Source organism: Anolis sagrei, chromosome 1 (assembly GCF_037176765.1).
Source record: "Anolis sagrei isolate rAnoSag1 chromosome 1, rAnoSag1.mat, whole genome shotgun sequence".
Taxonomy (NCBI): domain Eukaryota; kingdom Metazoa; phylum Chordata; class Lepidosauria; order Squamata; family Dactyloidae; genus Anolis; species Anolis sagrei.
In genome coordinates, this window is record NC_090021.1 from 229,853,570 (window position 1) to 229,914,517 (window position 60,948).

General features: G+C 43.3%; 1 protein-coding gene across 2 annotated transcripts; it reads left to right on the plus strand.

Moving 5' to 3' along the window:
• The first annotated feature begins 3,140 nt into the window (after positions 1-3,140).
• On the plus strand, positions 3,141-56,550 carry WNT6 (Wnt family member 6). 2 transcript variants are annotated; one of them, XM_067460652.1, is made up of 4 exons: positions 3,141-3,437; positions 39,946-40,161; positions 51,674-51,975; positions 55,495-56,550. In XM_067460652.1, the coding sequence occupies exons 2-4, from the start codon at positions 39,963-39,965 to the stop codon at positions 55,954-55,956; spliced, it is 963 nt and encodes a 320-aa protein (XP_067316753.1). In that variant the 5' UTR covers positions 3,141-3,437; positions 39,946-39,962; the 3' UTR covers positions 55,957-56,550. The 2 variants fall into 2 exon arrangements, with proteins under 2 accessions (XP_067316753.1, XP_060629228.2); XM_060773245.2 differs by having other exon boundaries at positions 3,276-3,437; positions 39,941-40,161.
• The last annotated feature ends 4,398 nt before the right edge of the window (positions 56,551-60,948 follow it).

A 60,948-nucleotide genomic window follows, 5' to 3' on the forward strand; every position in this document is an offset into this window, starting at 1 on the left:
TCAAATCCCCACTTGGCCCTGCATTGAGCTCACTTTAGGGCACAGCCATAAATAGGACGACAAGCATCATTTTCAGAAACGTCAAAATATACTGTGCCCCTTCGAAATATGCTCTTTTTCACTTCAAGGCCATAAATGTTTCCAGTTTTGGGAGCTAAAAAGATAACAGAGAAGCTTTCCTGTGTGAAAGAATGTTGGGAAAGTTTTGATGCTAAGTGTGAAAGGGACACCACAACAATTCTACTGCCCAGGACTCAGTGTTCATCCCCAGGCAAGGAAGGGTTGGTACGCCTTTTCCCTGTGTGTGTGCGCCATATCTTACTTTTTGTGCCAACAGAGCCGGAAAGCTTCAAAGAAGACAAATGGGGATGGGTTGATTGACAAAAATATACACGCTGCAAAGGGGGATTAACTGTTGCACTTGAACCTGGGAGACCTGCCTTCCTCTGCCAACATAGCAGCAAATCTGGTCTGAGCAAATCTGTATCTTTCCAGTCAGTTTCCCCCTCTTGCCTGCAAAGTGGGAAGAAGGGTGGCCTACTAAGCAGGCAGTGATTGCAAGGTCTGAGGAAAAGTCTCCAGTCCCTTCAGGGTTTTCTACAAAGTCAGCCAGCCTGTGCATGTTTATTCAGGAGTGAGTGGCCCTGTGTTTAAACGTGAGACAACGCCAAGTCCCTAGGTCTATATCCTGACTGTAGGATCCCATGCATGTTTGCTCAGAAGTTATCCCAATATCTTTCAGTGGGGCTTCCACACTAGCAGTCTTCTCTTGCTTCCTGCCAAGGTAAATGTGCGTTAGGTGCCCAGAAGCAACAAAAGAATGCAGCACTTTTCTGATTCCTGCTCTAGCAATAATAACTGACAGATTTAGATTTCTCTTTCCAAAATGTATCTGTTCCTTTTAGAAAAAGGAAGAACCCCCTCACACTTAGTCTAGATCAGGGCCATGCCTATGGATCTTCACATTCTTCAGAGTGACAGATAATCTAGTTATGATTAGCATCCATACATTCCAAATAAAAGGCTGAAACTTGCCCTTGGCTACCAAGTGAGCAAGAGACTCACGGCCCTTCCGCACAGCCCTATATGCCAGAATATCAAGGCAGAAAATCCCACATTATCTGAGTGTGGACTCAACCCAGTTCAAAGCAGATGTTGTGGGATTTTCTGCCTTGATATATTTTCTGGGATATAGAGCTGTGTGGGAGGGCCCTCAGTGGCTATAAGGAATTGGCAGTTGGAGAGAGATGCTTGGGTTCATAGTTTTTGGAAATACAGGTCATTACTCTTGAGTAGCAGACCTAAATTGTCCTAGTTGCTTCTCAGACTGGGTCTACACTGCCTTATATCCCAGGCAGGAAATCCCACAATATCCACTTTGAATTGGGTTATCTGAGTCCACACTCAGATAACGTGGGATTTTTCTGCCTTGATATTCTGGGATGTAGGGCTGCATGGAAGGGCCCTCAGATAAACCAACTCACAGCAGATATTGTGGGATTTTTCTGCCTTGATATTCTGGGATATAGGGTTGTGTGGAAGGGCCCCTGGTTCGCCCATGGATTTCCTAGGGTTTTCTTAGGAAGGAATAGCAGAGGCGCTTTTGTCATTTCCTTCCTCAGAAGACAACCTGCAGTACCTGGTAATGATATTCGTTGGCAGTCCCCCACTTAAGTATTAGCTGGGGCTGACCCTGCTTAGTTCCCAAGATCAGAAAATTGGTGGTGCTTTATAGGCCTAGGACAATGGAGGATTAAGAGCGGAAAATAGAATGGTCTAAATGCCTAGATGTTTTGCTTCTTAACTTCTCCGCTCAGGTTTGGTGCTTCTGGTCTCCTGACAGACGCCAGACTATAAATGAAGCCGTCTGTGGGCCCTTCCACACAGCCATATAAACCAGAATATCATGGCAGAAATCCCACAATATTTGCTTTGAACTGGGTTATCTGAGTCCACACTGCCATATATTCCAATTCAAAGTAGAAAATGTGGGATTTCATTCAGCTGTGTGGAAGGGCCCTGTGTGTGTGTGTTTCGGATAGTGGTGATACAATTGCTGGTGGGATCCCCCAGTTAGACAAGGGCCCACTCTGCACATGCACAGAATACTCTTGGTATCCCCGTTTATAGTTCTCCAATATTCGCTTTCTATGGAAGAAGGAAAGGGCGCAAGGCCTGTGGGGCATCCCACTTGCAGAGCCTGGAAGGGAGAGGGCCGTCGTCGAGGCTTTGGGGACCAAACCGGCGGTCCTCTCGCCCCTTTTTGAGCTGCTGGAGCCCAAACCACCTCTACCCGGCGAAGCCTCCACGGTCAGAATCAGCCCCTTTGCTCCGGATTGAAAGCGGAGGAGGCGCTGTGTATCTGGAGAAACTTAGGGGGCGTCTAAGCTGTGGGTGAGAAGACAGGAAAGCTTAGAGAAGACAATGATGCTGGGGGAAATTGAAGGTAAAAGGAAGAGGGGCCGACCAAGGGCAAGATGTGTGGATGGTATCCTTGAAGTGACTGGCTTGATCTTGAAGGTGCTGGGGGTGGTGACGGCCGACAGGGAGCTCTGGCGTGGGATGGTCCATGAAGTCAGGAAGAGTCGAAGAGTCGGGAGCGACTGAACGAATAAACAACAAGCTGTGGGACTAATGCAATTTACACCACTTGAACCGCCATGTCTCAATACTACTGGAATCTGTAGTTTGGGGAGGCCCCATCCCTCTTTGGCAAAGCAGGCATTGGAAACCCACAGCTCCCGGGATTCCCTCGACCTGAGCCGTGGCAGCCTGCATTCCTTCTCTCGTGTGGATGCGCCCCTAGAGAGGGTTTTTGCCCTGGGCTTAGTGTATGTGGACGGGTGGGGGGCACTACATTCCGTGCCTTTCCTGGGACGTTTATATACACGACTGCCCCCCCCCCCTTGGGCCCCCAATATATCCCTTCTGCCATCTTCCCCCTCTTTCCCTCTCGGTCCCTCTGTCCGGAGGGAGATGGCAATCGCGGTGCGCCGGGAATGCGGCGCTTGGCACTGGCTCAGCCCCCTCTTCCCTCTCCCTCCCTCTGCCTCCCTGTGTCTTCTTTCGGGGGCGTCCCCTCCCCGCCTGTCAGCCTCGTCCCTCCCTCCCTCCCTCCGCTTCGCCTGCCTCCTCGCCTCCTCGACCTGGGACGGGGCTCGGCGCAGCAGCAGCGGCGGCGGCGTCGGCAGCCACCCTCGAGGCTCGCCCGGCCCCTCGGCGGTCGCCCACCTCGCCCGAAGAGCCCCCGACGGCGGTGGAGACGGGCCCTCGCGCCCCCTTCCTCCTCCCCTCTTCCTTCTCCTCTTCCCCCCTCCTCTTCCTCCTCCCCCTCCTTTCCCTCCGCGGGCCCGGGGCAGGATGTTGCCCCCCTCCCGCACCCAGCTGGGGCTTTTCTTCATCTTGCTCTGCCCGGCCAACATCATCGGGCTTTGGTGGTGAGTAGCCCACGCGGCGCGACGGAGGGAGGGAGGGAGGGAAGGGGGCGAGGGGAAAGCTTCGAGGGGCCCCTTGGGGGCAGCGCTTGGCGAGAAGGGAGGGCGGCGAGGGGCCAATGGGGCCGAGGACGACCACAGGTGCCTTTGGAAAGGAAGGCGAGCCTTGGGTGGCCACGAGGACAAGACCCTCGAAGGACCTCACCAGTCCTCTTACTCCCGCTCTCCATCATTGCCTCATGCAGCTCTGTGGGCTGAACTTGGGCCCTTCCTCACAGCCCTATATCCCAGAATATCAAGGCAGAAAATCCCACATTATCTGAGTGTGGACTCAGATAACCCAGTTCAAAGCAGATATTGTGGGATTTTCTGCCTTGATATTCTGGGATATAGGGCTGTGCGGAAGGGGCCCTAGTTTCCTACTGCTCCAGAGACTAGTACCCGGAGCCCCGGGTACAAATGGCACCTAAACATGAGGAAGAACTGGGTTTCATGGGTTTCACTGGGTTGCTGTGAGTTTTCCGGGCTGAATGGCCATGTTCCAGAAGCATTCTGTCCTGACATTTCGCCCACCTCTATGGCAGACATCCTCAGAGGTTATGCGGTCTGTTGGAAACTAGGCAAGTGGAGTTGATATATCTGTGGAATGTTCAGGGTGGGAGAAAGAACTCTTGTCTGTTTGAGGCAAGTGTGAATGTTGCAACTGGCCAGCTTGATTAGCATTGAATGGTCTTGCAGCTTCAAAGCCTGACTACTTCCTGCCTAGGGGAGTCATTTGTTGGGAGACGTTAGCTGGCCCTGATTAGTTTCCTGTCTGGAAGTCCCCTGCTTTCTGAGTGTTGTGTTTTATTTATTCCAGACAGGAATCAATCAGGGCCAGCTAACTTCCAACAAAAGATTCCCCCAGGCAGTAAGCAGTTAGGCTTTGAAGCTGCAGGGCTGTGCAATGCTAATCAAGGTGGCCAATTTCAGCATTTACTCATGCCTCAAGCAAACAAAAGTCTCCCATCCTGGATATTCCACAGATATATAAACCCTACTTGCCTGGTTTCCAACTGACTTCACAACCTCTGAGAATGCCTGCTATAGATGCAGGCGAAACGTCAGGAGAGAATGCTTCTGGAACATGGCCCAGAAAACTCACAACAACCCAGTGATTCCGGCTATGAAAGCCTTTGGTATCATATTGAAGAACTTCCTGACCGTACTGTCTCAGTACGGGGTGGAGTCTCTTTCTGGGGGGGGGGGGGGGGAGCCGATTAAGCACAAGGAGGATGACTCTCTACAGGGAGTGCTTTGCCTGTGTGAATGGCAGAATGGGCAGGGTGGCCCTTTGGTCTCTTCCAGCTGTGACTAATGGTCTGTGTCCGCCTCGACAGTGCGCCCGGAGTCGCCTTGAAGCCCCTGTGCCCAGAGTCCTCCCAAAATGCCCAACGCTCCTTTTCCGTGATCCTCCCAGACAAGGGATCTTTATAGGACGGACTGGGTTCCTCCTGCCTCCCCCTCCCCTTCCCTCCCCTTCCCAGCCCCCTTCTTGGCTCATCCTGAGCCTGGGCTCCCTCCTTCCCTTCCCTCCTTCCCTCCCCGCCCCGTCCCAAGCCCGCGGGGACCGCCAGGTAAAGGCGCTCCTCCTCAGGATGGGGAGCCGGCAAGCGCTGAGCTGTCCTGGGGCTACATTCCTCCCAGAAGGAGAGGGAAGGAAGGGAGGGAGGGAGGGGGAGGGAGGGAAAGAGACCCCTCCTCTGAGGAGGCAGGCGGGGCACCTCCACTCTCCCCCCATCCAGTAAGTCAACTTTAATTAAAAGAAGAAGAAGAAGGAAAAAAAAGGGGGGGAGAGATCTTGTGCGAGGCCAAGCCCTTCCCGAAGCGCCCCCTCCCCATCTGCGCCCCTTCCTCAAACAGCAAGGCCTCCAGAGAGGGACGGGCGGAGGGGCTTCATTACACGAACCAGCCCCGCGCTGGTGGGGGGGGGGGGGGGAGCCCAGGTATCTGTCGAAACATGACCTATTTAAATCTATTAAGAATTTCACCCAACCTGTCCTGATCCCTTTTTAAGTGCTTTCTTTCCCCCTTCCAGCCTCGCTTCCTTCCCTGCAATCCGGCACATAATTCATTAGCGAAGGTGATTCATCTCCGCCCTTGTCACACTCGCTGGCCTAGCCTCCCCGATCAAGCCCGGGCCAACCCTTGGCCTGCCTCTGCCTCCCACCCCCATGGGCAGGCCTGGCACCCAGGGCTCCAAGGGGCACGGGGGCAGCAGGTTGGGAAAGAGAGCGACACTCCACCGAGCCCTCCCTTCCCCGAGTGCTGTAGCCAAGTAGGTGGCTTGAAATGAGAACTCCAGCAGGAGATTGGGTTGAGGCGCTTAGGGTGGAAAGCATAGAGTCCCCCTAACTCAAGTCTCTTATCCTCTGTCTAGCCCAGTGGTTCTAAACCTTGGGTCCCCAGATGTTTTTGGTCTTCAACTCCCAGAAATCCTAACAGCTGGTTGGGATTTCTGGGAGTCTTAGGCCAAAAACACCTGGGGACCCCAGGTTGAGAACCTACTGGACTCTAGCCTTGTGAGGTGGGTGATAGACCTATATGAAGGAGGTGTAACTAACAATACCCTAATCTATGTGTTGTCGAAGGCTTTCATAGCCAGAATCACTGGGTTGCTGTGAATTTTCCAGGCTGTCTGGCCATGCTCCAGAAGCATTCTCTCTTGATGTTTTGCCCACATCTCTGGCAGGTATCCTCAGAGGTTGAGGGGTCTAGGCAAGTGGAGTTTATATATCTGTGGAATGTCCAGGGTGGGAGAAAGAACTCTTGTCTGAGTGAGGCAGATGTAAATGGTGCAATTGACCACCTTGGTGATCATTTAAAAGCATTGCAGCTTCAAAGCCTGGCTGCTTCCTGCCGGGGGAATCCTTTGTTTAGAGGTGTTAGCTGGCCCCGATTGTTTACTGTCTGGAATAAATAAAGAACAACACTAAGATATCAGAAGAATTCCAGACAGGAAACAATCAGGGCCAGCTAACATCTCTCAACAAAGGATTCCCCCATGCAGGAAGTAGCCAGGCCTTGAAGTTGCAAGGCTATTCAATGCTAATCAAGGAGTCCAATTGCAACATTCACACCTGCCTCAAACAGACAAGAGTTCTTTCTCCCACCCTGGACAGTCCACAGATATATACACCCCACTTTCCTAGTTTCCAACACATCCCTCAACCTCTGAGGATGCCTGCCATAGATGTGAGTGAAACATCAGGAGATAATGCTTCTGGAACATGGCCAGACAGCCCAGAAAACTCACAGCAACCCAATATCCTGATCACTCCTGCCTCTCATTCTTCCCCATCACTCATCACATCGGTTTCACTCCATCCAGAAAACACAGAGTAGATCTGTCACACACATCAGGTGGATTTCACACACGCATGTTCTTCAGGGCCCAGTGTTAGGAAGCTGTTAGGTATGAATATGAATAGGCTGACACTTTTGGGAAGTGCAGTGTTTCATTTGGTGCTGGGCCGTGCGAACACTCTCATGTGTCTGGTTTTTCCATAACTTTCTCAAAGTTATCCCTGGTAACCCATTCAGATGGTTCCCCTTGATGGTTGGTGGTCTGGTCCCATGGACAAGTTGTCCCTTGATGTCTCAGTCAGCAAGTGGTCAGCTTGCATACTGCAATGGCTCAGACAATAGATAATTATATTTACTGCACATGTACAAGAACAAGAGCATCAACGGTAGAGGAAAAGGCCATGGTGAGTCCCACTCATGTGGACAACCAATTCCAGCCTGCTAGAAAGCAATCATGGGTTTGCTTGAAAGGATCTTGCACAGCAGAGTATAAGCATAAAGCACAACTTTTGTGCATTAATGGAGATGGAGAGGGGAATATCAACCACACAATTATCTGGTTCATTAAAAGGTTTTGGTCTATCCTGAGATTTGCTATCATCCTAAATGTTTCAGCTGACTTGCTTAGTGCTGGGATGCTCACATTATGTGTTATAAAGATTTTTTTTTCCAGTGCGCAATGTTAAGAATATAATTGCCTTTGCTAGTGTTACTGTTTTCTGCATGAATTTTCCCTCAGTTTCAATAGACTACATTTCCTAAACCACTACGTCTTAAACCGTGGGTTCCTGCCTCAAATGGAGTCCCCTTAGCTCAGTGTTGAAGTTTTGAAAAAATATGGCAACAGTCAAAGTTTTCTGAGCGCCACCTAGTGCCTGTTTTAGACATTTGCATGATTTTGTTGTGCAGGGCTTACCATGGACTCTGCAGAAGATGCTTCAGCTGTACTTCATAAAATGGGGAAATCAGGCTGTTTTGCATGTCTTGCAAATGCTTATCTATCAGCAAATGTTTGTTTTATACCCGTTTTATTTACCTATATATCTGGAGACACGTAGAAATTTCTCAATCCAGAAGAGAACTCAAGTGGAAAACTTTCAGAAGCTCTGTTATAGAGTACCCCAACTTTATGCTCCCTCTGCAAACAGAGACATATGCATATGTGAACATATACATGTGTGTCTGCCAAAATAAGAAAACGTTATTTTAAAATAATGGCAACTGATGGCCAGCCAACTCATCAGTTATGCTAGGGCCAGGAGCTGGTATTGCTAAGTCACTGCTGGGAGCCAAATGCCAATGAAGGGTCAATTTCTGCACAGAGTCTTCTGATTTACCTAGGTCCTATTTCCTCTTCCTGCTTGTCCATCTGCCTTCTCCTAACCATAATCAGAATATGATTAAGGAGAATCTTTGTGATCCTCACTGTCCTTGTCCTGCTGTTCTGAAACAGAAGTGGGATAACTCTAGTTGGCCAGGACAAGGTTTCTGACCACGGAACTCTACAAATCTCCCCTTTCTTCAGTTTAAAATAGAAGAAACCAAATTTCACTTCAGATTTCTAAAAAAAATACTGTTTTTTTCTTTTTACAAGTCAAACAATGCAGGGAGATTTAAAGGGGGAATCAAAATTCTTGGTGGCTTTTAGGAGGATATCTAGCCTACAAAACTGAAGCTCTTAGTCAGATCTGTTTGTCTCCCAATCTTATTTCTCTTTAACAAATTCCAAGTTTGTAGGAGCCCCCAGTGGCGCAATAGGTTAAACCCTTGTGTTGGCAGGACTGAAGACCAATAGGTCGTAGGTTCGAATCCTGGGACAGCATGGATGAGCTCCCTCTGTCAGCTCTAGCTCCCCATGCGGGGACATGAGAGAAGCTTCCCACAAGGATGATAAAGCATCAAAACATCCAGGCATCCCCTGGGCTGCATCCTTGCAGATGGCCAATTCTCTCATACCAGAAGTGACTTGCAGTTTCTCAAGTTGCCCCAAACATTAAAAAAACTGCCAAATGGGCCAAAACTTGTTCATATGACCCTAAGACATAGTTTCACTCCCTCTGTCTGAATCAAGTAATTAATTTCTCTACAGAGCTACCCAGCCACTTCTCAATGTGATACCTCTTGAAAGAGACCAGCATAGGGAAGTCTGGGGGCATTAAACACAAAGGTAACTTCTCCAAGCTCTGTTTGCCACCAAACCTATTATCATGGCAAGAGGGAGATAAACATGAGAATACAGAGTGAACCTAACTGATAGATGAAAACACTCAAAAGTGCTGTGTGCAATTAGCATTAAGCAATGGCCCAGTGGGTTAAATCCTTGTGCTGGCAGGTCAGAGGTTCGATCCGGGGAGAGCGTGGATGAGCTCCCTCTCTTAGCTCCAGCTCTCCATGCGGGGACATGAGAGAAGCCTCCCACAAGGGTGGTAAAACATCCGGGTGTCCCCTGGGCATGTCCTTGCAGCCAGCTAGTTCTCTCACACAAGAAGTGACTTGCAGTTTCTCAAGTCACTCCTGACACACACACACAAAAGCTTCCATGGACTGGTGGCGTCTCATTCCAGAGAAGATGGGGTAAGGCTTTGGCCATTGTTTTCTTGACTTCAGGCAGGTTAATGACAGCAAGGATTGAGGACCTCCTGCTGTGAGAGATTTATGAATGAATTTCACATCAAGGGGCTCATACTGGGATTTCCTTTTTGGCATGTGAGGGTCTGTGTCAGCTAAGGGACTAGGAGGTTATATGTGTGATATTTGGTATATGTCAATATGAGGTGCAATAGTTAACTTTCTAGAGCATGCTCTCTGTAACTGACAAGTTTAGTGTGAACAGTGTTTAAACATTTGTTGCCATGCTTTGTAGCACCACTCTAAAAAATACTACATGATATAATGCCCCAAATCCCCCACCCAGCTCAATCGCAAGTATGGAATCTGGGGAGTTTTGATCCAAAAAGTAAACCTTCTGAGCTTGGCTTAGAACTTCTTTCACTTTCCTATCAAAATATTAATACTCTTCTAAGACATGCATGGACATTCCAGAAGACTAGCTTGAAATTGCAGCTGTTTCTAGGGTGTACTTGGGTCTGGTTTCTAGAATATCTGATTCCTGAGGACAGAGGAGGACTGAAGTGGACTTAGCTACACAACAACAAGGATGTGATAGGGACACACAAAACTGCAATTTAACTGGGATGTTTAGGATTAAAGCTTTAAGATCTTGGATGGCAAAAGAGGACTATAGCCTCATCTGGAAGAAAGGCTGGGATCGTCTTGTATGTATTGGCAGAGCTGGGCCTGGAAGCTCAAAAGGATAATGCAGAGAAGGGCAGAGGTTCAACTTGGGTTGGTTTCTTCCTGGCTTTTCTTTAAAATTGATTTTTAAAAATAACTCAGCTGCAAAATAGAGAAGAAAACAACCTCCTGCATACATATGACAATAGCCAGTCATTCCAGGCTCTGCCTGTTGAGCTCAGCAGTAGCATGGGAAAGCTCATTTCATCCAAACCCCCCTCCCCCCCCCCAACAAAAACAGGTACTTATCCAGCACATGACCATATTACATATTTTACTGCAGCTTACATAATATCCAACCAGGGTGGCTATGACTGGGGGTTTGTGGGAGTTGTAGCCCCCAAACAAGAACATGTATGTTATTTTATTGTAGTTTTATCTATTGTTATGTATGATGTTCAAATGGTTTTATTTGTTGGCATTGAATCCTTGCTATGAACCATCCTGAGTCCCTCTACAGAGGTTAGAGAAGAACACAGTATATAAAAGTTTTAAATCATTAAATAAATAAATATCTTCCAAGCTCTGGATTACACTTAGAAATGTTGTACTTTCTTTGTACATGTTGCTTGGATGTGCTCATGCTTCAGAATCTTAAAACATCCAAGAGTTTAGATGCCCAAACAATGCAAAAAGAAAAAAGAAAGAAAGAAGTAAACATTGATGCTTGGCATATAAAAGGTGGACAGTGCAAGTGTTGCATTCAGTGCCACAAGAACACCAATTATCATGTAACAACCCCAAGGCATCTACAGTAGAGTCTTGCTTATCCAACCTTCGCTCATCCAACATTCTGTATTACCCAACACAGTCTGCCCCTTGCCTGGATCCACAGCTGTTTCAATACATTGCAATGTTTTTGGTGCTAAATTAGTAAATACAGTAATTACTACATAACGTTACCATGTATTGAACTGCTTTTTCTGTCTATTTGTTGTAAAACATGATGTTTTTCTGCTTAATTTGTAAAATCATAACGCAATTTGACGTTTAATAGGCCTTTCCTTAATCTCTCCTTATTATCCAACTTTTATGCTTATTCAACATTCTGCCGGCCTGTTTATGTTGGATAAGTGAGACTGTACTGTAGCTACTCAGAGAGTGAAGCAAGGTTGGAAATGCTGTGAGTAACCCTCGGGGTAGGGGGAACTCCACAGAGACGGAAGGTGAATGATCAGTAATCAAAAGATGGGGATCTATTAGATCAGAGGTCCCCAAACTAAGGCCCACAAGCCAGATGTGGTCCTCCAAGGTCATTTCCCTGGGTCCCGGTCAGGGTTGGCTTGACACGCCTTCCTCTTGGCACCTTTCTCTTTTTCACCCTCCATTCGTGCCTCTTGAAATTCTACAGCACTGCTGGTCACAGCTGACCTCCAGCAAAAGCTCTCAAGGGCCAGGGCTTCTCAGTTCTCGGTGTCAATGCCACGGTTTCTAAGTTTGGCTTTGAGTCCATCTTTGAATCTCTTTTCCTGTCCACCAACATTGCATTTCCCATTCTTGAGTTTGGAGTAGAGCAACTGCTTTGGGACATGGTGGTTGGGCATTCGGACCAAGTGGCTGGTCCAGAGGAGTTATTTATTTATTTCATACATTTCTATCCTGCCCTTCTCCCCACAAGGGGATTCAGAGCGGAGTTGATTGTGGAGGACCATCACCTCAATGCTGGTGGTCTTTGCTTCTTCCAGCACACTGACATTTGTCTGCCTATCTTCCCAAAAGCTTTCCATATTGGTGCCATGAAGTACACTGTGGGTTCAAGCAACAGGTGAAGATCCCCAAAGGAAATTAAAAGAATTATACCACTTAATTGAAAAGATACAATTTGATAATGTTCATCACAAGAATTAAAGTAGGCATTTGAAAAAAAGGCACTCAACCTAGGTCCTAATGATTACTGACAAATCAAGTAGAGTCATAGAACACATAAAGCCCATTTATTCAACATGTCTACTCTTGCTGGGACTGACCAATGGGATCTAGGCCATAAAGAGATTGATATTTTTAGCCATTGAAATTAAATGGACATTATTTGTTCTCTGAACTCCAGCAATGAAAAGAATCTGACAGATTTATCCAAAGAAGGTATTCCATAAAAGAGGTGCTGCTAGCAAGGATGTGCCCCAGCTTTGGACAATATTCACATTCAAACCCGTGTGTTACCTTATTATCTTAGAATATTGAGCAGATGTTGTGCTATACTGAAACAGACTATTGGTAACTCCATCTCAGTATTCTATATGAAGCAGGATCCATTTCAGACAGGGGTCTCTCCCAGCCTAAGTGTTGATGCCACAGACGGGATCTGTGGCCTTTTAGAGCACAAGAGGAATCCTGCTGGGTCAGATCAAAGGCCAATCTAAACTTGCATTCTGTTCACATTGTGCTCAACCATTTAGTTGTCTTTGGAGAGTCCACAAATAGGACCTGAGTATAGTAACACCAGCTGTAAAATGCCATGTGTTCTAGTGCTGAACAACTGCCAAAGCCAGCCCTACGGGTTGGCAGAATGAACAGAATTGTGGAAGGGGGGGGGGGAGCAGGAGAGAGATGGCAGCAGCAGACACAACAGCAGCAGCATCTGCCTTCTGTTCATCTTCTTGAATAGTTCCTTCCCATTCTATAGTCTTACAGCAGGCATTTTTGAAAAGTGTCTATGAATAGCAAACAATTTAAGAAAGTTGAATATTTGTTTGTTTATTTATTTATTTACTCAATTTCTATCCCACTCTTCCTCACCCCGAGGGAGACTCAGAGTGACTTGAATATTAATAAAATTCAATGCCACATTATATATAAGACAAAAAAACCATAATTCAACTAAATTCAATAGACATATAAATAAAAATTAAGACCATTAAACATATTGAATGTTGTAAAAACACCATAAAACAAGTAAAGCATTGCACCAATGTTGTCAGGGAGGATGGGGGGGGGGCACCGCTAGTTCTGGATACAGTGATATAATGTTTACATAAGGTTTTAAGCAGTGTTGGACAGACTGAGAGAATCTATTCTGAGCTTTTGTTTTGAACATACACCTCAAGATCCTCCAACTGGAGACTAGCAGAAGAAACATAACATTAAAGAATTCTGAGCCAATGGATGGATGAATCAAGTTAATAACTGGTTGATTCAAACAAATCTGAGGGCTCTTCTACACATGCAGTAAAAACCCAGATGTAACCAGGAAAAAAAGAGGCAGGGGTGCCTAAACGAGGTTTGGGGAAAGCACGTGTGAAATAAGGTTAACAGCTGAAAACACGTGTTTAAAGGGTGTGCTTAAAACCCAATTCTGCCCCGAAAATGTGCACCTTCGCATGATTGTACATCCCTGCAGTCATGAAAAACATGTGACTTCCTTCCCAACCCTTTGTGTAGACTGCTCTAGCCCACTTGTTTTAAAATCCCGAAACAGCTGATCAGGCTATCAAAAAATGGAGTCATGGACACCCAGGTGGCTAAAGGGAAGCACAATTGTAAAGCAATTAGAACTCTCTGAAATCATTCCTTAATTAACCAAAACCTTTCAGTGTATGCCCCCCATCTGCCCTCCAACTTGATCTGCTTCAAAGGAAGGTGTGAAAATGGTGGGAGAGCATTTCCTAGGATTGATAGGTCTGTGTGTGGACTTGCTGTCAGGTCCCAGGATTTTTTGCAGACTGCATTTTGATGCCGCCTGGAAGTGCCTTGATATTACAATTCAGATCCAATATAAAATTTTAAATATATAATTTAGAAAACAACACATTTTTAAAATCACACCAACAAAAAAAAACACATTTTTAAAATCACACCAACAGAAAAACAGAACAGGTTAGATAACTGAAATCAGTCTTTACAAACAGGTGTGGTTTCAGCAGATGGTTAAAACAGAATACAGTATCTACAAATGGATCTACATTGCCATATAATCTAGTTCAAAGCATATAATATCAATTGTATATGGCAGTGTAGATGGGGCCTACCTGTCAGCTCACAATGGGAGAAATATTCCAGTGGTTGGGTGCCAAATTGAGAAGGGCTGGCCATGATATAACATAATACATTGGCTGTGAAACATCCAATAAGGCTTGTGCTAAGGATCTGAAGGGTCCATTTGGCTCAGATAGGGGCAGGGCATCTACTAGTTATCCTAGTTTTGACATGCTGAGGGTCTTGTAGGTCAATAACAAAACCCTGTCTAATGTTTTAGTAATGTATACATACCCAGTGCCTTATGAAATATACATAACTTGGAAATGCACTTTAGCTACTGTATTCTGCACATAGAAGGCATTATAGGAGTCTAATGTGAAATGAGTTTGTTTTACTTTGAACCTTGCTTTGGAGTACTATAATTAAACAATGCATACATACCTCCCACATACAAAGCCACTTCTACTGTAGTTGTCTTAACTTTCTTGATTTCAGCAATGAAATTTAGCCCTCTGATGGACAGTGGCAGTCATTTTTTTTGCTGAGATTGTTTAAAAAAACTTCTTGCTAAGCTGTCCCAAATCACCTAGAGATTTCTCAATAGATCTTGATCTGTCTTCTGTCCAATCCCATGTTAGCATCCACTTGAAAATTGTCAAGATGTAACTTCATCTGAATCAAATAATTTTGAATATGTAGTGTGTGCTCCAAGGCCAATTCTCTCACGCACTGCATGTCCTTTGTGTTCCAGGGAGTAAGACACAAAGTATGTTGGTGATTGATATATTACATTTCACTAGATCTAGTGGGCAAAAATGTAGGAGGCTTTTGCACAGCACTGGCCGGACTGTTTGCTGGTGTGATGATATGATAGGTCCTTGAGAGCTGGCCCTTCTGAGAGTAATCTAATCACTTAAAAAAATTGGCCAGTTACCATGGTCTTTGGGCAAAACATATGATTGATCTCATCCTAGTGGTTTTGACATTATCACCAACTTGCTCCTTGGGGGACCAGAAAGGCCTAGTGGCGTCATTGCAGATCTAAGGAGATGTACTTATTCCCACCACAAAAACAACTTGGCAAAGGAGGACTCCCTCCTTGATCAGAGTTTGAGAGGATTTCTATCAACACAGATAAATCCTTCGACAGTCAACGTTGGGACTTGTGGGAAACAGACTGAGACTTAATAGTGCCAGTTCCCCAGGAAATTGTGTTTTGGACCTCAAAGGGGGTCTAAGATCTGTTCTCTTTCTTTCATCACTGCAGGATAACATTTTAAAAGTGGATAAATAGCCAGCAGAGGGCAGCCAAAGAAACAACGAGTGGCAACATACAATTGCTTTGAGTTCTTGTAGTCCATAAATCCTGTGATATTTAAGTTACACCTTCTTTCTTGATGCCCCACCCACTAAGATTTACCTTGGATGCTGTGATCATTTGAAGAGCAGAGGTCCATGTCCACAGCTGGTTGTCCAAAGCAGTTCTACTTACAGTTAGAGCAGATTCCATCAATTTAGTACCCTTAAAAAGGTAAAGGTTTCCCCTTGACATTAAATCTAGTTGTGCCCAACTCTGGGGAGGTGGTGGTGCTCATCTCCATTTCTAAGACAAAGCATTGGTGTTGTCCATAGACACCTCCAAGGTCATGTTGCTGGCATGACTGCATGGAGCGCCGTTACCTTCCAACAGGAGTGGTACCTATTAATCTACTCACATTTGCATGTTTTTGAACTGCTAGGTTGGTAGGAGCTGGTGCTAACAGCAGGAGCTCACCCTGCTCCCTGGATTCAAACTGCCAACCTTTTGGTCAGCAAGTTCAGCAGCTCAGTGGTTTAACCCGCTGCACCAGTACCCTTCTATTGGGCTAAACATTCTATAATCCCTAACCCATATAGCACTGGCAAAGGATGATAGGAAGTGCCATCCATTCCAACTGCAGCATGCTGTCCTGGAAAGGTTAATTAGTTTATTTAAATATTTATAATCCACCTTATAGCATGCGATCTCAAGGCAACATACTAATGCAATAAATGCAACCATGTTAAAATCATGAACATAATTGAAATAGAATGAAAGCATTTTAATTAAACTGACAAGTGAAAACAGGTCAAGAAGGCTAAAACAGTTTAGAATCATGTGCACAGATATTTCAGAGTGTATCAGTTAGGCCCCCAAGGCTTCAATGAATAACTACATTTTTACTTGGAGCCGAAATAAATAGGTGTTTTGGAGCTAATATTATGACTCTCATAGAACCTGTGGAAATTTGTTTTGTTTACAAAACAAAAGGTCTCAGTGGCATTGCTGGATGAAGGATTTGGGAGGTTATTATAGACCCCAAAACTAACATTTCCAAGTTCTGTTCAGGGCTTAATGAATCTCTTTTTGTACAAGCTGCTGCCTCCAAATTGTGGGTTCCGGATCGTGGGAGTGAGGTTTTATCAGTACAACATTTGGGCTAGTTAATTACTCTGTTGCGAAGTCATGGATGAGTCAAGCACACAAGTGACGTCCAGGAAACTCTTTAACCCAAAGTACTGTGGGCCTGGCTCCTTGCCCTGAGGGTGCTGGAGTCTGGTGGTGTGATTATAATCATCCCCTTTGGACACACATTCCTTTGTCACTTTGCCTGTGCCACCTACAAGCACGGCAGAGGAGCCGTTGTCCACACTCTTCTAGTGAACCTGAAATGCTTTTGTGGCTCCTGCATTTATTTACTTGCCATCTTTCTGCTACAAAGCACGGGGAGGAGGGAAACCTGTGGCTAAGGCAAGGATGCTGGTGAAAGATCTGGGTTTGGTTCCCAGCTTAGCCAGTGACTCTCTGGGGGATCTTGAGTAACATACTTCCTGCCTGCTTGTGTTTGTTCATCCATCATTCCCATTATAAATAAATGTTTGCAATTTTCCTGCCTGTTTACACCCAGATCCTGAAAATACTGTTAGACTTGGGCAAAAACTCATGACAAGCGGGATTCTTGATTCCAGGAATTACAAAAATACTTGTGTATTCTGTGGTTATAATGATGACTAGTCATGTATATTTGAGTTTTTCAGGCATATATCTTAAATGATCATCTTTCAGGCAGGAAGTATTCCTCCATGGAGAGAGTCAAGCAACCGACATATTTAGAAGCAACCAGACCTGCCTTGAAATGACAGTAAAAATGCTTAGATCAAGAGTGGATGACTGGTGAAGGATGCTAGCAGTTATAGTCCACCAGTATTTTGACTTTTAAAAAAAAAATCCTAACCATTGGCTATGGTAGGTAGAACCTTTAGGATTTGCAGTATGTCTGACAGCATTAGGGTAGCCACAAGCTTCCTTTCCTTGGCCTAAATAGATCCCCAACTTTGCATAGAAAGGATGGGCAAACTAATCTCTGGTTTGTCATAATGCCTCTTCAGAGAGCACATGTTCTTATCCTGGGCAATGGAAGAGTCCTTTTGAGCTATGAGACTCCTACACCATGGTTCCTTGTATAGATCCATAAAATGCAGGGCATGGTGAGTAGAAGTGTAGAATATAAGTGACATCACATTACTTTGTTAGCCGCCCTGAGTCCCTCTGCGGAGGCTGAGATAGGACAGGATATAAATGTCTGAAATAAGTAAATAAATTTCACTTTCAGAAGTAAAAAAAAGATTCTTAGAATTTGGGGAGGGGAGGAAGAGGTAATCTGCCTTTTTGATGGTTGGTTTAAGGGTGTTTGGATGGTACTGAAGTGTGAGACGATCCATTTTAATTAATTGGAATGATCTGGGGGCTTCAGATAGATTCCTAGGGAACACTTAAAAATAGCAGTAGTTGTTATAATAGTAGGGTACAACTGCTGTATCTGTGAGGGATGCTTTCCCTGATTTCATATGTATATGCAAACTGTGGATAATAGTGAACCCTACTGAAAGGAAGGACTTGGTGTTAGAATATCATAAAGTCATGGCGTTGGACCTAGAAAATGCCTAGAGAGAATATATTTTTTCAGACATGGATAAATGAAATCATAGGTACTGGTCCCACAGATATAGAGGTTGTACTAGAATAATAAGTAGTTGTTGCTGTACTAGTTGTACTAGTTCATTTATATCCAGGCTTTTCTCCAAAACTGGAACACAAAGTAGCTTACTAAAATTAAAGTAAATACATACAAAGGGATCTGGGTGCTGCTTGTGACCTCACTTTCTCTATCCCTGGTGTTTAATCAGAGTCACAGAAATATTGGAAGACATTTCCAGCCTCTTATTAGCATGTTGTAGTTTATTTTTTCAAGTCCAGGCTAGCCAGTTTAAATGTAGATTGGCGGCTGAGTACACCACTGAGGAGAGCAAGTACTATGGCATTAATGAGCCAGTTTGCAACTAGGAATTAAAATAACTGAGTAAACAATCTGTGAAAATGTTGTAAGGTTTTTTTGGGCTATATGGCCAAAAAAACCTACAACAACCCAGTGATTCTGATCATGAAAGCCTTCGATAATAAATCTCTGGAAAGTTACACTGGACCCTTGGCATCTGCTGAAGTTTGGTTCCAGGACACCCTGTGGATACCCAAAACCCATGGGTGCTCAATGGCAAAATAATATAATTTCCCTTATGTAAAATGGCAAAAGCAAGCCTTGCTTTTTGGATATATTTTTTTTAATTTCAAGTTGCAGATGGTTGAATTTGTGCATACAGAACTTGTGGATTTGGAGGGATGCCTGTAATAATCTGCAAAAAAGTAGAACTAATGAAATGGGAACTAACAAGCGGTTGAAAAGTTTTCTCATATCTTTAGTAGCCTCTCTTTTGTCCAAAGCCATTACTTTTTCCTAGTCTGTGTCTTGTTTTCTGTCAGGGCTTCTGTGCCTATACCTCTGGTCAAATGACATTTACTATAATGCCAAATTTTTAATGTTGTTTGTGTTTTTAAATACATTATAACTATACCCTCAATTCGCTTCTGACACGATAAATAAATAAACCTCCCAATTAGCATTGACCACATATGCAAGGAAAACTTTACCTATCACTTTTAAATTCAAAAGATGAAATTTTAAAACCTATCACTGAATTTCCAAGCGAGCAAAGTGTTCTTATGTTAAATGACTGCCTGAATCATAACTTCTAAAGTCTACCAGAATGTAGAACATCGACGGTGACAACAGTATTCAGTTGTATTTTGGATTTAGAAAGTGCTCTACATTCATAATTATTCTACTGTAATACTGTGGAAGCATGTTTTGTTGCATAGGCTGCTTTTCAAGAATATTATACTGTTTCTAGAAAGGCCATTTCACACACATAAAGCAAAGTTTAATAATTCATTGACTACCCATCTATTCATATTGGCTTTTTTCATGTCAGGAGCAACTTGAGAAACTGCAAGTCACTTCTCGTGTGAGAGAATTGGCCATTTGCAAAGATGTTGCCCAGGGACACCTGGATGTTTTTTTTATTTTTTTACCATCCTTGTGGGACGCTTCTCTCATGTCCCCGCATGGGGAGCTGGAGCTGATAGAGGGAACTCATCCACACTCTTCCCAGATTCCAACCTCTGACCTGTTGGTCTTCAGTCCTGCCGACAAGGATTTAACCCATTGTGCAACTGTGGGTTCCTTTATTGGCTAAGGCCCAACATATCCTTCCTCTTCTTACTGTAATTCAACAGTGGAGAACCCAGTATCTTTCAAATGGTGGACCCAATGTCATCAGCTCCAGTCAGTATATCTGAGAGTCAAGGATGATGGGGATTATTCAGTCGAGAACTTTAGCTGAGTCTGCAAGTTTCAGCAAGTTTCCTCTATAAATAATTCAACACAATTCTAGAATTTAAGGTGCTACATAAATACAAACCACATTGTTGCCTTACATCTGTGCGTGAAACCCACAAAGTGACTCTTTCTTATTCTTAAGCACGCACGCACACATGCACACAAGCTTTGGCACCTTTTTGTGTTTGCTGTCACAGAGTATCCCTTCAGGAGAGCGAATCAAATGCCTTAAACCAAGTGTGACACTGTAATGGCTACTCTGAGTACCTCCAGTATCAGCCACATTGTAAATGTTACCACTAATGGCAAAGTATTCATCCCCAAGTTACATATTAATGACAGAGAACTATGTAATTATTCAAAGTCATTCAAAGTTCATTGAGATTGAGAAAATAAGATCAAGCCGCCTTGAGTTAAATTCATAGTTTTGACAGTTCCTGCATCTTCAGGACTAGACTGATTGGCAATAAAACTGGTATCAGAGGTCGGTCTGGGCAGGCATTGGCAACCTGACAAGATCAGGGCCTTTGGTTGAATCCAATCTGAAGTAAATCAGATCTTGGGAAGAAATAAATGGATTATATCCAAGAAAAGCAGGGCAGTTGTGGAAAACGACTATTTGTGAAAGGCATGGAGACTAATAAAGTTTCTTTTTGGATTACAACTCCCAGAAGCAGCCATGCTGGTTGCAGAGTTCTGGAAGCTCTAAAAAGGTAAGCATTCAAAGTAAATACAGAGGCGCCAAATAAGCTTCAGGACAACAGGTTCAAAAGTGAGATCCACTGCTATGATAATATTTACCCCAAGGGAGATTCTTGTGGCTCAATCTGTTGTTCATTTTAAGGCAATTAGTGAAAATCAGCTCTTCCACGAAGGCTTTCACAATCCTTGAGAATTCTACATTTATCTCTTTGTTTGTGCTTGTCATTCTGGATGTTGTAATTTTTTTTGGTAGTAGTTTGAATTGTTATCTTCTGACTGGTGGGCTCCATTATTGCTTTGTTGAATGTCTTATTTGTTTCTGCTTTAATAAACCTCAGTTTCTGGAAGAAAGTAGAAACAGACATGATGTAAAGTGAGAAATACATTAATACGACTACCTGGAAAGGCTGGCTGGGAAGTTTGCTAGAAAAGCATAAGGGGGCATTGCACTGTGAGATTACATCAAAATGGCTAGTCCCTCAAGTGCATTTCCCCCCAAGAAGCAGAAATTAAAAGATTAGTTTGCAGCATGGATAGGGACCATGACAATTGCATGCCGAATTTCGGCCTGCCATGAAACTGTTGAAAACTCGAAACATTTATTTTTTGGACCAACTCGGGGAATTGTCCAAAGATGCAACTTCTCCAAATTCTGCTCTTACACATTAATTTTAATCTTTTCCCAAGATGACAAAAAGGTTTATCATTATCAAGAGCAATAGAGTAGTATGGCACCTTAAAAGCCTATAGAGGTTCAGTTTTATTTGCATGACTTTTCATGGACTATAATTCACTTCATCAGATGGATGACTGAACAGTAATGAATGCTAGGAAAAAATGTAAGCAGATGTCATGCTCTTGTGTTATTCATTTGCAGCGTCTGCAGCTGGTGGGAAGAATACTTTCATCTAAATCAGGGGACTTTGTTGGACCCAGTAGTGCTCAATGGTGAGAAATACTACATGTCTAATACCATGTACATAATAAGCATCCCTAGTCAAAATTCAGTTGCTAATCCCAGCTAAAGTAGACCCATTAAACCAGAAGCGGCCCTAGGTAATTTTCAACGGTAAGCAAACAGTATTTTGGTGCCTCCCTGCAACCAATCATTGATATATATTTTCTGTTCGTCGTGGGAGTTCTGTGTGCCATATTTGGTTCAATTCCATCATTGGTGGAGTTCAGAATGCTCTTTGATTGTAGGTGAACTATACATCCCAGTAACTACACTTGCCGCACTTGCTCCCTTGCCTGGCCCGCTTTGGGTCCGGAGGCGTGCCTGAAGACTCCAGCGTGTGCACTAAAAGTCACCTCTTCTCCTGACTTTCTCCTCAGCTATTGGGACCAAGAGAGAGAGAGAGAGAGAGAGAGGTGGAAATGGCCACCTTTCCTGAAGGTAGGCACAAAAACAAAGGAGGGAGCGGAGGTGGGAGATACCTCCAGCCGGAGGGACTCTCTCTCTCTCTCTCTCTCTTGGTCCCAGTGGCTGAAGAGAAAGTCAGGAGAAGAGGCAACCTTTGGTGCGCACGCTGGGGTCTTCAGACACGCCTCCAGACCCAGTGGCCGGGTGAAGCAGGAACGAGAGGGGCTAGGCGAGGCTCAAGGACCCAGCCCCTTTGGGAAGAGGATTGCCCGGCAGCGAGGCAAGAAAGCAGAGGCTCCCCCCGACTGCTAGGGCTGTTGTGAGCTGAGAGGGCGCTCCTCAAGTGGCGGTCGAGGGGCATTTACAGAGGCGCCTCTGCACCTCTGGCAAAAAAAGTGTTCTGCTACCGCTTACTTCGCATAATGGATGAGCTGCCCCTGCATTAAACCCATAGCTATGTATTTAGTCAAAATTTTGATTAGCTTTGAATATCAGGTAGGCTGTGGTCCATGTAGGGGATTTTGGCCCTTCAAAAAAGTTAATATCCAATGTCAGACTTGATCTGGGCCTTTTGCCCGTGAAAATCACCTCTATCACAGAACTATTGAAGGAACCTGCTCCCTGTCCTTTTTTTTTGTATCTGGCCGTTCTAGTGCCATCTTACCTCTGCTGGGCCCAAATATGTTGTTTATAATAATTTACCTGTTTTCATGGTTTTCTGTTTCTGGGCTTGAAAAAACCATGGAAAACATTTGACAGACAGACAAGTCAGACAGATATTATTTTGCTACCAAACAAGTGTCCTGTGCTTCCATGCTGGCTGTGAAAGACAAGACTTCTCCTCTTTTTCACCAAGCATGAATACACATGATGCCGCTTAGCAGAGACTATCTATCTATTGTCTGTCTGTCTGTCTGTCTGTCTGTCATAAGCAAGTATCTTTTAAGGGCTTTTAAAGCCCTAATTTAAACAAACTGGCAATCTCCAAGGTGCTTTTAGACCATATCATATGACTTTTGACATAGGTATTGCTTTCTAGATAAATCATATGTTTGCAGTCCCGACCTCCGAGAATTCTTGTATTCCATAATTATTTAAATATTATTCTCAATAATCCTAAAGATTCTACTATTTTCTCTCAAGATAATGGGGTCTAAAACACACTGCTTTGAAAGGGGTATATTATAAAGCAACCCAATGCTTGTTACTTGGGAAATAAATATATCAAGTTCTATAGGACCTACTTAAGAGTTTATGCTTAGACTACCCTTGTTATGTTTTGAATGACAACTCCTAGGATCGTTGTCCATTTTCCATGCTGGCTGGGGCTTCTACAAGTGAAATCCTAAAAAATGTCTTGTGGAAGATGCCGAATGATGAGAAAAAAAAGCTTAAATGTACCTCTATCTGTTGTTTGTCTTTCATTCTATAATTGTCATTGAATGTTTGCCATATATGTGTTCTGTGATCTGCCCTGATTTCCCTTTGGGGTGAGAAGGGTGGAATATATAAATACTGTAAACAATTAATAATAATAATTATTATTATTATTATTATTATTATTATTATTATTTGGTGCTACATGTTGTGGTGATGATGCTAGCTTAGATGGCATGAAACTAGGTGGAAAAAGTGTGGTTTCCAGGGTTTGTTCTGGTTCAACAAGACATTTGGGATTGAATGTCTACTTTTAAGCTGTTTTATTGTATTTATATTTGAATTGTTTAATTGATTGTTTAATCGATATGTCATCAGCCCACTTCAGTTGGGATTGAATGTTTACTTTTAACCTTTTTTATTTTATTTATATTTGAATTGTTCAATTGATATGTCATGTTTATTACTGTATGTTTAAATTGATATGCCAAGTTTATTTTATATGTGTAATGAAGCATTGTCTGCCATGGTCTGTAAGCTGTCCTTAGTCAACCCCCCCCCCCCCCCCCCGCCAATTGGGGTGAGAAGGGTGGGATATAAATGTACTATTAATAATAATAAATTATTATTAATAAGCTTTATAAAATTAATGCCAGTTTGCTGCCAAAATGCTTAGTTTATTTTTGTTTGACATTCAAAAAGAAATCATGGCTATATCAGTCCTTACAATTGTTAAATTTTAATCACCGGATTTTATTACATCAACTGAGAACTGTAGTTAGGAGCTATTAATATTTTGGTCTTTCAGTCTTTTGTCTTCTGTTTATTGATCCTGTGGTCGTCATCAGTCATCCCACATATAATAATTCCACATTCTAGATACACACTGCGTGAAATAAATGTGTGTGAAAGATCAGAGAGATCATTTGTTGGCTTTAAACCTGTCACTCATCAGGAAACCCCACCCTAAGTTGTAGAACTACGTGGGAGGAGATGCCTGTTATTTGTTGATCTCTAAATTCAACCATACTATTATTTACTTCAATAACACCCTTTAGCTATTTCTCTTGCATGTCAAGGCAAAGCTGTAGTAGCTCAGCCTTTTCCAATCCGGTGGCCTCTAGGTGGATTGGATCTGAACTATGACTCTCATAAGAGCTGGTGCAAGACATTTGTTGCCAGAGGCAAAGGACAAAATAACTCCCTTTCCTCATTCCACATACAGAAGTCAACTGGATTATTACTTGAATGTTGCTTCAGCACCGGACTCTACCATCCCAAGGGAACCACGCTAGTTTTACACAGAGGACAGGTTGTGTGGGACACATGCAATCCTAACTTTCAAGACTGGCAAATGGAAAAATGATTGGCATTTGCTGATGTTGCCCTGAGTATCTGCCACCTGTAGCAGTGCTTCAGTCTACACCAGAGTTTCTCAAACTGTGCTCCTCTAGATGTTTTGGACCTCAGCTCTCACAATTCCTTACAGCTGGTAAACTGGCTGGGATTTGTGGGAGCTGAAGTACAAACATCTGGAGGAGCAGAGTTTGAGAAACACTGCTCTGACAAGGGTAGGGCCAGCTCTAACTTGAATAATCTATAACAGGTATGGTCAAAGTCCCCCCCCCCCCGGTGTTTGAACTTCAACTCCCACAATTCCTAACAGCAGATAGGCTGTTAGGAATTGTGGGAGATGGAGTCCAAAACACTTGGAGAAACAAACTTTGCACATGCCTGATCTACAAGCATTCATAACCCACCTATCTAGAATACACCAAGGGGGAGGTTAGTTGTTTTCAGCTGCTCAAAATCCTGAAGGCTGCACGCCTTTCTGTAATTTAGATGAAATCTGAAAAATTCTGTTTGTTTTCCTTCCACCCCACTCACATTACATTTGGATTTTCCCCCTCCTCTGTAATTGTATGCAGTGCACACACGCACATATCCGCATACTTTATTAAGGTAGCACTCGAGGGAGCAAATACTGAAGTCGAGTTTGCAACATGTAACTTTAGCACAGCTTTTTTGATGGTGTGCCCAGTTCATAATTGCATAATCCCATCCAATGAAAATATATCACACTCTCAGTCATGGTCAGAACATGCAAACATGAAGGCCTCCCGGTCATTTTCCTGTGCCCAGGAGCCCCTCATCTTCCTAGGGTGGGACTATTACTTCTTGTAGTGCTAAGCAGAAACTTTGGGGCACATTGTTTATAGAAATTACCACCCATTGTGCAAAAACAAAACTAAAAAGCGTGACTTTAAAAAAAATCTTATCACAAAGTATTCCCCCCCCCCCCACACACACACACACATTCTAGCTTTTTTCTCTCCCTGTATTCTAATTGTGCATACCAACCCATTTGCATGCAAAGTCTGGGCTTGAGACCCCTCTGCTCTTGAGAGGAATGTTGGATGAAATGAGGCACAAAGGCAAGCAGGAGGCAAAATGCTTCTCTCAGTTTCTGCACACAGCTGTCAGAGTGTTTTCTTAGGCAAGGAAAACTCAGAGGTGGTTTTGCTAGTTCCTTCCTCTGAAATATAGCCTACGGCACCTGGCATACATGGTGGTCATCCATCCAAGTGCTAACCAGGCCTGAAATTGCTTAGCTTCCAAGATAAAATGGGATCTGGTGCCTTTAAGATATTTAGGCTGTTTATGTGGTGTGTCTCTTCAAGTCTCCTGCTGGCTTATGAATTTCATAGGTTTTCTTAGGCAAGGAATCCTCAGAGTGATTTTGCCAATTCCTTAATCTTAAATACAAGCAGTCCCTAAGTTACAAACATTGGACTCATAGTTAAGAATGGGGTGAGACAACAAGAAGTGAGAGAAATTTAGATGTGGGAAAGAAAATTCACTCCTGAAAGAATTATAATGGGAAAAGGGTGTCTCGGCTAAAGTTTTATCACCAATTCTTGTTTCCACAACAAGCCACATTTTGCAAAATCCAATTATTACAGGGACAGAAGGGGAGGTGAAATCCTCTAAAGAGGGACACATACAGCAAAACACTTCCCTGTGCTATCCAAAGCAATTCTCTCTCTCTCTCTCTCTCTCTCTCTCTCTCTCTATCTATATATCTATATTTATATATATATATAGGGCTGCAGTGGTGCAGCAGGTTAAACCACTAAACTGCGGAACTTGCTGATCAGAAGGTCGGCAGTTCGAATCCACGGAGTTGGGTGGGCTCCCTTAGTTAGCCCCAGCTTTTGCCAACCTAGCAGCTCAAAAACATGCAAATGTGAATAGATCAATAGGTACCGCTTTGGTGGGAAAGTAATGGCGCTCCATGCAGCTATGTCGGCCACAAGACCTAGGAGGCGTCTAAGGACAACGCTGGCTCTTTGTCTTAGAAATGTAGATGAGACCACCCTCCGGAGTTGGACTCAACTGGATTTAATGTCAAGGGGAAACCTTTACCTTCTCTCTCTCTCTTGCTACACACACACACACACCTATATATGACTGAAGTTACACTTTAAAAATGTACTTATTCTGACTTATGCACACATTCAATTTAAGAACAACCCTACATAACCTATCTTGTTCATAACTTGTGGACTGTCTGTATAGCCTATAACACCTGGTATTCATTGGTGGTCTCCCATCCAAATTCTGACCAGGCTGACCCTACTTAGCTTAATGATCAGAGGGGATCTGGTGCCTTCAGGAAGGGACTGCCATAAGTCAGAAGGTGACTTTCAAGTCACACACCACACCCCAAGTCACACCACACCCTGCTGATTGCCAGGTAATTCAGGATTTAGCTTCCTGCTTTGGTGCAAGGAGCTGTTAATTCATACTGGATATGCTGGGAGCACAGCATGGAGATATTATTTGATGGACTATAACTCCCAGGATCCCTCAACTAGCATGACCATTGTCCATGTTGATTGAAGGGATTCTGGGATTTGTTGTGGGGGGGGGGGTGCCAGGATTTTGTTGACCTTGCAAAACAAGGGAGTGTTGGGGGGGGGGGGGGATTTAAATGCAAGGGGATGGAACCAGACAGAAATCAGGAAACAATTGCCAAAAACGTTTTCTCACTGAATTCAACAGGATTTATTTCAGTGCTAAAACAACTACATCACATTGGCTCTCTGAGAACTGAAATGTTGTTATTGTGGTGTTGTATGCCTTCATGTCATTTTTGACTTATGGCGACTCTGTGGTGACCCTATCATGGGATTTTCTTGGCAAGGGTTGTTCAGAATGCATTTGTCTTCCTTTGTCTTCTTTTGAAACTGAGAAAGTGTGACACACCTCAAGTCAACCAGCGGGTTTGCTTGGCCAAGTGGAGATTTGAACCCTAGTCTCTCAGTGTCTTAGTGCAACACTCAACCACTATACCACACTACATAGAAAATAGAGTATTCCAACTGAGAGCTACATCTTTAGAGCTGAAAAGTGCTGAAAAAATATGCATAGGTTTCAATTCCTAGGGGCAGGACAGCGTTTAAAATCCAGCTTTTTGCATGTTCATTCAAAGGACTGTAGATTTGAAATGCGCTACTCTCATTTCCAATTATTACAAAAAGTGTGATTTTTTTGGCTTGTATAATTAGTTTGTTCAAAATATTTATATATTGTCTCCTAGCCCACAAAGGATCCCAACATAAAAAGTGATTAAAACTATACACATTTTTTAAAAATATATTAAAATACAATTTCAAAATTTAAAAGAAGTTGTAAAATGAGCCAAAACTATAATTGTAAAACAATTTTAAAATAGCAGTTTCAAACACTACGGGCCACGTGGAACAAGAGTATTTTAGCTGCCTGCCAGAAGCTCAAAACAAATGATCTTGGCCTAACTTCCTTTGGCAGAGAGGTCTATCCTTTGAGGTGTTGTTACAGAGAAAGCCCTGCTTTGTGTGCATACCACCTAACCTCTCAAGGTGCTGGGACACGCAACAGGTCATCTTTTTGTTAGGGAACTTTGTCAGTATTAAATGCTGTCAAATCAACTTCATCCTATGACAATATAAATGGGTCTATCTGTCTGTAATGTGGTTTTATCTTTCTCAACTGCTTTCCTCTTTACTGAGCTTTATGATTATTTCTAATGTCATGACACTTTTTGAGATGTCCCAAATATGACAGCCTCATTTTATCATAAAAAGAAAGTACAGGCACGATTTCCTTCAGACTCATTTATTTGTCTTTTTGTCTGTCCATGGCTTCGATAGAAATCTCCTCCAGCATCACATTTCAAATGATTTCATTCTCTTCCTATCATCTTTCGCAACCTTATACAGAAATCAGGAACACATTAGCACCTTCAGTGTGAATTCCTTATAATATCCTCTCTGCTCCTGCACTGGAATATCAATTTCCTGTATTTTAGTGCACATTGTTTTTGAATATGTGAATATTTGTATACGTGCACACCGTTCAGCTATAATCAATGGCTATGTTGACAAGAAGATCCTAGAAGTTGTCCCTCAAAAAGTATCTTTCCCAAGCTCTGGGCTGAATTCAGTTGAAAACAAGATATTGCTGAACTGGGGGACACAGGAATCTTGGAACCATAGTACCATAGAATCATAGAGTTGGAAGAGACCTCATGGGCCATCCAGTCCAACCCCCTGCTAAGAAGCAGGGAAATTATGTTCAAAGCACTCCCAACAGATGGCCATCCAGCCTCTGTTTCAAAGCTTCCAAAGAAGGAGCCTCCACCACACTCCGGGGCAGAGAGTTCCACTGCTGAACAGCTCTCACAGTCAAGACGTTCTTCCTAATGTTCAGATGGAATCTCTTTTCTTGTAGTTTGAAGCCACTGTTCCATGTCCTAGTCTCCAGGACAGCAGAAAACAAGTTTGCTCCCTCCTCCATATGACTTCCCCTCACATATTTATACATGGCTATCATATCCCCTCACATATTTATACATGGCTATCATATCTCTTTATACATGGCTATCATATCTCCTCTCAGCCTTCTCAGCCTTCTCTTCTTCAGCTCTTTAAGCCGCTCCTCATAGGGTTTGTTCTCCAGACCCTTGTACTCCAGACCCTTGTAATCTTGTTTGATTGTAATTCTCAAAATCTTACCAATAGTCTTATCTTATTCTAGTTTTATATCAGATCATGGGAAAGATCCTTTCTGTGCAGAACTTTGTGCATATTTTTGTGAAATCCTTTCAACATTTTCAAATTTTCTCTTTGGCAAATGTATATTTGTGCACATCTTTGGAATGTGTAAATGTCTAGTTCTTGTGAAGTTTAATTTTCAGCACATTTTTCTTTGCTGGAGCCTATTGCAAGCCTCAGGAGGAATGTATAGATTTCTGAGGCAAAATTAGCTTTGGCTCAAGACGCACTTCTTACCCTTGGGATATGCAAAGTAGAGATTTGTGTATGGCCTCTTGCTGCACATACATAACCCCATTTCTCCTTACTTTGCCAAGAGCTTCCAGGACTAATTTAAGTGCCTAGGTAATGCAAAAATGGAAGCCTTTACTTCATATGCAATCATGATAGAAGCCCCATTACTGCACACCAAGGCGGATGCAGCAGCTAAAAAAGCCAATGCAATTCTAGGCTGCATCGATAGGAGTATAGTCCTTCCCTCCAGGGGTTTTGGACTTCAACTCCCACCATTCCTAACGGCCTCAGTCCCCTTCCTTTTCCCTCTCAGCCGCTTAAGCAGCTGAGGGGGAAAAGGGAAAAGGCCCAAGGCTGTTAGGAATTGTGGGAGTGGAAATCCACAACCCCTGGAGGGCCAGAGTTTGCCCATGCCTGTTCTAGATCAAGAAAGGTATTCTGCTTTATGCAGACCTCACTTGGAGTAATATGGTGTCCAGTTCTGGGCACCACACTTCAAGAAGTATACTGACAAGCTAAAATATGTCCAGAGAAGAACAACAAAAAAGATCAAAGATTTGGAAGCCAAGCCCCGTGAGGAATGACTGAGGGAGATGGGGATGTTTAGTAGGGTTGGGGGGGATTTATTTTGTCATTTGAGAGTTGTAGTTGCTGGGATTTATAGTTCACCTACAATCAAAGAGTATTCTGAACTCCACCAATAATGGAAATGAACCAAACTTGGTGCACCAAACTCCCATGACTAACAAAAAATATTGGAAGGGTTTGGTGGGCATTGACCTTGAGTTTGGGAGTTGTAGTTCATCTATATCCAGAGATCACTGTGGACTCAAACAATGGTAAATCTGAACCAAACTTGGCATAAATGCTCAATGTAACCAAATGTGAACACTGGTGAAGTTTGGAGAATATTTGGGATATTTGGGAGTTGTAGTTGCTGAGATTTGTAGTTCACCTACAATCAAAGAGCTTTCTGAACCCCACCAACGATAGAATTGGGTCAGGCTTCCCACACAGAACCCCGTGACCAATGGAAAATACTGTATTTTCTGATGCTCTTTGGCAACCTCTCTGACACCCCCTTGCGCAACCCCCTAGGGGTCCTGATCCCCAAGTTGAGAAATGCTGTGCTAGGCCATTAAATGCATTAAATCAAGGTGGCCAGTTGCAACATTCACACTTACTTCAAGCAGACAAAAGTTCTTTCACCCACCTTGGACATTCCACAGATATATAAACTCATGTTTCTAGTTTCCAACAGACCTCACAACCTCTGAGGATGCTTGCCATAGTTGCAGGCAAAGCGTCAGGAAAGAATGCTTCTGGAACTTGGCCACACAGCCCAGAAAACTCACAACAACCCAGTGACTCTGGCCATGAAAGCCTTCGACAATACGACAATACAAGGGTCAGAGGAGCTGTTCAGGGTGGATCTACTGCCTGGGAGGGTGGTGACATCTTCTTCTCTGGAGGGTTTTACGCAGAGGTTGAGTGGCTGTCGGGAGTACTTTCCCCTGCAGAAGGAGGTTGGGCTGGATAGCCCTTGGGGTCCCTTCCCACTCTCTGGTTCTGGGCAGGCGGGGCCGAGGGCGCGGTGTGCGCGTGGGACAAGCTCAGGCAGGGCTCATGCTTCCCCCCCCCCCCCCCCTTTTCTCCTTCCTTGGAATCGCTCTAGCAGTTTGGCAGCATTTTTCCAGCCCCGCCGCCTCCTTCCCGGAGGCTGGGGTTGATGGAGGGGCAGGAAGGGGGAGAGGAGTGGAATGGGCAGCTTCCTGCGGCATGGATGGCCCCCGAAGTGCAAGGGCGGGCAGCGGAGGGAAGAGGGACCGTGTCCGCCTGCTCGGCGCGCGAAGGCAGGACCACCGGGGCTGGCACCCGAGGATGGCCCTGGGCCCAGCGCTTCCCCCGTCGGATCTCGCCGGGGTGAAACGGAGTTCAGCGTTTGATCCTCTGCCCCGGGGCTGGATCGTGGGGCTTCAAGGAGGACAAATTGTCCCTGCTTAATGATAGCCCTGTCTCAAGCCAGGATGCTCCTGGAGAGGTGAACAGGCAAGGCAAGCGCGGACCCAGCACCCCCCCCCCCCCCACACACACACACAAAGCCCAGCCCACCTCTGGGCTTAGTTGATACCAAGGCGACATTTCATCTGAACAGTAACCCTCCACCCCCTCCCCAGATCAGGAAACTAAATGGCAAAGGAGGTGTCCCTCTGGAAGTGTAGGGTGAAGGTGGATCTCGTCACACTGCACTTCAAAGAGTGGGTAAGCAGCCATTCTACTTGGGCCTTCCAGGGGCTTTGGACTTCAACTCCTACCATTCCTAACAGTCTCAGACCCCTTCCTTTCCCCCTACTGGTGATACAAATAATACATTCTTGTAAATCACCAGATCCCACCTGATCTTGGAAGGGAAGTAGGGTCAGTCCCAGTTAGTACTGGGATGGGAAACCAGCAATAAATCCCAGGTGGTGTAGGTTACATTTCAGTGGAAGAAACTGACAAAACTACCTCTAAGTATGCCTTGCCACTGAAAATGCTGTAAAGTTCATAGTGTTGCTGCAACTCAACAAGCACCTTGAAAGCACACAAAGACACAAACACAGAACAATATAATAAAACAAATATAACAAATGATGATTATGATCACCCACCATATTTATATCCCACCTTTTTCTTCATTATCAGAATCCAAAAAAGACACTAAGGGGGCAGGAGGGGATCGGTTATAAAAGGAGGCTCAAGCACATTGGAATGTCTCAATAAATAGGCCCATGTTCTCCTGGCACTAAAAAGATTGTAGATTAGGCAACAGGTGTACCTCTTTAGGGCTTGGGTCCTGCTGCAGAGATTGCCTTTCCTTTAGAAACCCAGGGCACACTTCTGATAAGGAAGGAACTTGGAGTAATGCCCCAGAGGCAGATATTAAGGCATGGGCAGGCTGGTATGAGAGGAGGCACTCTAGCTATTTGGGTCCCAGGCCATTTGGAACTTGAAAGTGGAGTATTGCAATTTTGAATTGGGTCCAGAAATGCAGTAGAGTTCTTTTAGGGTTGACCTGATGTGAACCAACTTGGCAGTCCTGGTTAAAATTCCAGCAACTGAATTCTGCATGGGGTGGGGCTCCTGATTCATCTAACAGACTAGCTCCAAATATCATATAGTAGTAATCCAACCAGGAAGATAGAGAGATTGGATTTCTGTGGTCAAATGATACCAGGAATGGCTGCAACTGACAATTTACATTCTGGTAACTTACAGACTAGACCATTGCAATGTGCTTTAGTTGGGAAAGAACCAAATTGCTCTGATCACCTCATAATTGAGAACAACCACAAGCAGATAGCTTTCTACATGCCTGAGATGACTTTCACCCAGATGGCCTACTGCATTCAGCTTTCTGTATACTCTTGCCTGCCCTAGTTATGGTCTTTTCTAGTGAGTGATGTCATGTCATGATATGTCCAAAATATGACAAGCTCAGTTCAGCCATCTTGAATTTTCATGAGAATTCAGGCCTGATTTGTTGAATAGCCATTCAGTTGTCTTTTTAGCTATCCACAGTATCTGTAGAAAACTCTCTTCCAGCACATTTTGAACAAATGGCCTGGGTGATTTTGATTTTAAGATTGAATGCCATATTTTAACTCTTGAAGATCTTATCACTTCTTCACAGCTCCTCTTCCATGTCTTCGTCTTCTTCTGAGTTCTAGATTACAATATCCATTTTGATTAATAATTAAACCAAGATACAGAAAACCATTAAAAATTTTAGTGTTTTCATTTACATACAGAAAGCTATGTGGTCATTATTGTTCTTGTTTTAGTAGTCAACTGTATTCATGCTTTTGACTTGCTTCATTAATTTTCAATAGTAGGTATTTCATGTCTTTGCTATTTTCTAAATTTATCCTGTTGGAAGTGAATTGAGGGTACAGTTGTAATGTATTTAAAAATACAAACAAGTTTAAAACTTTGACCAGAAACAACCATTTGGAGTGCCTCTGGTGTTGCTCTAAGAAGGTCCTCCATTGTGCATGTGGCAGGGCTCAGGTTGCATTGTAGTAGTTAGTCTGTGGTTTGCTCTTCTCCACACTCGAATGTCTTGGACTCCACTTTGTGGCCCCATTTCTTAAGGTTGGCTCTGCATTTCGTGGTGCCAGAGTGTGGTCTGTTCAGCACTTTCCAAGTTGCCCAGTCTTCTGTGTGCCCAGGATGGAGTGTCTCATCGGTATCATGCTGATATATTTTCTAAAAGTAATATGGGACTGAAATGCATTGGCCCTTTTGCATGGTTCCTTTGTGCATTGAGACACCAACTAGGCAGTACTGGTGTGCATTGGTTTGGCCCAATGTGCATTGGACCACTCTTCCCACTGTCCCACTGTCCCACTGTATGGTACATGTTTGAAATTCACTAACTGGGTTTCTTAGTGCCTAACAACAATGCATAAAGTTATATAATGTAGTCCATGTCAGAGGATTTTGGGCATAGTGTTTTCTAGTCCTCGTGATCATAGAAGAAGTTGTAAGAAAATGTTTGCACAGTGTTGGTCCAGAGGTGTTTCAGAGTACCAGGGAAGCTGGACAATACATTGGTCCTCCAGGAGTGCGGCCTCAGTGCCCAGAAGAGGTGGGTGTCTCTCTCCATGGTACTTATTTAGCTCCTTTCCCCCTACTTTTCAATACCCATTTCTCCTTTTTTGTCACGGCCACACAGCCTTTCTCTTTCAAATTCTACTAGTAAGGAACAACTTATAATGGTAATATGATTCATATTTACTATTCTGAATGCAGAATCTGGATGTCCTTTGTACAGAATCCAGTCTCCCTCTCCAATCTGTGCAAAAGAGCTCACTTTTGCACAGATGTTAGAGATAAATAAGCAAGGAGACCATGCAACACTTCTTCTCTCATAAAGCAAACATCTGGGAGATTTGTTTTTGGAATGAACTGGGCTCTTGCTTAAAAGTCCATTTGATCCTGTGGTTTTTTTTTACCTCCAATATGATCTGTACCACCTACTGGATCATCGGTAAATGAGGCTTCACTGGGGTGACTCATTGCTGTTGGAACATGACTGGGATTTGAGACTGGAAGATGCTCTAGTTGAACTTTCAAGACCTCAAGGATGAATCTACTAGTCCTTGGAGTGAGTCAGAAAGTGTTTCCTGGTCTCTGCTCTCCATCTCCAAACTAAACTAGGATTTCAATTGACCTGTGGCATGTGATTATTCTGTCTGGAATGTTTGTGCTGCACAAAATAATTCTCTTGGCATGCTTTTATATTTTACCCATTTAACTTATGTGTCCTTTTAGTGTAAAGCTAGGAAAGCAAGATGTCTTCTGCAATAGCAGGGGAAAAATGTTTGGCCTTTGTGGCCTACTCACCAGTTTTATAGAGGAATCTGGCAAACCCATGTGGAAAGCTGAACTAGTTGGAGCTTTGTTTTGGTCCATCTGATCATAACTTTGTACTGTAGTCAGCATCAAATCAATGCTCTCCAAGTACAGCCAATAGTGGGAGGCTGCAGAACAGAAGCAGCTCATACCAAGATTAAAAATGGGTGTCTAGGTAGATGGAAAGTTAAATGCTTTCTGAGGGATTCATGAAAGTCCACAAGATAAAAAGGGGAAGATCCATCAGTTTCTCTTTCTCTTTGTTTTTGGATTTTAAAAATGTATAACACTAAATGCACTGAGGGAATTTAAATGGTATCAAAATGCAATGAAGTTATTCAAAAGGAGTATATCAAATTCGACTATATTAGAAAATGTACTGTGTCCAAGTCAACAACTAGAAGCAATTAATGTATACAGCCAAAGAAAATGCAATGTGAAATGCTTAGGTAACTAACCAAACATAGCAAACATTAGTAACTAATATACCAAGCATCATAGAAAGTCTACTGTAACATACATTACCAAATACAATACAATATAGCAAAGTAACTAGACAGAAATGTCTATGCTGAACAACAGAAGAAATAAGTGCTTTAAGTAATTATTGTCAGGGAGAAGTATATAAACACATGATGGAAATCACAGTATCGAACCTGTTTCATTCGGAGTCTTCCTCAGGTACCTAAATGTCATAAAACAGAACAAGTGACCATTTTATGCTTATGTAAACAGACTTTTCAAATAAATATGTTGCATTTCATCACTCTAACAATAGTGTTTTTAACATTTTTGTTTAAATGTTGTGTTGCTTTTGGTCTTGCTTAGGGTTGATTGTATTATTTTAAAGCCTTTTTCCAGTTCCTACTATGAAGAATATAATCTTCCTGAATTTTGGAAAGTTTGTGTTTAAAAAATAAATCCAAGACAACATTCTTCCCAAGCTGCACTGGCCAGTTTCAAAAGATTTGGTTGTGGAGAAAACCTCACTGATCTCCGTGCCCAATAGGGTTAAAGTAGGGGTGACAACTCTAATTCAGCATTAATTTATTTGAATAAATGCAAATTCAAACCTAGAGTTTTTAGAATTTAAACACACAACATACAGCCTGGATGGATGAATCTCTCAGTTTCACTTTATCTCAGCTTCAAGTGTTTTAAAGTTCTTTGCACCTTACATATACATAAATGTGCAAGTGTTAGAAAATTGAAAAATAAATTTTGATCCATTTCAATCACAGGCACAAAGTGACCTGAAAGCACATCTGTGCATGGGTTCTTCTCCAACCATGGTTCCAAACTCCCTCAACGGGTTTCTGTATTGTGGGATTCAATGCCAGGTCAAACAGTTGCTGGGAATCCCCTGGCTGGCTCAATATCTCTAGTGATTCATCTGATTTGTTTTGATTGCTCCCAAACCTGCTTGAAACGCAGGAAGAAAAGCTCTCGTTGCCTGTAGCTTCTAGAGTGGCAGGCAGCAAGGAGCCATTCTATGCCCAATCACTCAACAAGATGGATAGAGATCAAAGTGGAGGGGAAAACTCCATGGCTCAAAACCGATCTCTCCCACCCTTTGGGCATCAGAACAAGGTGGCTGCCATCAGGATTTTAAGAGCTGCCATACTGAAGTTTCCTTGCCACAAGAATCTGTTACTAATTCATAGCTTAAGGTCTCATGCTATTAATCTACCTTCCACCAGTCAGGAAGTGGACAAGAGCAGGATTATTGCCTTGACAGTTATCTAATCTCAGTTGTTTGCAAAATATACAATGTACAGATGGGCTGGCAGAGCCAAATAAAAAAGTTGCATGGATCTCTGGAGGTTAATAATTTTGATGGAAGTCGTGGGGTATAGAGCTGAGGTTATTTTGAGAAAGGACGCATGTTGATTGCGCAAGGTTCTCCCACCAGGAAGATTTACCAGAAAGCTTCCTTTAGTCTTTGAAATTTAGCAGACTCTGGCATGCTTTCAGGCTTTTTTTGTAACAACTGAGGCAAAACATCAACAAAAAAACCCAACCCTACTTTTTTTCAGAAATGCAATTATTGGGATGCTCAACATGTGATCACACATTCAGTTGAACAAAGAGATAAAATCTAATGTTGTGGGTGTCATGAAATAGCTTTCCAAAAACAGTCCTTGGATTTGAGCCTTAGAGGATGCATCTTGGGACTAATCTCTCTTTTAGTCAAGTCACTGAAGGGCAAAACTCCTCCTGCACCAAGAGGCACCTAGAAGCTAGGGAGGAAAGCTGGCTTCAGCCCAGAGTTTGCTTACTGGTCTTTATCATTTCCCAAGGTCAGGCTGTGATTCTCTCACAAAATAGCTTCCCCTGTTTTCCCATGCTGTGTTCAGCTGTCCTGACTGCCTGTTACAGAGGGACAGTATTCCCAAAATATTCCATAGAAGTGTTTATGTCTAAGGACAAGAAAAAGATAATAGTGAGGCTTGAGATGAGCGGGTTTTTGGCTTATCAACTGTAGACTGCAGGTGTCTACTTTTAAAAAATACTATTCCACATGGAAATGAGGGAGTGTACATGCCAAGAGAAAGGATTTAGTATAACCCTCAGCTCAATTTTATTACATGCATTAAAATATGGGAGAGTATTCAATAATAGCTAGTATGCAAGTTAGTTCCTGCATTAGGTAGCCAGGGCAAAAGGGAGGCAAGACAATTGGGGCAGCTCATACCATTTTCCAAAACTGATTTATATCAATATTTACACAATAGGAAAATGAGTACAAATTGTGGAGGTTATAGTATGCAGAGAAAAAAATCCCCAGAAGATGTAATGGGACCTGAAAGCTACCTTTTCTGGCATCCCACTGGATCCTCTCTGAAGTAGGGCACTGGTGAACTCCTGCTGTATTATAAATTAGATGGCTCAATGTGCGTGAACACTTACATGGTCATAAATGTGAACACAAGTAGCCAAAAGTGGCTACTTCTGGGACAAAGACCCCCTGCATTTTCCCCAGTTCTACTATAAATTTCTTCTTGTGGCTTCAGCAAAATGCACCAATCACCATCTTCAGTATGAACATGTGCCAGCAAAGATAGTGGGCAGCTGGATCTCAGGGCTTTTGTATTGCTTTCAAATGAAGGCCACCAAAAAGAAGAGAAGGCTCACTAATTTGATGAGTGAGCCAAGCTCACTTCAAACTCAAGAGTCGAGGGAGGGAGTTAGATCCTGCAGGGAGCAACAATGAAGCACATTTTTTTTTGTCTTCAGTCAGTCAAGCTGCTGTCTTCCTGCATTTTTGCAATGTGGAATTGGAAAAAATTACCCACTGCATAACACCATGGTGGCATATGGATTATCACTGGGGTGCATTCATACATATTTTGTGACTGATGCTCTTCAGGTATATTTCTCATTGTTTAAAAAGGAGGAAAGAGCCTGGTGACACCTTTAAGAATAATCCATCACACACTTATTTGAACTTCAATCAGCTTCTTTAAATGCACTTCTTCGGATGTGCCCAATGACGAATGTTGTCCATCAAAGATTAAAGTACCACAAGACTCCTTCATTCCTTTGAAAAACTACCTATTGGAAGGCACTAATCTTTAACACTACCTAATCTATTATATGGACCTGTCCTATTTTTGTCCAGCAGCTGAAGACCCTGTGCAGACAGTGCTTAATTGTTCAGTTTTCCCTAGGCTGCTTCTGGCTGTCCCAGACTTTTCTGCCTTTGGCTAAAGCTCCCAAGTCTCTCTGAAGACCCGAAAGGTGTAGGGCAGGAGATGTTCCAGCAGCCCTTTCTGCCCCCCTCCCACCCCTCTCCCCAGTGAAAATAATTAATTATTTCCTACAAGCCTCTTGGAGCAGCAATTCACTTCTAATAAGTTGCACCGCCACTCCCCACTACATTTAAAAACATTCTGTTTTCAAACTACAAATAGAGTTCCATCCTCCTTGTTATTTTTATTTTCATTTTGTATTTGGTTATTTTGGCAGTCCATTTCTTGTTGTTGTTGTTGTTGTTGTTGTTGTTGTTGTTGTTGTTGTTAGGCCCCGGGACCAAAACATGCCCCTAGACCCACTTGAGGTTGCTTTTTTGGGGGGAAACCTAATCCACATAACACAACTACATTATTATTATTATTATTATTATTATTATTATTATTATTATTATTATTATCTCAGCAAGATTAGTACACAGCAAACAAGATCACTGTGTTGGTTGTTGTATTGGATCTCATGTCGAACACTTCCCAAGTGTCTTGGACTATGTGATGTATCGGCGAATAATGTGTGCAGATCTCAGTAGGGTGCCCTTTTGCAGCTGACAAATGGTAATTTTGTCAGTGCCAATTGTGTTTAAGTGGAGGCCAAGGCCTTTAGGCACTGCACCCAGTGTGCCGATCACCAACAGGACCACCTTGACTGGTTTGTGCCAGAGTCTTTGCAGTTCAATCTTTAAATCCATGTATCGTGTCAGCTTTTCCAGTTGTTTCTCTTCAATTCTGCTGTTGCTGGGGATTGCAACATCGATAATCCATACTTTATTATTATTATTATTATTTGGCCCCTGGTGAATGCCGGGAAAGTAACATGCTCCTAGACCTACTTGAGGTTGCTCATTTGGGTGGGGGGGACGGACCTAAACCTCATGAAGTCAGCATAACACTTCTACACAATGAGGAAATATATCATGCCGACACAGCATGTACTTCTTTCTTCTAAAAATTCCCTAGTCTAGATGAGATATAAGGGTTCATTGGGCAGCTGATCATTATTAACATTGGATCTTTCTGTGGATACATGTGGAGCCAGGGTGTTTGGTGCTTACAGAATACCGTGTATCCACTCTGGGTTTTATTCTGAATTTTAAAAGAACTATCCAAGATTTTGAATTCTATCCTCCTAAAATAAGAGTCAGTGCATTGGGTAGCTCCTTTACATTAGAAATAAAAAGCAGAGTGGAAACCACTGGAGTCAGCCTTGTTTCCCCCAGAGCTAACCATGTCACTTCATCTCGAGTGTTTCCTTGCCTTTTTATTCCAACCTCTCTAGGGCAGTGGGCAGCCCATTGGTCATGGATCCCAACAGCATCTGCAGGAAGACCAAGCGGTTGGCTGGCAAACAGGCTGAGCTTTGTCAGACGGAGCCTGAGATTGTGCAGGAGGTGGCCAAGGGTGCCAAGCTGGGTGTGCGTGAATGCCAGTACCAATTCCGCTTTCGCCGCTGGAACTGCACCAGTCACAGCAAATATTTTGGCAAGATTTTGCAGCAAGGTGAGTTAAAGAGGCAAATTCTATCTTGAGGTTTCTCGCCTTTGTCTTAAGGACTGATAGACACCTCCAAAAGGATCTTATAAAGACAGAGAGAAGAAAAGGGAATATCCTTCAAAAAAGGGCCGTGTGCATGAGAAAAAAACTCCAGAAATGCCAATGCCGATGCCCTAGAAGATTGTACTCTACAAGACTCCTCTCAGTTATCATGATATCAAGGCATGGTGGGGGAATAAAAATTGCTTGTTTCACTGGAATAAGGGAGCATTGGATAGCTATAGAATTGTTTTGGTGCCTTGGGGGAACTCTCAGCTTTATTTAATATGCAAGATATTATCAAACTGAAGCTTATTCTGAGCAGAAGCATGAAATCCTTTCATAATTACTCATTAGATATCAGAGTGTACTAACATTTCATAGTTATCTCAGACTCCTCTGGGATGAAAATGTTTTCCACAAATATATGATCAGAGCATTACCATTAGGTGTAGCAAGGCAAGTGCCTCAAGTAGTAGCTACTGGGAGTGGCAGTGATATGTTGGAAATCAGAGTATTCCCTCCAAGTAATCATAGAATCATAGAATCATTCAATTGGAAGAGACCTTGTGGGCCATCCAGTCCAACCTCCTGCCAAGAAGTAGGAAAATCACATTCAAAGCACTCCAACAGATGGCCATCAAGCCTCTGCTTAAAAGCCTCCAAAGAAGGAGCTTCCACTACACTCCAGGGCAGAGAGTTTCACGGCTGAACAGCTCCCACAGTCAGGAAGTTCTTCCTCATGTTCAGGTAAAAGCTCCTTACCTGTTGTTTGAAGTCATTGTTCCACATCCAGGGCAGCAGAAAACAAGCCTGCTCCCTCCTCCCTATGACTTCCCCTCACATATTTATACATGGCCATCATGTCTCTTCTCATTCTTCTCTATGTGAAGCCATAAGGATTTATAGGTTATTATCACAACTTTGAATTGTGCCGATAAGCAGGCCAAGAGCTGTTGCAGCGTTGTAACAAGAGAATGATATGTCCCAGTGAATGGTCTGGCTTCAGCTACTTATGCCAGCTGAAATTTCTGAGTCCTGAGTTCCCTGAACTGCACGTCTCACAATAAACTGCCCTAAAATTGATACACCTGTACAATTTTCACATACAATGAACTACATGTGGGTTTGGGGTTATTTATTTCTTGCAAATAAATGCTCTCCATTAAAGACATTGTATGAATAAGCTTTTCTGTGCCCAGAGCCTTCAAGTGGAAGTATTAGATCATATCGGGAAAGAGAATGCATATGGCTTTAAGGGTTGCAACATTTAGTTGATTAATTGCTTTTAAACCCTTTGATCCATTAAAAAAGTTCCTCCAGGCATCCGATTTTTAAATCAAATTGTAATTATTGTAATTGAGAGTACTTATGAAAACGAACATAACAAGTTCTTAGCTGCATTCCCCCTTCTCTTACTCTACAGAAGAAATTGCCCTTTTAAGATGATCTTCCTGTGACTCAGTCACATGGATCATCTAAAGCAAATGGACCATCTAAAGCAGTGGATCTCAACCTTCCTAATGCCGCAACCTTTAAATATAGTTAAATATAGTTGTGGTGACCCCCAACCATAAAATTATTTTTGTTGCTACTTCAGAACTGTAATTTTGCTACTGTTAGGAAACATAATGTAAATATCTGATATGCAGGATGCAATTTCATTAACTGGACCAAATTTGGCACAAATACCTGATACACCCAAATTTGAAAATTGGTGGGGGGATTTATTTTGTCATTTGGGAGTTGTAGTTGCTAGAATTTATAGTTAACATTCAAAGAGCAAACTGAACCCCACCAATGATAGAATTTGACCAAACTTCCCACACAGAACCCCCATGACCAACAGTAAATACTGTGTTTTCTGGTGGTCTTTGGAGACCCCTCCTCATAACCCCTCCAGGGGTCCCAATCCCCAGGTTGAGAAACACTGATCTAAAGCAAATACATTTTTTCTGTATCATTGATGTTTTGTTCACTACAAATGTATGTGTTTGTAAATAATTCAATAGTTAAAGACTCAATTAAAATTTATAACCAAATAAGATTACTTCAATATGGGGATTGCCCTCTTCAAAACAAGTAGAATTGGTGTTGCTTTTAGTTTTGTTTGAAGGGAATCCTTTCTTGACCATTCCTTTCACAACAGGAGTGGGCAACATGTGGCTCTCCACATTCTGGACTACAACTCCAATGATCTGCCACCATTGGGCATGCTACATAGATCTGATGAGAATTGCAGTCCAGCCAAAGATTTGTAAGGCCACACATTCCACTCTCCTCCGTTAACACTTTAATTAACGTTTTCATTGTTCCCCTCCAAAGACAGGGCCAATGCTGCTCCAGTGTAAGGCAGAGGGATTGCTGGGTCCTTGGGGAAGACACAGGTTATTGCTACAGGCCAAAGGTTTACTGCTGTGACATGTCTCCTTGTCCTTGTAATGAAGCAATTATGGATGCTCCCAGACAACACAGCAGCTTTTAATAAAGCCCAAGAATGTATCCCTGTCTGGGAGTGATTTACTGCCCCTCCACCTACCCTCCGCATAGACTGTGCTCCTACATGTCCTTATAGTTTCCTCCAGGCTTCCCAGCAACCTGACAAGAAATGAGCTGGGCAATAAATAATACAGACCCCCAGAAAGGCCCCTTGCCATATAACAATACTGAATGGTGGCACCTCCCCCCCAAAGTTGTACCCCAAACAAGAGGGAAAAGGCAGGTCAAAAGAGCAGAAAGGTTCCTCCTGTGATGCTCTTGAGCCAGTGGACTCACTGTAGGTGTGATGGATTTAGCCGGGCTCATAAAGACCAAATTATAAACAGTTTTTTTAATAAGCCAGACAATATGATGTAGTGGTTTGAGAGTTGCAATAGGATTTTAGATATCCAGGGTTCAAATCCCCACTCAGCTATGGAAATAACCTGATTGACCTTGGGCAAATCTTTCAACCCAAAAGAAAGGCTATGGCAAATCTCAACTGAATAAATTTTGTCAAAAAAGAAATGCTAGGATAGGGGAAGAATACGTTGAAATAAGAGGAAATGGGAAAACCACCTCTGAGTTTCTCTACCTAAGAAAAACCTATGAAATTCATGGGGTTGCCATAAATTGAAGGTGCATATGAAGTTGGAGTTGACTTGAAACTACATTTATTTATTTATTTATTTATTTATTTATTTATTTACTTTGCTTATATACCGCTGTTCTCAGCCCGAAGGCGACTCACAGAGGTGTACAACATAGAAAAAACAGGGTTCAAAAATCAAGGCACAATCTAAAACAATCCACAGTCCAGCATTAACAACAACATTATCATCAACAACATCATCAATTACTACAAAAGCCATTTCACATTGTCTCATCGTCCAAACCACAATCCAGTATCATTTTCCGTTGTTCCATTCCTATCGTCCTTACCAATCATTGCACTTCTTGTTCGAATACCTTCTTGAACAGCCAAGTTTTTAATTTTCTGTGGAAGACCATCAGGGAAGGTGCCAGTCTGATGTCCACGGGAAGGGTGTTCCACAGCCGAGGAGCCACCACCGAGAAGGCCCTATCTCTCGTCCCCTCCAGCCGTGCCTGTGAGGCAGGCGGGATCAAGAGCAGGGCCTCCCCGGAAGATCTCAAAGTCCTGGTGGGCTCATAGGCCGAGATGCGGTCAGTTAGGTATCTTGGGCCGGAACCGTTTAGGGCTTTATAGGCCAACGCCAGCACCTTGAATTGAGCCCGGTAGCAAATCGGCAGCCAGTGGAGCTGGTACAACAAGGGGGTTGTGTGCTCCCTGCATTCCGCTCCTGTTAGTATCATGGCTGCCACCCGTTGGACTAGTTGAAGCTTCCGGGCCGTCTTCAAGGGCAACCCCACGTAGAGAGCGTTGCAGTAGTCTAAACGGGATGTAACCATAGCGTGGACTACCGCGGCCAAGTCAGACTTCCCGAGGTACAGGCGCAGCTGGCACACGAGCCTAAGCTGTGCAAATGCTCCCCTGGTCACCGCCGAGACCTGGGGCTCCAGGCTCAGCGATGAATCTAGGATCACACCCAAGCTGCGAACCTGCGAACAATAACAGGAAAGATCCCTTTTAGGATATTAATGCATTAAATGAATATTGGTGTGAAAAAATTTATTTCTCCTTCTCCATACTATCTCTTTAGTGTGTTGTATCAGAACTTTTGGACACCTACATGGAGGTGTCAAATCTCATAATGTTCCAAGAACTGCAGATGTTTCCATTGTCATCCCATGATTTGCTAAAATGGCCAAGTAATGCCATCTTTCAATATTTCCGAGTGGGTGTTTTTGGCCTTCAAATAACAGGTTCAAAAGGGCCAGGCAGGTGGAAGAACCAAGAACTTTCTCCTTCCTTGTCAGCTATCCCACCAATAAGAGGAATCCAAACATAGTGAAACAGGCAAAAGTGATAGTCCAGTTGCAAGTGAGCCCCTGTAGTACATGCTGGTTTTATTCTTCAACATTAACATGACTATGTTAATAATTACATCCATGGGTGGGTAAACACCTTAGCAGAAACAGAGTAAAGGGACATGGGGCAACATGGGTTGCTGTCGGTTTTCCAGGTTGTATGGCCATGTTGCAGAGGCATTCTCTCCTGACATTTCACCCACATCTATGGCAGGCATCCTCAGGGGTTGTGAGGTGTGTTGGAAACTAAACAAGTGGGGTTTATATATCTGTGGAATGTCCAGAGTGGGAGAAAGAACTCTTGTCTGCTTGAGGCAAGTGTGAATGCTGCAATTGGCCAAGGCCACAATTGCCTCAAGCAGGCAAGAGTTATTTCTCCCACCCTGGACATTCCACAGATATATGAATCTCATTTGCCTAGTTTCCAACAGACCTCACAACCTCTGAGGAGCCTGTCTTAGATGTGGGTGAAATGTCAGGAGATAATGCTTCTGGAACATGGCCATACAGCCTGGAAAACTCTATGCAGATGACGTCCAAATCTGTCACTCCTTCTCACCTGTCACCAAGGAGGCTGTCCAGACCTTGAACCGGTGTTTAGCCGCTGTATCGGACTGGATGAGAGCTAACAAATTGAAATTGAATCCAGACAAGACAGAGGTCCTACTGGTCAGTCGGAAGGCCGAACAGGGTATAGGGTTACAGCCTGTGTTAGACGGGGTTACACTCCCCCTGAAGACGCAGGTTCGCAGCTTGGGAGTGATCCTGGACTCACCGCTGAGCCTGGAACCCCAGGTCTCAGCGGTGGCCGGGAGAGCTTTCGCACAATTAAAACTTGTGCGCCAGCTGCGCCCGTACCTTGGGAAGTCGGATCTGGCCACGGTGGTCCACGCTCTCGTCACATCCCGGCTGGATTACTGCAACGCACTCTACGTGGGGTTGCCTTTAAAGACTGCTCGGAAACTACAACTAGTCCAGCGAGAAGCAGCCAGGTTGCTCACCGGAGCGATGTACAGGGAGCACACCACCCCCCTGTTGCGTCAGCTCCACTGGCTGCCAATCCAATTCCGAGCAGAATTTAAAGTGCTGGTCTTGACCTATAAAACCCTATACGGCTCCGGCCCAGTGTATTTGTCCGAACGGATCTCCCTCTACATCCCACCTCGAAGTTTAAGATCTTCTGGGGAGGCCCTGCTCTCGACCCCGCCAGTCTCTCAAGCGAGGCTGGCGGGGACGAGGAGCAGGGCCTTCTCAGTGGCGGCCCCCCGCCTATGGAACTCACTCCCCGGGGAGATTAGATCGGCGACCTCCCTCCTAGCATTTAGGAAAAGACTAAAGACCTGGATGTGGGACCAAGCTTTTGGTCACTCTGATAATTAACTTAAGGACCTGGAAATAGACAAAGACAAACGGAGTGGAACGGACTTATGGACTCTGATATATGGACCCTGACATGAGATTGTTTTAGGTTTTTAGGATTTTACTATGTACTGATGTTTTAATTTAAGTGTTGAATTGTTATTTTTGTATTACTTGTTGTGTGTTCGGGCATCTAATTGTGCCCTCCCCTGTAAGCCGCCCTGAGTCCCCCCCGGGGTGAGAAGGGCGGGGTATAAGTGAATGAAATAAATAAATAAATAAAACTGACATACTCTCAGCAATCTAGTGATTCCAGCCATGAAGGCCTTTGACAATACACTAAAGATATAGTATGGAAAAGGAGAAATGAAAGGCCCTTCCACATTACACAGTTATAGCACTAGTATTCCACTTCAACTACCATGGCTTCATCCTATGGAAATCCTGGGGTTTAATTAAGGAGAGATATTTGATCCACTTCAAGAAAGATTCGGAATTGTTTTTCACTTTTTCACAATAGTGGGAAAAATGTCAGTTGTAGGATTTATGGATTAGATAAGTAGAAGTGTGGTTATTTATATAGCACTAGAAAAATAAGGGGGGGGGGAATCAGCAGACAGTGACTTGTTTCTGCATTTTTGTGTTTGCTAGTTAGTACAGTTAGTTTACCTATGCTAATGTAGGCAAGTGTATTGAGGTGTTAATTTTTATTTGGTTCTGTTGTAGCTAGTTAATTTTAGGAAGATACATTATCAAAATCTGCTTCTTTTTGTATTTTCATTGTTCTTTTGCAAGGTTTTCTTGTTTTCTGAATAAAAATAGGGTTGTTTTTTTTTAAAGGAATCCTGGGGTTTGTAGTTTGGAGAGGCACCCAGCTTTCTGTCTGAGAATTTTAAATGCCTCTCCCTAAACTACTGCTTCTTAAAAAGTAGGTAGGGCCCAGCCCCATATTGATTTGTTTACTGATAACCCATATTGATTTACGGATTTATTTTCAGTAAGTCATGGAATCATAGAGTTGGTAGAGGCCTTGTGAGCCATCCAGTCCAACCCCCTGCCAAGAAGAAGGAAAATCACATTCAAAGCACCCCGACAGATGGCCATGCAGCCTCTGGTTAAAAGTCTCTAAAGAAGGAGCCTCCATCACACTCCGGGGCAGAGAGTTCCACTGCTGAACAACTCTCACAGTTAGGAAGTTCAGGTGGAATCTCTTTTGCTGTAGTATGAAGCCATTGTTCTGCGACCTAGTCTCCAGGACAGTAGAAAACAAGCTCGCCCCCTCCTCTTTAGGACTTCCCCTCATGTATTTATACATGTTTGGTTTTTACATCCATTTTATATACCTTTATACCTGGGGTCACATAAATATTTCTCTGGGAAAAAAGGGTTGTGAGTGGAGAAAGTTGAAGAAGCCCTGCTCTAAAGCACAAATCTCAGAATCCCTTGGGATGGAACCATGGCAGTTAAAGTGGAGTCTTAGGCTGGATCTACACTGCCCTATATCCCAGGTTGTGATCCTAGATTATCAACTTTTCCCAGATTATCTTGCAGTGGACCAATAGAGGAAGAAACATGACAGACTTTATATTTCTAGGTGCAAAGATTACTGCAGACGCAGATTGCAGCCAGGAAATCAGAAGATGTTTACTTCTTGGGAGGAGAGCAATGACCAATCTCGATAAAATAGTAGAGCGTAGAGACATCACATCGGCAATGAAGAACCTCATAGTTAAAGCCATGGTATTTCCCATAGTAACCTATGTATGCGAGAGCTGGACCATAAGGAAGGCTGAGCGAAGGAAGAGAGATGATTTTGCAGTATGGTGTTGGAGGAAAATTCTGAGAGTGCCTTGGACCGCAAGAGGATCCAACCACTTCAGGAAATAAAATTTGCCTGCTCACTGGAGGGAAAGATATTAGAGGCAAAGATGAAGTATTTTAGCCACATAATCAGAAGTCAAGAAAGCTTGGAAAAGAGAATGATGCTGGGGGAAATGGAAGGAAAAAGGAAGAGGGGCTGACCAAGGGCAAGATGGATGGATGACTTGATTTTGAAGGAGCTGGGGGTGGCCATGGCCGACAGGCAGCTCTGGCATGGGCTTGGTCCGTGAGGTCACCAAGAGTTGGAAGTGACTGAATGAATAAACAACAATAACAAAGAAAGTTGAGACTCATACAAGGGTTGATTAAAAAGTAATGCCTCCACCTTTGTAACTCCTCAACAGATGGCAGTACAGGTATGCAGCAGGTACTGGCTTGTTCAGTAGACTCTCCTCTACAGTTCCATTTTGGCAGGAAACCTTAGCATTGAACGGTTGTGTTGTTAAAGTGTGAAGTATGGAACACTGCGCAGACAGTCAGTCAATGCAACTTAAGCAATGTGCAGTCATTGAATTCTTGACAGCAGGTGTCACCTCAATGTCTTTAAACTCACTCGCCCAATGACGTACAGTATTCACATCAACACAATCACTATAAACAGCTTGCATTCTCTGATGAATCTCCTTTGGGGTGACACCTTCTGCTGTCAAGAATTCAATGACTGCACGTTGCTTAGGTCGCACTGACTGACTGTCTGCGCAGGGTTCCATACTTCGCACTTTAACAACACAACTGTTCAATGCTAAGGCTTCCCACCATAATGGAACTGTAGAGGAGAGTCTACTGAACAAGCCAGTACCTGCCGCATTATGAAGGTGGAAGCATTACTTTTCATTCAACCCTTGTATAATCTAGTTCAAAACAGATAAACTGGAATCAGAACCTGGGATACAGGGCAGTGAAGATCCAGCCAAAGTGATCTCCTTCTGTAGTGTGCACAGAAGAGCTTCACAGGGGGCGTGGAGAGCAACATGCCCAGCACATTCGTGCACTACTGGGAAACCATAGCCTGGCGAAGTCTAGGAAAGTGAGGGCTTGGGATTGCAACTCCCAGAACCCACAGCCAGCTTCCCCGATTTTTCTCAGGAAGGTAAAGAAGGGAGATGCCCGTTTGTTTTTTCAGCAGTGGCTGAAGAAGCGCAGGGCGAGTGTTGGCAAAGTGTTGAAGAAAGCAAGGAGGCTGAGGGAGGGAGGGAGGGAGGGAGGGAAGGAGAGACGGAGCCCTGGGTGGGTGCGGCAGGAGAAGAGAGCGAGAGCGAGAGAGAGAGAGAGACGGAGAGAGGGAGAATGGAGAATCCCCCTTTGGCAGTGGCAGGTCCCAGCACGGCCAGGGATGCCTGGAACTCGTGTCCCGCGGCGGAGGGGAGACTGGCGCCCCGCCGTCAAGAAGCATCCAGATTATCAAGAAAGCAGGCAGGCAAGCGGGGAGGGAAGGAAGGGGCATTCCAGCCTGGAGTTGCCCTCCTAGATGTGGCTGACTTTGGAAGGCAGGCAAAGGGCAGAGGGGCTTTGTCATATTTAATTCTGCAGTGTAGTGACACCTTGATGTCAGCAGTGCCATTCCCATCTCGACCCCTCCGCACGGCTGGGAGCATCCAGTGATCTTCTTTCTTTAAAGCGTAATATTTTAGCTCAGGGATCCTCAAACTTTTTAAACAGAGGGCCAGGTCACAGTCCCTCAAACTGTTGGAAGGCTGGATTATAATTAAAAAAAAAATAAACAAACATGAATGAATTCTTATGCACACTGCACATAACTTATTTGTAGTGCAAAAAACACTTAAAAACAATACAATAATTAAAAGGAAGAATCATAGAATCAAATCATAGAATCAAAGAGTTGGAAGAGACCTCATGGGCCATCCAGTCCAACCCCCTGCCAAGAAGCAGGAATATTGCATTCAAATCACCCCTGACAAATGGCCATCCAGCCTCTGCTTAAAAGCTTCCAAAGAAGGAGCCTCCACCACACTCCGGGGCAGAGAGTTCCACTGCTGAACGGCTCCCACAGTCAGGAAGTTCTTCCTAATGTTCAGATGGAATCTCCTCTCTTGTAGTTTGAAGCCATTGTTCTGTGTCCTAGTCTCCAAGGAAGCAGAAAACAAGCTTGCTCCCTCCTCCCTGTGGCTTCCTCTCACATATTTATACATGGTTATCATATCTCCTCTCAGCCTTCTCTTCTTCAGGCTAAACATGCCCAGTTCCCTAAGCCGCTCCTCATAGGGCTTGTTCTCCAGACCCTTGATCATTTTAGTTGCCCTCCTCTGGACACATTCCCATTGGCTTTTTTTGCCGCCACATCACATTGTTGGCTCATGTTTAACTTGTTGTCCACGAGGACTCCAAGATCTTTTTCACACGTACTGCTCTCGAGCCAGGCGTCACCCATTCTGTATCTTTGCATTTCATTTTTTCTGCCAAAGTGGAGTATCTTGCATTTGTCACTGTTGAACTTCATTTTGTTAGTTTTGGCCCATCTCTCTAATCTGTCAAGATCGTTTTGAATTCTGCAATTCAGAACAATTTTAACAAATACAAACTTATCAGTATTTCAGTGGGAAGTGTGGGCCTGCTTTTGGCTGATGAGACAGGATTGTTGTTGTTGTTTGCGTTCAAGTAATTTCAGACTTAGGTTGACCCTGAGCGAGGGCCAGGTAAATGACCTTGGAGGGCCGTATTTGGCCCCCAGGCCTTAATTTGAGGACCCCTGCTTTAGCTCATCACACTAGAGAAAAAATCCACTTTAAATTTATTTATTATTTATTTATTTACGACATTTATATGCCACCCTTCTCACCCCAAAGGGGACTCAGAGCGCCTTACAAGATATAGATACATACAATATATTATATTATTAGCATAGTACAATGTCAGTATTATATATTACTATATTGTACTATACCATTATGTTGTAATATGATTAGTAATATTACATGTAATATAAACTATATCATTATAATATCATATTATTATTATTATTATTAGTAGTAGTATATTGTATTACATTATAATATTATAAATATTATCTGTATATACAATATATTATATTATTAGCATAGCACAGGAGACAAGGTGGGACTGTCCCCTGGACCCCTCTCTCTTTAAATCCGGATTCTGCCTCCTGCAGAATTCTAGGGTGTGTAGTTTAGGGAGGAGCCTTTAAAAGCTTCACTAAACTACAAACCCAAGAATTCTGCAGGAGACAGAAATCAAATTTAAGGTGGATTTTTTTCCTCTAGTGTGTAAGACTACAATGCAAAACTCCAAATAAATGGGTGAAGTCAAGGCTGGAGGACTGAGCCTCCTTTCCATCAGCACAGATCTGCAGAGGGAGGAGGGGGTTCAAGAGATTCCTACATTTAGAGTACATCTATACATAAACAAATGTAATTAGAAACCACATTAACTACCATACCTCAATGCTCCAACATCATGGGAGCTGTAGTTTTCACAAGGGCTTTAGCTGTCTCTGCCCAGGAGTGCTGGTGCCTCGCCAAGCTACAACTCCAAGGATTGCCCAGCATTGAGCTATGGCAGATAAAGTGGCATCAAATTGTGTTAATTCCACAATTTAGATGCACCCTAAGCTATAGAAAAAAGATGGCGTTTTCTCCTGCCCACTCTCATCTGTTACAAAATCTTAAATGGAGGAGGCAGAAAATATTGAGCAGGTGCAATCCACATGGAAATACAGTAAGAGAAATCTCCCAAGCCATGGTATGGCCTTTCTTATTGCTTATCAAATGTAGTTTGGTGGTTGTTGAAAAACCCATTTCAGCCTCTAACTTTCTCTGTCTCATATCCCACACAGATATCCGTGAGACAGCCTTTGTCTATGCCATTACAGCGGCTGGTGTGAGCCATGCGGTGACCCAGGCCTGCAGTATGGGCGAGCTGCTGCAGTGCGGCTGCGAGGCAACCAGGAGCCGAGGCCCTCCTCTCCCCCCTGCCCTGACAGGCTCAGAAGGCTCTGCTTGGGAGTGGGGTGGCTGTGGGGATGATGTTGACTTTGGCTACGAGAAGTCCCGCCAGTTCATGGATGCTAAGCGCAAACGTGGCAAGAGTGACATCCGAACCCTTATAGACCTGCACAACAATGAAGCAGGACGTCTGGTAAGGTAGACTCCCAGCTCCTTCCTGTTTGAGTATCAGAAATCCTTTCCCCACAGACAATCCTCCCTGTTTTTAATGGATAAGGCAGTGTGGTGTAATAGTTTGAGCATTGGACGATGTCTCAGGAGCCCAGACTTTGAAGCCCCACTCAGCCATGGAAACCTACTGGGTGATCTTGGGCAAGTCACATGCAGTTTCATAGAAACAAAAGGCTGGAAAAGACTAAAAAGGCCACCTAGTCCAATCTCCTACTATGCAAGAAAATTCACAGGCAATGTATTTCATTGTTGAACAGCTCTTACCATCAGGAAGCTTTTCATAATGTTTAGGTGGAATCTCTTTTCCTGTAGCTTAAAGGCAAAGGCACCCCCGCCTCCCAAATCTAACTAAAAGAACTCAATGATAGGTTCACCTGAGGGTCACCATAAATCAGAAATAACTTAAGGGCAGGCAATCAATTCCTTTAGCGCAGTGGTTCCCAGCCTGTGAGCTGCAGCCCACCGGTGGGCCATGAGACCTAAAATAAGGTCCATGACTCTAGATTATTAAATATGGTTTTTTGTGGGCAAGCAGATTGCAACTACTAGATGGCATACGTTCTGTATCAGAAACTAGAGCTGATGTGGTCTTTCCAATGCAATTTGGTCTATCCAATTCACCCCAAATAACCAAACCGAATCTAAAGTTGACCAAAAACTGGTTTATAACCCTTTTGGTACTAATGTTGGAGAGTGGTCTCTGGTCAAAGTGGTCTCTGGTCAAAGTGGTCTCTGGTCAAAGTGGTCCCTGGTTAAAGTGGTCCCTCGTCAAAGTGGTCCCTGGTCAAGTGGTCCCTAGTCAAAAACAGGTTGAGAACCACTGCTTTAGCATGTTGTCGAAGGCTTTCATGGCCAGAATCACTGGGTTGCTTTGAGTTTTGTGGACTATAAGGACATGTTCCAGAAGAATTCTCTGGCAGGCATCCTCAGAAGTTGAGGTGTGGGTGAAACGCCAGGAGAGAATGCTTCTGGAACATGGCCATATAGCCCAGAAAACTCACAGCAACCCAATTCCTGTAGCTTTTCTGGATTTTTATGTCCCAAACTTGCTTTGCTGCCTGCCACATTTTCTCTCACTTTTCACTGACAGCACCTTTCCAGACAACTTCATGTGCTCAAAGTAATGTCTCCAATGTAACCCACAGCTGATGTCCTGATTCTACTGCAATTCCTGGGCAAGGCATTACTACAAGCATTGAGTCCTCTAGGTTTTGTTGCACTGAAGTTGCCCTCAATGGTGAGGACTGGTGGGCATTACAGAATAACAGCACCTGGAGGGCCATCCATTTCTCATCCATCAACATCAGGAGCATTACCTGTAATTCAGGTGTAGGCACTTGTGTATGTTTTTGTATGCTAAGTGGACAGAACATGGTATCACAATTGCCATTGTACTTCCTCTTGTTCTTCAGCCAAACTCTTACAGTTGTCATTTTCTTGTTTAAGGTTGCATATGCCCATGTTTTTTTGCAAAAGTTTATTTGGCACATAAAGAGAACATCACTGCAAGGGCAATGAGTGGCAAAAGTAGGGCAGGAATGTCACTGCAACAATTTTGTTGCCATAATCTGACCTCACTTGCCCTCACCTTTGTGATCCAGGCAGCCAAATCTATCATCCCAATAACCTGTTGTATATGTCTTTGGCTATCTGTGAAATCATTTGACACGTGTTTTGAAAGATTGAGATATACTTCCCACCATACAATTCCAGCCTGGTGATATCATGTCTGCGCCACACATCAGAGTACAAACTGCCTTTTCAAACTGATTCCTCACCTTTATTTGGCACTCTGGTTTATATATGCAGCTTTCGTTCTTGCTTCTTCCTGCTTACAAGTTTGCATAAATCTAACTACCTTGTTCATCCATGGATGCCCCATATTCTTTTCATCCATAGGAACATTTCCCAGTTTGCTTGTATTGAAATTTCCCTGAATTTTGCTGCAGTCCTAAGGCAGCTTCTTGCTCCTGCCCCTGCCTGTCTTTTCCATACTCACAATCAAGCCTGGCACTCATCCTGAAGTTGCCACCAAAAGGTATATTAGCTGCCAGAACAGGAAGATTCCATGATTGTCAGCAGAGCAAGCACTTCCATTCCATCAATAGATAATTGTGCAGATAAGTTAATACAGCCGGAAGGGATAATAAGTGTATGAACTGATGCCCAAAATAGGCAGATCTATGAGATTACGTGCATAAAGAATTTGTGTGATGCAGTAACTGAGAGTGGGAGGATGACTCTCTGGGGAGATTTAGTTAATTGGCCTATATGTAAGTATACTGTTGCAATATGCAAATCATAACATTGTTTTATATTTCTGCATTAAGCATTTGAAATATAATAAATATGAAGCATCATCTACTATTCTGCAACATAAATGCTATATTTTATTGCTATTCCCCATGCTCCCATCTCTTCAGATCTTGAAAGCAATAAATTAATGGCAGGTTTATTCCAAAAGAGGTTAAGAGTTATTGGGTCCAGGCTACATGACAGAATATGATATCTCAGAGAGGATTTTGGGTGGGGAGTGGACAACAGTTTATAGATTTGCATGGTTATGGCATATTTTTCATTCCTCATATATGAACTCCTTCATCACCTGATTTCAGAAGCAACACACACGCACACATTTTTGGAACATTAATTCCCCACATATTGCCCTGCAGGTTAGATTTATGTAATTTCTCTCATAGGTTGCCTGGCTGGCATTTTACTCTAAGGCTTCAAAACACAGATGGAATTGATACTAAAAAAAAAAAAATTCAGCTCAAGAGGCCAAGGAATAAAAATGCACTATAAAAGGTAGCCTTTCCTTTAATCAAACACAGTCAAGATTGCAATATTATAATCTATTTATAGAATATCAAAGCATATTCATAGTTGTCTTTTTTCTTCAAATCAAAACTAAGGATTGAAAAAAAACGCATATCATGATTAAGATTTAGTATGACCAAGATAAAATTCCTTTGGGAGAAGGAATTGTCCTGAAGGGCTGCCAGTTGGCTATCATAGTCTAAGGCCATAAATGCCAGAAGTTTTAGCTGGGAATCCATTTAAATGTATTTCTTTAGAGTTCCCCTTGGTTCTTTGTACACATCCAGTGCAAGTGTGTGCGTGCACTGTTATATAGTTAATATTTTCTTGTGAGTTTCCCATAAGCAACTGAATAGCTCTACTGTAAACAAAATGCTCCACTGGATCCACCTTTGATCTGATCCCATCAGTGTAGCTCATTTTGTGCTCTTATAAATATTTCCTTGCCATACTTAGATAAGTCTTGGTAGTGGTGACAAATAGTGACCAGATCTTGTCACTCTTTGGAGCAGGATGCCTCCAAACTTTCTCTTTTAGGCTTTTTTGGCATTTTCCTCTCACTTCTTGATTGCATTGAATGTTTTAATGATCTCCTTATAGCAGAGTGTTATTAGAGATACAAATAGATTTCTCCAGTGGCTGTCTCTTTTCCTCTTTGCAGGCAGTGAAGGACCACATGCGGACAGAGTGCAAGTGTCATGGACTTTCAGGTTCCTGTGCCCTACGTACCTGCTGGAAAAAGATGCCCCCTTTCCGGGAGGTGGGAGACCGCTTGCTTGAACGTTTTAATGGGGCTTTCAAAGTAATGGGGGGTAATGATGGCAAAACACTCATTCCTGTGGGCCGGAACATCAAGCCACCAGACCGACAGGACCTCATCTACTCTGCCGACTCACCTGATTTCTGTGTTGCTAACCGCAAGACAGGTTCATTGGGCACACGTGGGCGGGTATGTAACAGCACTGCCCTGGACATGAGTGGATGTGACTTGCTGTGTTGTGGACGTGGTCACCGGGATGAGACACTGCTGCTGGAAGAGAACTGCCTTTGCCGTTTTCACTGGTGCTGTGTGGTGCAATGCCGGAAGTGCACAGTGCGCAAAGAGCTCAGCCTGTGCATTTGAAGAACCAAAGGGAGGACACTAGACATGGATGGCACAGGTTGCACAGAAGAAGAATGTACTCCACCAGCCACAAATCCCAGAAATAGCAAATGTCATCGAGCCCTGATGGGGATGAGCGGAATAAAACTGGCCTAGCTTGGAGCCACAGAGCAGCCAGGAAGAAATCCCAGGAACAGATCCTAGATGCAGGCCAACTTGGAACCACAGAAAAGATTGTATCCAAGTTCTTGGGGTCCAGCACAGTCCCCAGCACTTGATTATAGCCCCTCATCAGTGCCAAGCTATGGGACCCCAAAGGCCCCCACACACCCTGTTTGCTTACCTTGACATGAACTCCTGAAAAGAAAAATGATAATTGTGTTACCTGATATTCTCTCACAGCCAGCTCATGCAGCTTGGCTCTATGTAGGTTTCTCTGCCCTTGGGTCACGCACAGATTGCCTGGAGGGGTGTGTTGAGCCTCATGTATTAATGGACCTTTACTATGTCTGAGAGAAGAGCTGAGATTTCCAGACTAGTCACTCCTATGGTTGCCTTGCTTCCCATCAACTTGGGCTGCCGTTTCTCTCTACATTAATAAAGTTATTTAAACTAGCAGCGCCTCTTTTCCAATGTTGAAAAATGAAGTGTTAAGTGCATTAAATAAACATTAGTAACTTAATTACTCACTGAGTGATATAAAGGTGGGGTTTTCCTACCATTATAGGTTCTTTAGAAAATCATGGGAGCATGTCCTAAAGTGTGAGGAAATTATCTGTGTTAGAGACTAAGATAGCAGTGTTTATTGCAAACAGAAATTAACTCCTATGGAGCTACAGGCACAGGGGTTGAATGGTGATGTATTTAGTGTCAAGAAGGGCTGGATAGAGCTTGGGATAATTTACTCTCCGTGGTAAGTTTTGTACAAAGCTTGGGAAGGTTATTTCTTTAAGATTCAAGTGGCCAAGATGATTGGGAGCTATAGTCCAAAAAGTGTGTTTGTTTTATTTACCTTTAAATTCATATCAGAAAAATCAGGTAAGTTTGATTCCTTAACATTAGCACAGCAAAAAAGGAGCAAATACCTGAATGTATGCATTTTCTCTTCTTAGGCTCAGTTCAACACAATGTATTTGAGTAGTTATAGTCAACTCACAGTAAGATGTGAAAAGACTCTAGAGCAGGCATGGGCAAACCTCAGCCATCCAGGTGTTTTGAACTCCAAATATTCCTAACAGCATCAGGCCCCTTCCTTTCCCTCCTCAGTTACTTAAGCAGTTGAGGGAAAAATGAAAGGGTCTGAGGCTGTTAGGAATTGTGGGAGTTGGAGTCCAAAACAGCTGGTGGGCTAAGGTTTGTCCATGCCTGCTGTAGAGGTTGCTGCTTGCAATGAAAATGCATTGCATAACTATTTCATCTTTTCTTGTTGCTCTGATTGAAGAAAGACACCTGAAAAAAGGAGGAAAAACGGGGAAATTACCAACAGAAGGCAACATTATTTAGACATATTATTTCAGAGAAAAAGTTTCATCTGGAAGCATCTCCATAGGGGAAATATGCCCAAATGCATAAGCAAATGTTAAACCCCTTTTTTTCCCAGCTCCAGCAGACCTCACCTCTGAGGAAGCTTGCCATAGATGCAGGCGAAACGTCAGGAGAAATGCCTCTAGAACATGGCCATATAGCCCGAAAAAACCCACAAGAACTGAGTGATTCCAGCCATGAAAGCCTTCGACAATACAAATGTTAAACTGTCTTCCATCAGTTTCCTTCTAAGAATGTCAGCATGGGGTCATATCTTCTTGAATATTCTTTCCCATGCCCTTTTAATCATTTTCCTGATATGAATAAATTAATGTCAGGCCTTTGATTCTCATTCTGTTTCATCTTACTCTTTGCACAGAATTTGCTCCTCATCAGCAGAGGGCGCCAGGGACTTTATATAACTTTGCACATAGCTGAGAAGAGCTCAAATTGAGTAGCTCAGCCAGTGACATTTCTATGGCATTCTTCATCACAAATGTTCTACATTGTTCCTTGTTGCAAAAATCTGGCAAACGCCTGCACTTGAAAGTCTTTAATATTGCTTTTGATGAAATCAGCAGAGCTTTTTTTGTTGCTCTTGGATGCCTGGACTGTGATCTATCCACTAAAGAGCTCTCCATGTATGTAGTTAAATCTTACAAAAACTCTCTTGCACTTCTGATAAACTCTACTTCTTCAAGCATCCTTTTTGTGTTTTTGTAATCTTACATAGTCCCTGGTCATTGAGAATGGTCATACCTGTGTCATTTCCATGGGTTCAGTTTGCTAAGAAGACCCAAGGGTATTTGCCAATTTTTGTTTAGAGAGCCTTATACTGTGGGGTGAGTAAAAATTACAGAATCTGAATCTAAGCGCCTATGAAACCCTATGCACTTTAAGTGCAATGCACCACAGGCTTCAAAAGACATTTATTTATACATATTGGTTTGTCCAGTAACCTCTGAGCTTTTCAGTAACAACAGGTAACAACAGTGTATTGGTGGTGCAGTTGAGTATCCCTTATCTGAAATGTTTTGGGACCACATCTTTTGGATCTTCCATTACAAAAAAACAAACCCAAATTGTAATACTGATACACACATACACATACACACACACACACACACACACACACACACACACACACATACATATAATGAGATATGATATCTTGGATATGGGACCCTAGATGAAACACAAAATTCATTTAAATTTCATATATACCTTCTATATGTCGCAGCTGGGGTTCCAAACATTCAACCCCTTCTGCGGAAGTTGTGCCCTTCGTCCAAGGAGGAAAAACCCAACAAAAACAAGCTGTCTTTTAGCAAAGAAATATTTATATGAAGGTATTCACAAATAAAGCAGTGTCCTTAGAATATTAAGCTGCTTCCACATGATGGCTTGTAAACACAAAGTCCTTATCTCCAGATAAGATGCCACAGTCTTGTTCTTCAGATGTTGTAGCAATAATACACCTCCAGCAGCTCCAGCCTTGGGCTCCAAACTCTCTCACCAATCTTCAACCTTTCTCCAACCTATTTCTAGCCTCGAGTAACACAATGTACTTAGTCTCTATTAGTAGTACTTCAACTTCCACAAGTGGCTTGATTGTTGCTGGCCATACAATGATTGGACATGATTCTTACAATCACTTACCCATTTTTCATTTTGGAAATGACCTAGACAATATAAAACTCTGACACTATACACAACGTGAAGGCAATTTTATACAGTTTAAAAAATAATAGTTTGTGTATCCTGAAGCATCAAAAAGCAAAGTTATTATACTATGAGTTGTTGTAGGTTTTTTGGGGCTATATGACCATGGTCTAGAGGCATTTTCTCCTGACATTTCACCTGCATCTATGGCAAGCATCCTCACTACCTCTGAGGATGCTTACCATAGATTCAGGCGAAACGTCAGGAGAAAATGCCTCTAGACCATGGCCATATAGCCCGAAAAAACCTGCAACAACCCAGTGATTCCGGCCATGAATGCCTTCGACAATACACTATTATACTATCTTAGCCACCCATATGTACAATTTTGGATTTGCGAGTCTTTTGGATTTTGGAATTCCAAATAAGGGATGCTTAAGTTGTATTTCCAAAATAACCCTCAAAATGTCTTCATTCTTGAATGACTATTGATTGTATCATGGGAGACTGTGACTTTCTTCATGTGAGATTCACAGTTACACATGACTGCACTGGTGCAATTGCACATAAATATGTACATGCCTGCAGGCACACATGCTTAGCCCTCTACTTGTCCTCGGTTGCTTCTTGCGTGCTATAGCTGGGTTGCACAGAGGGGACAGCTCAGTGTACCATAACGAGGATAGGAATTCCTGATTTTCCCAAAGTGAAGCCATGTGTCAGGCTCACCACAACACAGGCAGATAATGAGAGGTTTCTTCTTCTCATGGTGGGTGCAGCAGAAGGGGGTTCCTCTGGGCTTTGCTGCCCCAATCATGACTGGAGGGGTCACTGAAGGTCATGCTGGAGCTCCCCTGCCATCATCTTCACCCAGTTTAGATTGTGGCTTTCAGGCCACTCCCTAACACTGGGTAGGGGGGGTTACGCATAGAGATAGGCAGCTGGCTTTGGGATTTGGGGAATACATCTCTGCCCACATCTGTAAGTTAACCTGCTCCAAGACACTCCCAATATGGTCGCTCCAAGAATGGACATTTTTCCCTGCCAGTGCCAGTGAAGTCAGGGAGCATCAGCAATATGACAAGTGATGTGTACCCTGTTAGGAAGTTAAGTAATTATAACTCAAGCACATTGGAGGAAAGGGGAAATTGGGATAGAGAGAGTACAGAAGGATATCTGTGAAGTAAAAAATGAAAGGAGCTTTGGTTTCCTGTGAGTTTTCCAGGCTGTCTGGCCGTGTTCCAGAAGCATTCTCTTCTAATGTTTCACCCACATCTATGGCAGGCATCCTCAGAGGTTGTGAGATCTATTAGAAACTAAGCAAGTGAGGTTTATATATCTATTGAATGTCCAGGTTGGGAGAAAGAACTCTTGTCTGCCTGAAGAAACTGTTGCAATGGGCATCTTGACTAGCATTTAATAACTTTGCAGCTTCAAAACTTGGCTGGTTGCTGCCTGGGAGGATCCTTTGTTGGGAGGTGTTAACTGGCCCTGATTGAATCTTGTCTGATTGATTCTGTGAAACTGCAAGACTATTAAATGCTAATCAAGGTGACCAATTGCACCATTCACACTTGCCTCAAACAGACAAGAGTTCTTTCTCCCACCTTGGACATTCCACAGATATATAAACCCCACTTGCCTTATTTCTAACAAACCTCACAACCTTTGAGATTGCCTGCCATAGATGTGGGTGAAACATCAGGACAGAATGCTTCTGGAACATGGCCATACAGCCTGGAAAATTTACAGCAACCTAGTGATTCCAGCCATGAAAGCCTTCAACAACACAAAGTGTATTTGGCTTACTTTTTGCAAATTGGTCTC

Bases quoted from the DNA above. Each gene is read 5' to 3' on its own strand.
- WNT6 (XM_060773245.2), top strand. From the start codon at position 3,361: ATGTTGCCCCCCTCCCGCACCCAGCTGGGGCTTTTCTTCATCTTGCTC. The intron at 3,438-39,940 runs GTGAGTAGCCCA...CAACCTCTCTAG, and splicing joins AACATCATCGGGCTTTGGTG to GGCAGTGGGCAGCCCATTGG. The intron at 40,162-51,673 runs GTGAGTTAAAGA...TATCCCACACAG, and splicing joins TGGCAAGATTTTGCAGCAAG to ATATCCGTGAGACAGCCTTT.